The 72,089-nt window shown below is 43.7% G+C and overlaps 1 protein-coding gene across 1 annotated transcript; it reads left to right on the top strand.

Moving 5' to 3' along the window:
- Nucleotides 1-26,885: 26,885 nt before the first annotated feature.
- Nucleotides 26,886-51,975, top strand: LOC111156641 (stathmin domain containing 1). Its single transcript, XM_022517651.1, has 5 exons — nt 26,886-26,966; nt 36,744-36,924; nt 41,564-41,715; nt 50,930-51,055; nt 51,694-51,975. The coding sequence occupies exons 1-5, from the start codon at nt 26,886-26,888 to the stop codon at nt 51,973-51,975; spliced, it is 822 nt and encodes a 273-aa protein (XP_022373359.1).
- Nucleotides 51,976-72,089: the final 20,114 nt, after the last annotated feature.

Below are 72,089 nucleotides of genomic sequence, written 5' to 3' on the forward strand. Positions count from 1 at the left end.
GTAATAGAACAGTATTCAACCAGAAAGAGAAATGGAATTTTAATAAATCCCACCAACATGGATGGCTCTTGACGATATTATGCCAAGTGAAAGAAGCCAGACTCAAGGGAAAAGGCAAATCCATGGAGACAAAAAGTAGACCAGCAGTTCCCAGGGTCTGGAGCAAGAGGAAATGGGGAGTCACTGACTATGCAAACGGGGTTTCCTTCAGGATGATGTAAATGTCCCAGAACCAGGTAGTGGTTCACATGCTAAAAACCATTGAATTGCACACTTTAGAAGGGAAAACTTTATGGCATGAGAATGACATCTTGATAAGCAGTTATTAATAGGAAAGGATTACAGCAGAAAAGTAAGTCTGACTAGATCTTTTAAGAGGCTTGACATGAATATGGATCGGATAGTGATCAAAAAAGAAACAACAAAAACAAAAGCATGGGAAGTAGACTATAACTACAGAAGAAATAGTCCAATTCTGGACCCAGCAGGATAATGCTTGATACAGGGTTTTTGCCTGCTTCTCCTTCAGATTTGCCGTGGGATGTAATCTCTACTCCATACTCAGCACATTAGTAATCCAGCCTCTACACTCCCTAAATTGCTACTTGACTGTTGGAAGCTTAAATGTGGTTTTTCATTCACTCATTAAATATTTGAGGATCGAGTTCAGGAGTTCCTAAACTATGCTGAGGAACTCTGCTTTCTCTGATAAATTCTGGGGGGCTCCCTGGAGGAGTAGGGTAGGGACAGTGGTCGCTGCAGCAGCAAAGAGGCAGGACTTCCTGAATGAGGCAGGGGTAGGATGTGGATGACTAAACAACCCCAGGAAGCCTTCCACATGTCTACCATCCAGAAGGAGAAAGTCTAGAACCGCTTGAGATTGCAGGAGGCATAGTTGGTTACAAAGAGAGCTGATACTAAGTCAAGGTCAGGAATGGTGTAACTGCATTAACACGTTCAGAGCATCCTGAGGAAGTGGACACAGGGCATGTTGAGGCGATTACAATTCCTCCCTTTGACACAAATGTAAACTCTTGGTCTGTCTCAGGTATGGTGTTAAGGGTTGGAAATATGTTAATCCTTTTCATCCTCGCCATGACCCTGTAAGGGAAATATTATTACATTTTCACAGAGGAGGCAAATGAAGTTTAAAGGGGGGGATGAAGCATTTGTTCAAAGGCATATAGAAGTAGAGCCATGATCTGAATCCAGGGTCAAACACCTGAAATTTCATTCTTGCCCCCTCCATTCCGTGACCTCAGGGCAAAGTGAAGACCAGAGGTTGTTAAATATAGAAATATCTGTTCTAAAAATGTGACATTCATATGGGAAGGGAAAGTTGAAGTGAGAGTCAACAAGGCAAAATGAGTTATGAAAAAGGGAAGTTGAACGTGAATATATAATAGGCTTAAGTTCACTGTGACCTAGGTGAGAAAGGAAATTTACCAAGAAATTTGACTTCCATCACAAAACAAGCAGAAGCCGCCATCGGATGTAGTAAAGGCAAAGAATCACTGTAATGAGCCAAGTAAACAGTACATTCCATGAGAATATAGACTTTTATGAATCATTGGTGGGTATGAGAAGATAAGGGCTCCTGTTGCCAGACAAATCAGAAGTTAGGAAAGAAAATATGCTAAGCATTGCTTGCAGGTATGTCCATTTCCCACTGCACTGAAAACTCATTGGGTTGACCTAATAATTTTGGAATATAATGGTGCAAACTTTTTTTTTAAGATTTAGTTTCGCTTTTATTGAGCCAAGGTGATCTAGAGGCATTTTTTTTTTTTTTTTAGCATGGATCACTAAAAATTTCTTAGAAGGGAAAAGCAGGGGTGCCTGAGTGTCTCAGTGGGTTGAGCCACTGCCTTTGGCTCAGGTCATGATCCCGGAGTCATGGGATTGAGTCCTGCATCCGGCTTCCAGCTCTGCAGGAAGTCTGGTTCTCCCTCTGACCTTCTCCCCCTCATGCTCTCTCTCTCTCTCTCTCTCTCTCTCTCTCTCTCTCTCTAAAAAAAAAAAAAAAAGAAAAGAAAAAGAAAAAGAAGGAAAAAGCAGATTTCCATTGGCCACAGGCTGGCATTATGAGGACCAGGAGTAAAGGACAGACCTGCCTGATCTGCGGGGAGTTGTGTATGTCTTGCTGGGATCACTATTAACTTCCATGCTGAAACTTACCAGCACCCAGATAGGTTGAAGTCAAGTATGTTCAGTTGATAACACAACCAAGGAAAAGCCACCTCCCTACAGACACACAGGCACTCCCATTATCCTGGAGATGGGCATGCACTGCTAGGCTTTCTTCCACCCACTATCTTCCAGGTCCCGACCAACTGTGACATCGGGTGTTTTGGTTTTGTTTTGTTTTTAAGATTTTATTTATGTATTTATTTACGTATTTATTTTTAAGATTTTATTTATGTATTTGACAGAGATCACAGAGAGGCAGGCGGGGCGGGGGGTGAAGCAGGCTCCCCACTGAGCAGAGAGCCCGATGCGGGGCTTGATCCCAGGACCCCAGGATCATGACCTGAGCCAAAGGCAGAGGCTTTAACCCACTGAGCCACCCAGGCGCCCCAACATCAGATGTTTTATATGAAGAGCGAAAATAAATGTGCAAGATATAGTCCCCAGCCTTGATAAGTTTTCAGTTAGGTTTCAGCTAAAACATGACTAATACACAAGAAACAGGAAACAACAGCAAGGTGCATAATTGAACAATGAGCACGTTATAAGCTTTAGAAAAAGGAGAAATTAATGTGGACTACCATGATTCCATGTAGGTTTGACAGGAAAGCTTGCATCTAAAAGGATTTCAGATACATGTGGGCTAAAGGTATCCATCGGCTCCTGTTGTTTCTCTTGGTGCCTTAGTTTCTGTTCAAAAAAAAAAAAAAAATAACAGGCAACACTTGTCCTGTCTTACAGTGAAAGGGATAATTGCCAAGATCCTCGAAATGAAGGTATCAGGATGCAGAGATACCTGAAGGAAGGTTGTCATCATCTTTTTGTAAAAAAAGATTTTATTTATGCATTTATTTGGGGGGGGGAGGAGCATAGAAGGAGGGAGAGAGACAGGGGAATGAATCCCAAGCAGACTGGGCTGAGTGCAGAGCCTGATATGGGACTTGATCTCTCGACCCTGAGATCAGGACTGGAGTGGAAACCAAGAGTCTGATGCTTAACCAACTGCACCGCCCAGCACCCCCCGGATGTCATCATCTTAACCAAATAGAAAAGGCAAGAAAGTCAGGGATAGGCATCAAAACCCACACAACTGCATCCTTGAACATAACCTGTAACCAATGGCACAATATCGAATGTTTCCTGTGTAATGTTTCTCTAGCATTGTCTTGGCCGGAATTTAGCATGTGTATCTCTTTTCACACATTTCTTATTATTTGGCAAACTTTGGAGTCTCCAACAAGAGCAAGTCTTAAAGTGCCAGGGACTATTTCAAGAGCCTCAGAGACATCCATACACTCAATCCTCTGGAAACAGTTCTATGTGATAAGTGCTATTGTTACCACCCTGTGTTACTGATAAAGAACCAGAAGCACAGAGAAAAAGCTTGCCCACAGAGAAAGAACACAGCCAGTGAATGAAAGCTGTGCATTTGAGTCAACATCCCATGCCCTTAATGTCTAAGTTTTAAGGCAATCTCCCAGCACACCCTTATGAGGCTTTGAAACTGGTCAGTGTGGCCAAAGGAAGAGCCAATAAAAAATTCTCCTAGACAGAAGTGCTGCGAGAGATAGTGGACAGAGCGAGTTCACAGATCGCAATGTCCCTGGTGATGCAGGGAGGGTAAAGAGGTCACCTTTACCAACCACCTACGCCTATCAGTGATTCAAAACACAGCCAGCTCGGAGGCCATGGCTGGAGAGGGCCGGGCAAAAGAGAAACAGAGGACAATGGTGGGAGGAGGAATGTGGCCGTGGGACAGCAGGAATGGATGCAAAATGAGCTAAGAGCCTGGAAAGGGTTGGAATGCTCATTGTGTTTCGCTGCAATAAAATTTCCTGGCAACAGATTATCTCAGTACCTCTTTTGTCTGTGTTGAAATGTTAGTGAGTGCAATGAGTATGATTTTAAAATGGTGGGGCCACAGCAGCATGAACTGGGAAACGTTGGTTTATCTAAACGTCAATGACAACGAGATTTGCCCAGAGTGAGTTCGTGATCCTTGGCACCTTCACAAAGGTATGGGTGGTCCGGGTATTTTTCTTCTAGACAGTCTTTATCCACTTGGTAGATACTAATACTGTAAATACTTTGGGGGAACCTGAGTGGCTCAGTTGGTTGAGTGGCTGACTCTTGGTTTCGGCTGGGGTGGTGACCTCAGGGTTCGGGGATCCAGCCCCACATCCCACCCTGAGCCAGGCTCAATGCAGTCTCCCCCTCTGCCTGGACCTCCCCCTCTGCCCCTCCCCTTCCTCACTCTCTCTCTCATTCAAATAAATCAATGAAATCTTTAAAAAAAAAAAATATTGTAAAAAATATTGCAAGAAGAACTGGGAGTCTGCCAGATGGAAGGGGACAAAGAAGGTCAGTCCTGGGCAGAAGGCAGAGCTGGGCAGAAGTGTGGAAGGCTGAGAGAGCGTAATGAATTCATGCTCTTATAAGAGGATATTCTCCCTCTCCCGGCTGTTGTCTTTGTTGTTTCCAGCTTAAACCCACATCTGTAATCTCGTGGTTTTGGTTTTCTATGCCATGAGCCTGGGCATCATTTAACTGGATTCTCTGTGTTGGGGTCTCTAACAGGACTGCAGCCAAGGTGGGTCTAACTTAAGGATTGAGATGGAGAAGGATCCACTTCTAGGCTCATAGGTTAAATGTGGAAGGAGCTTGCATCATCTTGCTGGATTGCACTGGTTAGAGATCGATTACTAAACCAGCCCACACTCAAGGAGAGATTACACCAAGGCATTTATACTAGAAGGTGGGGATTTGGGGGTGGGAATTCTCAGAGTCTACCTGCCATGGAAAGACAGCTCTGTGTAGGGTCTAAGATGACCTTTGGCTGATCTTATTCCTTACCCCTATTTTCCTTATATTCCCCCCTTGGGGATGGTCAGTAGTAGGTCAGTTGTAAGTGGTGGGGAAGGCAGGAGATGGGTAATTTGGGGCCCAATGCCCTGCCTTGTAAAATACGCTCTCACTTGAAAAATCACCACGGAAAATTCTGGCCATATCTACAACATTCTCCTAATTTGCTTTTCTCCCTGCATCTTCTCAGTCATTGCAAGGAATGGGTGCACCCCTCTAGTATCCATGAAACTGAGCCCCTTCCTGGGATGACAACGGCACCAGATCCCCGTCTCTTCTTTCCTGTCCATGGAGAATCTCTCCCTAATCTGATTACTCCTATATTATTAGACTCCATTATCATATTATCCTTTTTAGTATATAGATAGAATTTTTACTTTCCCTAAATACTTAAAATAATGTTACCCCTTTAAATGCTATTTAAATGCTTTTTCAATGCCTGTTACTCAATATTGGTGAGATTTATTCACCTCTGGCTCTTTTCAAAGGACATAGCATTAAGGAGATAACAGGTTTTGACAAGTTATTAAGGAAGGGTTAAGTCCACAGATTCCATTGTAATTCCCGGCACAGAATTTGAGGTGATATATTTATTTTGCAACAAGGGCTTTATCATAGAATCCCCCACCAGCCACCACCACCCAAGGACCTTACTGCATGAGAGCTGCAGTGACAAAGCATGGCCTGTGAGTTGCCTGAAAGAGATCGAAGGGTATCTTAGGAACAAAGTAGAATTTGTCTCTCTCTCTCTCTGATCACGATAACCAGAAATGGAAAAGAACACTGAACCAAAAATAGTTGCACCATTTACTCTGACAGAATAGGAAACGAGCAGCTTCTGCTTGTGAGTTTCAGGATCTCGAGCAAGCAACACCTCTGTGACTCCTTTTCCTCATCTGTCAAACAGCAAGGATGATAGAGAGGCAAATGTATTTCCCTAAACAGAGGCCCGAATTAGTACAATGTTGAGCCCAATTTGTACAGCTCTGAATTCTACCAAAAGAAAGGCCCAAAATAGCCAAGGAGTCCACCAGCCAAGTGACAGGCAGAGATTGCCATGGGTTTTACTAAAATTCCATTGACAGCCGGAATTCTGGAGACACATTTACAATTGTCTGTTAGGTAAAAAAGATACAAGATTATTGTATGCATCATTTAGAATGCAATTCAACAGAACATTCTAACAGAGAAATGAACAATCTTGAAGAATAATCTTTAGATGCTATGTGGGAAGGTAGAAAAATCCCATGCTTTTGAGTCCAAAAATATGGTTCCTAATCTCCACTTGGCTTCTGTATGACTCCCAAACCCACTAAAGCCTAAGTCATTAGTAGTCAAACCTCTTGCCCAGGTACCCCTGCCTGCAAAAGGGAGCAAACAAGTCACTTACCCAGGAATTTGAGGAAGAGCCACCTCTTGTAATCATAACATCTCATTTAAAATATTCTGATTCACTGTAAAAATCTATTTGAACTTTGTGTTCTAATCATTTTTAATGTGTTCTTGGATTTTAAATAAAATGTTCTAAATTAATTATTATCATATAAAATTTACCTTCCAGAAATGGTGCCATGCTTATCCCTTGGCCTTGAGTGACCATTGGCACATCACCATTTATCTCAGCATGGGGCGAGGAGGAACAGATTCCCTGATTTTAGTTCTGGCCAAAGTGATTATATAAGTGAGAGAATTGATATCACTATAAACTCATGATTCTCATCTTCATGAGGACATCCAACACGGCCCCACTGGACAATGACAGATCCATCCTGGCCCCATTGTCAAGGTCTGACCCTCCCTCTATAACCATCCTTCTGAGCATATGATCCTTTCTCACTCAAAAAAAGGGAAGTGAGTCCATCAGGCAGGAACTTTCTCATGTTCCCTCCATACAGCTCACCCAGCTACCTGTATCTATCTCAGTCTCTCCTTCCTCCTCCTTGTTATCACGTACAAAGTGTCTGTCCTCTTATTAAAATGGTGTGGACCCGACTTCCTCTTGCCTTCTCAGGGACTATACTCTGGCTTATTATCTCCCTAATCTTCTGCATCTTTGACCTTCCCATCTTGAACACATTCTTCCCACTGGTACTGCAGGGAAGGAAAAACTCTTCCTCTACCCTTCAAAGTCTTCCAGTTGAACTAAGAATTCGATTTACCTGAGACAAGTTAACAGTATAAAAATCAAATTTGTGGTGGGGGGGAACTCCTGGGTAGCTCAGTGGGTTAAGCCTCTGCCTTCGGCTCAGGTCATGATCTCAGGGTCCTGGGATCGAGCCCCGCATCGGGCTCTCTGCTCAGTGGGGAGCCTGCTTCCCTCTCTCTCTCTGCCTACTTGTGACCTCTGTCTGTCAAATAAATAAAATAAAAATATTTTTTAAAACATCAAATTTTTACTACATATGTATGGAGGCCCGGAAATTGAGACCTAAAGAAATGGCAAAGGCAAGCAGTTATTGTTATACATTTTAGACAAAGAAGGTACATTTGTGAGGAATTGACAGGATAAAGAAAACACATGTTTAGGAGCTTTATTTAGTATGGGATTCTAAGCAGAATTTGAGTTGAGGTAGTAGATTAGGAAAAAAGCAACAAGGCTTCTTTCTACAGTTTTCTCTGCTTTAAAGTTCCTAACTCGGGTGGTAAGGATATCTTTTTACTTCTTAGTACAGGGAGGGTATCATATGGGAGATTCATTTCCTGTTTTCAAGGGGACAGAGAAGGGTCTGAGTGTCCATTTTCCTTCGCTATGTCTTAAGTAACTTATATTTGAAATAATAAATATGCCAAAGTGACACATTTGGGGGTGGCCTGCCCTTGGCCCCTACAATATCAAATATATTTTATCTAAAAAAAGCAGTCAAAATAAACAACCCCTCTTTGATCCCATCTCCTGTGTCAGCCAACTATTCTTTCTATATCTCCCTTCAGATCCAAAGTTGTTCAGAGCTGTCCCTCATAGAGACCCCATTTCCTCACCTCTCTTTTACTTTTAAAATTACTTTTGGGGTAACTGAGTGGCTCAGTAGGTTAAGCATCTGACTTTGGCTCAGGTCATGATCTCAAGGTCCTGGGATCAAGTCCCCCCACTGGGGTAGGGGGTCCCTGCCCAGCAGAGAGTCTGCTTGTCCCTCTTCCTCTGCCCCACCCCCAAACCGTGCTTTCTCCCTCTCTCTCTCTCAGCTAAATAAATACCTAAAAAAGAATACTTTTACATTCTTAATTAAAATAATACATGCACATAGTTCTAAAAATGCAAATATTAGCAAGTATATTGAAAACATAATCTTCTGCACTATTCTCTATACTCAAGTATGCTGAGAAAAGGCAAATATTTTCCATTCTTTTTGCTTTTTCTTTGGATACTGAGCTTCATATTTCTAAATAATATTCTTAAACTTTGTCTAACTGGACCCAACACAGAATCTTCCGCACACTGAATGTTTGGCTCAATGTTACATGTGTGAGAGAGACCCATGTAGTTCAACGACTTTCATTCTAGCTGTGATGTGTGACATCCTGTTCAATAAATATACTACAAGTTTATATACCATTTCTTTTGAGAAATGGTATATAAACAGTCATCTGTTTATGGTATAAACAGTAATCTGAACTGTTTCTGGGTTTGTACTCTTACGGACAATGTTACCATGCACATTCTTACACACATCTCTGGGTGTGTGGGCAAGATTTTCTTCACATTGCTAAATATGGAACAGGAGGATCGTGGGATTTGCAAGTTGATTTTTTTTACATTCTTTATGAAGCAGAGTTCTTAATATTCAATGAACATTAAAGTAGTCAAATGTATAAGTTATACCTTTTACGATTTGTGCTTTTTTGTGTGTATCATTTGAGAAATTGTTTCTTATTCTAAAATCATGAAAATGTTCTCCCACATTCTCTTCTCAAAGTTTTTGGTTACCTTTTTCACACTGAAGTCCCTCAACCATCTGTGATTTATTTTGGAGTACTATGTGCCCATTTTCTTGTCCAATACTCTGATCTGGCTTCCATTTCCCTCACTTAACTGACAACTGCTCTAGGGAAGGCAACCAATGTCTTCCATATTGCTTAATCCAATTCTCCTCCACAGGTCTTACCTTACTTAGTAATCACTCAGTAACATTTGACCCAGTGGATTTCTCCCTCCTTGAAAGATCCTGTCTTGGCTCCCATGATACCACATTCTCCTCATTTTTCTGGAACATATCAGCTCCCTCATAGTCACTTTTGCATGCATTCATTTCCTTCCTGACGTCTAAATGTTGGCATCCTCCCGGGACCAGTCTCTGGCCCTTCTCTCTTTCTTTCTTTCTTTCTTTATATCTTTCTTTCTTTCTTTCTTTCTTTCTTTTTTTTTTTGAAAGAATCTGTTTATATTTCTGTAAGACTCTAGGACAAAAATGTGAAGTATTCTTAATGGAAGAAGTAACAGTAAGATGGGAAAGCAGAAGGGGTCTTTAGATCCTGCAGCAACACAAATGACAATGTCTTGTCATTTGATAGCCCAAGAGAAGAGAAAGAAAAACGACTTCTAAGAGTGCTCACAGTATTTCTCAAGGAGTCCTAGGAAAAAGATGGAGTGTTATTCATTGGAATTTTCCCCATTGTTCTCTCTCATTAAAACAGTCCTGTTTTGTCTCCCTCTGAGACTGTTTGAATGGTAGATTCTGATCTCCTTTGCACTTTGTTCTTTGATAAACGTTGGGCAAAAAACACATGCCACACACAACTGTGGACCTGAGATGTGGGACAGATGACAGTTCTGGAGAGACCTTCCTGCTTGATGCTGAAAAAGGAAGACAACTGTTCAAACTGATCAGGAGGCAAAAAATTTCCATGGTTAGTCATTAGTATTTACTAAGAGGCATCAATGAACTACAAGCTTCTTAGATTCAAGGAATATTTTGAAAGATCTGTTTCCCATTCCCATCAGGCTGACAGGGTCAAAGGACATGGCTCCCGGGATTGATCTCCATCAGGACAGTTCACCAATTTGGTTTCTGGAAAGAAGGCAGTTTTTCTCTGTTTGTCCTTAAGTGATAGGGCTTTTGACTGGGTTAAAAGTAATCATATGACAAATTAGAGAGAATATGGTGGAGTTTCATTTTCTTCACTTTATATTTCCCTCTATGACTTTTTTCTTCCTTCTTGCAAATGTCAAACTATAAATCTAGGCATTTATGATTCAGAGTTCTCTTTGATTTGAACACGTTCATAAAGGGGAGAGTTTTTTTAATTTAAATTCAATTAATTAACATTTAATGTATTGTTAGTTTCATAGGCCAGTGATTCATCAGTCTTATATAACACCCAGCACTTATTACATCACATGCCCTCCTTAATGTCCATCACCCAGTTACCCCATCCCCTCCCCTCTAGCAACCCTCAGTTTGTTTCTTAGGATTAAGAGTCTCTTAGGGTTTGCCTCCCTCTCTGATTTTGTCTTGTTTTATTTTTTCCTCTCTTCCCCTATTATCCTCTGTCTTGTTTCTTAAATTCCACATATCAGTGAGATCATAGGATAATTGTCTTTCCCTGATTGACTTATTTCACTTAGCATAATACCCTCTATTACATCCGTGTCATTGCAAATGGTAAGATTTCATTTTTGAAGTCTGCATAATATTCCATTGTATATATATGCACCACATCTTCTTTATCCATTCATCTGTTGATGGACATCTAGGTTCTTTCCATGGTTTGGCTATTATGGACATTGCTTCTATAAACACTGGGGTGCATGTGCCCCTTCAGATCACTACATTTGTATCCTTGGGGTAAATACCCAGTAGTGCAGTTGCTAGGTTGTAGGGTAGCTCTATTTTTAACTTTTTGAGGAACCTCCATACTGTTTCCCAGAGTGGCTGCACCAGCTTGCATTCCCACCAACAGTGTAGGAGGACTCCCCTTTCTCTGCATTTTTCCTAACATCTGTCATTTCCTGACTTGTTAATTATAGCCATTCTGACTGGTGTGAGGTGGTATCTCATTGTGGTTTTGATTAGTATTTCTCTGATGCCGAGTGATGTTGAGCACTTTTTCATGCATCTGTTGGCCATTTTGTTGTCTTCTTTGGAGAAATATTTGTTCATGTCTTCTGCCCATTTCTTGACTGGATTATTTGTTCTTTGTGTGTTGAGCTTGATAAGTTCTTTATAGATTTTTGGCTACTAGCCCTTTATCTGATAAGACATTTGCAAATATGTTCTTCCATTCTGTAGGTTTTCTTTTGGTCTTGTTGACTGTTTCCTTTGCTGTGCAAAATTTTTTATCTTGATGAAATACCAGTAGTTCATCTTTGTCTTTGTTTCCCTTGCCTTTGTCTCTTTCTATCCTGTTTTTCTTTGCGGTCTCATCTACTCCCAGGGCTTTATGCTAATGATCCCTAAAATTGAATCTCTAGTCTACATCTTCCTCCTGAACTCCAGCCTTATATCCCCATTTGAATGCCTCCCTGATGTTTCAAATTATCATGTCTAAAACTGAACATTTGGTCTTCTGTTCCTTATCCTGTCTTCCCCAGTTCAATAAATGTCACCTGTCATATATTCTTTCATATGCCCACGCTCTGGGGGGTCATTCTCAATCCCTCCTTCTCCTTTAACCCTGACAGTTAAGACAACAGCAGCTTTTGCCAAATCTCACTCAGAATACATCTGGAATCTATTTAGTTCTCTCCATCATCACTATTAAGCATCCATTGTTTGTCATCTCATGACTATAATGGCTCCCTAAAATTCTACCTACTCTCTCATTCGTTTAGTTTTTTCCAAATGGAAGGTAGACTGGTCTTACAAAATTTAATTGGATCCATGTCAATCCTCTATACAAAACCCTTCAACACTTCTTGCCTTTAGGATGAAATCCCAGACCCTGGACATGGCCTACAGGGTACGTGGCATGAAATGGTCCCAGCCTATTTCTATAATCCAGTATACCTTAGAGTCAGCCTGGAATACTCTTTTCCAGGCTTTTTGTTTGCTTCTTCCCTTGAGCCTCAAGTTAAATGTCAATTTTGGACATCTCTTCCCATTGTATGATCTCCCACTAACTTATACTTTCCTTTATATCATCTAAATACAGTTTGTGATTAGAGGTTTATTTGAGCATCAACCCATTATCTATGTCCCCAACAGATCCTGAGTTCCTGGGAGCAGGGCCCATTTATGTATTATTGTTGTTGGTATTAATTATTCTCCCCAGGACAGCCCAGGCCAATCCAATGCTTTTCCCATAGTAGGAACCAAATAAGTCCATGTTAAATGCTGAGGAGCATGGAGGAGATCATCATCCTCCTAGAAATAGGATCAGAAACCAGAGATCCTGAGTCACATCTACAGGGAACCTCACTGAGAAGGCTGCATAGTCTTGTGGGGTTCCCAGTAGATGTGACTCAGGACCTCTGGGCTCTGATCCTGTTTCTAGGAGGATGATGTTGGGGGATTCATGCCTCATGTCTCTGGGACTCATTTTCATTTTCTGGAAGCTTCCCTGCTTTTGTCCATTACAACACCCCTCCCCACCCCATGACTCCCATCAGAATCCCTTTTAAGGCTATAATTTCCTTCTAAGGGGAAAGGTAACAGAGGGGAATAAAAGCTTTCCCCACAAAGCCTGCCCAACTATACAGGCTGTAAAGGTAGATTACTGTTATTCTTTTTAATTTTAAAAGCAAAAATGTAGGGGCACCTGGGTGGCTCAGTGGGTTAAAGCCTCTGCCTTCGGCTCAGGTCATGATTCCAGGGTCCTGGGATCAAGCCCCACATTGGGCTCTCTGCTCAGCAGGGAGCCTGCTTTCTCCTCTCTCTCTGCCTACCTCTCTGCCTACTTGGGATCTCTGTCAAATAAATAAATAAAATCTTAAAAATAAATAAATAAATAAAGCAAAAATGTAATTAGTATATCAGTACTTAATTGTATCAAAGACCACGAGTAACACATAATCCATTCACCTAAGATTATTCTTATAGTTGATCTGAAGACAGTAAAGGCAAGCTTATCCCAGCAAGGCTGTGGTGTTATTGCCCCCTGGTGGTGATGTTAATTACACCGCCCTGTATGTTTGAAGACGCTATTGTCTAAGAGGGGTCTACAGATTCTCCTCAAGATTGCGGCATTGACTTCTCTCCAAGTTACACTAGAGACAAAAAGCATGAGAGTATGTTCTTGATAAAAAATTCTGTGACGACTCCATCTGCATTTCTTCCTTACGGGTTACCAATCTACCCGTTTGGCTCCCCTTTGCCTAGAAGACATTTTGTCCCCTCTTAGGGAAACCGCTGCCAGAGCCATGAAGCCATTTGGTCTCCAAGAACAACTGGCTGGGACCCCCATTTTAGAGAACATCTGTGCAATATTCAGTCTGATAGGAGCTAGCATTTCTATGGGACTCAGAGTCTCAGGAACAAAAATTTTTCAAATGTTTAAAATATTAGCTCTGCCAATCATCAGATATGAAGTTACACGTATTAATTGCATTTAATAATTACATGCTAAGGCAGTGTCACCTGTGGAGTTTTCATGTATTTATGCATTTTCACTCTTCAAATTAGAAACTTACTCATGAAACACAATTCAATGGCTCACAACCATACAGTCTTGTTCTAACCTTTAAGACAAAGTAGGGGAGAGATACCTATGGGGAACAATGTTTCTACCTAGAAAATGCTTTGGCAGAGTTGAAATGTGTGTGTGTGTGCATGTGTGTGTGTGTTTACACACTGGTCTTTGTTATATGTTCTTTCCAACAGAGAGAGCATTTCCCAAAAGCTGAAGATGTCTGCATTCATCTTTAATGGAAACAATTCAATAAGAAATGACAAGCTGTTCAAAAACCAGAACTAGTAGTGGAAACACAGATTCTCCTGATATCTGCCTTCCCATTTTTTTCTCCATGGCACTGGATTTAGAATCAGACAGTTCTGGGTCTGAATCTCGACTCCAAATCTCGACTCCTCCCTTACTCGTCGTGTTACTTTTGGCAAGTTACTTGATTTCTAAACTTTAGGATCTCCTCTTTAGCTATGGGATGGGTAAAATAATACCTACTTCATATGCTTGTTGTGAAGATCTGATGTGATATTATATGTAAGATACTGTGCCAAATATCAGGCTTAAGTATCCATGAAATGCTAGCTTTTATTGTTACTACAATTATTCTTAAGTTTATTCAAAACCTTCTGAATGGTCTCGAGGAAGAAAAATAATATAAAGCTGATCAAAGCTAATTGTTTGCCTCCAGAACAATATTCAGTCACTTACAAGAGATTATGAGTAACAGATAATATCCTTTCCTATACTTATTCCTTTCTCTTTTGGTGGTGCAGCAGAAGTCTAAGATGGCCCCTAAAATCCCAGGACCCTGACAGATAATCCTCATAAATCCCTTCTCCTTGATTGTGGTGGGCCCTATGATTATCATGGGGTGTCACAATCATGACTGCGTTACATAATATGGCAAAGGTGAAGGCATTTACAGATATAATGAAGGTTCCACAGCAGCTGATTTTGCGAAGGGAGATTATCTTGGGTGGGCGTGGCCAAATCAGGAGAGCCCTTTAAAGGAGGGTCTGCAGGTCAGAGACAGAAGCAGCAGCAGAGTCTCTCCTGAAATGGGTTCCATAGCTGCCAAGAAATGAATCCTGCAATAAGAGGTTCCTGAGTCCCGGGTGAGACCCAGCTAATACCTTGTTTGCACTTGTGGGATCCTTAACAGAAGACCTAGCTAAGCCATTCATGGACTCTTGATCCATGGAGACTGTGAGATAATAAATGTGTATTATTTAAAACTGCTAAGTTTGTAGAGATTTGTTACAGAGCTATGGAAAACTAATACACTTCCCAATTACTATCCCTAGTAATTACTATTACTAATTACTAACCCAAAATATTATCATGATACTCTCTGGTATTTTAATTTCCCAAAGAACCGGGAAAAGGAATCATGTCAAGACTCTTTCTTTCTCTCTGTTGGTTGCTTCTTCGACTCAGAGATTATTTAGAAGATCATTTGGCTTCCAAATATCTGGGGGTTTATCCAGAGAGCATGTTATTGTTTTTTCCTATATGTTTCCAGTATATTTCCATTTCTCCCCTCCTGGCCTTTGTGCTAGTTGCTGTCATACATTTAACTTTCACATACATTATAAACCCCACATTGCATTGTTATTATTTTTGTTTAACAATCAATGCTCTCCTAAAGGAAATTTAAGTAGTAATAAAATCTCATCTACTCATGCATATAGTTACCATTTTCAGTTCTTTTCATTGTTTTGTGTAGATCCGTATTTCCACTGGGTATTATTTTCCTTCTTCCTGCAGGACTTTCTGTAACATTTCTATATAAGGGTCTGCTGGTGATGAATTATGTCACTTTTTATATATCTGAAAAGTCTTTGCTTTTTTCTTTGTTTTTGGTAGATATTTTTGCAGGGTATAAAATGATAGGTCACCACTTTGCCTGCAGTATTTTCAGATACTTTAACAATACTTTAAATGTGCTTTAAAAGTTCCTCTGCACCTAGTAGGTTTTCTTTCTCCATTTGCTATTAAGATTTTCTCTTTATCACTAGTTTGTTTTTTAAAGATTTTATTTTTTAAGTGATCTCCACACCCAACATGGGGCTCAAACCCACAACACTGAGATCAAGAAGCAAATTCTCCACCCACTGAGCCAGCTAGGTGCCCCCTCTTGATCACTAGTTTGGATCAATGGATGATGACGTACTTTAGCATAGTTTCATGCTTCTCATGCCAGTTTCCTTGAGTATCTTGCATCTGTGAGTTTACAGTTTCAATCTGATTTGGAGTTTTTTCTGTCATTATTTTTTCAAATATCTTTCCTAGCCTCCCTACTCCCTTCCTGTCTCCTTTGGAAACTGCAATTACAGGTATTTTAGATTATGGGGAGTTGTCCCTGATGCTCTGTTCACTTTCCAGTCTTTTTTCTCTCTGTATGCTTCATTTGGGACAGTTTCTACTGCTATGTTTCCAAGTTCACTAGTCTTTTCTTCCGGAATATCTACTTGCTCATTGCAAGACTGAGCGTTTGTGTCCCATCCCCCACCCTCAGTTTCATACATTGAAGTCCTAAAACCCTAATAACATAGTCTGAGGAGGTGGGGCTTGGGAGGTGTAGGTCGTGAGGGTGGAGCCCTCGTGAATGGGATTAAGGCCCTTATAAAAAGGGCCCAGAGAATCCTCTGTCCCTCTTTCCACCATAAGGAGATACAGGGAGAAGGCTACAACCTGCAAAAGTGCTCTCACAAGAACCCAACTATGGTGGACCCTGAACTTGAACTTCCAGCCTCCAGAGCCGTGAGGAACAAGCTTCTGTTCTTAACTCATCCAGCCCGTGGTACTTTGTTACAGCAGCCTGAACAGACTAGGCTTGGCAGTGATCCCATTCAGGGCATTTTTTTTAAGAGCACAGACATTATACTCTCATTTCCATAAGTTCAATTTGGGTCTTTTTAATAACTTTTGTGTCTCCCCTTTCACATGCTTAGTCTTCTCTCTGGTTCTCTGAACACACAGAATAAAGCAATCCTAAGTTTTGATGTCTTTGTTAATTCTAACATCTGTGTTCATTTCAGGTCAGTGTGGGCTGACTAACTTTTTTCCTAATTATGGATCATACTTTCATGTTTCTTTGCATGCCTGCTAAGTTTTTTATGATTGTTCTTAGATGTCTGACATTATCCATTTTGCCTTGTTGGGCCCCGGGTGGTTTTGTGTTCCCATAAATATTCATTTTGACCAGAAGCAGAAGTCTACCGGGTCCATGCTACATGAGGGAAAAGGGAAGATGGTGGGAGGGATCATTCTCCAGAATTTCATGAAGCTGTCTAGGTATAAAATAATCATAGCTTTCCTGCTTCTCACTTTGTTTCTTTTTATAGAACAGACTGAGGAAAGAGGACAGGTGAGATGCCTCCTTTTTTTTTTTTCTTTTGTGGAAACTTTGAAACATCCTTTGCTTTCTTTTCCCCTCACAGAACAGAAAATCGAGGAATTCTTAAATTGTTGCTGAATTTAATTCAACTGAAGCCAAAAGGATAAGAGAAGAGGAAGCTGAGTATTTCCTTCTAGCAGTCTTCAGCCATAACACATCTCCTCTGAACCATCGAGAGTACAACTTAGCTCCATTGCTTAGTGTCCCTTAAAAGTAAGATTCTCCCCGCTCAGGGAGTCTCACTGCCAGTATCAAGGCAAATACCCATCTCACGGCTGCCCGTTCAGCCCTTAGCTGGTAAATACTCAGTCTAATTCAGAATCATTTGGGATTAACTCTTGAGGGGAACAAGACTAAGCTCATCAGGAAGTTTTTAGGCCTGCCCACTCTGGAGAGTTGTTCAATCTCCTTTTGAGTCTTCAGACTCTGCCCTGAAAGGGACTGATGATGCTCTTAGCCATAGGGCCTGTCAGGGGAAAAGAATGTTCCCTGCTCCTGTGGCTGCTGGAGCACATCATAGTCTGAGCGACATCCTGGGTGCCCCCTGGCCAGGAACACCACCTGTTTGCAAGGTAAAACACATTTTGTGGGGTAGAGGGGGAGCAGATATGGAGGCACTTTGCCCTGAAGTACACTATTATTCTCCGCTGAGTGCCAGAGAAACTCTACGGAGGGAAGAAGAGACAGCAAGACCCAGGCAGGTGAAGTGGACTTAGAAGTACTAGGGAACACCCATCCTGGGTCTGTCACTTGATAAATTATTCCCCATTCTCATCAAGCCTCATATGATGCATGGAATAAATACGACATGACCGCCTCGAGAACAAGACCTGGGGGTCTTGGGAGGGGGGGATTTTGGGGGGGGGTCCCACCTAGTCCGAAGAGCAGTGGTGCTGACATCATGTACCTCTCCGAGCTCATCCCTCCCTCCTCCTGTCCCCTCTGCGGCCACACCAGCCCCCATGTTCTCCTTCACACGTCCCAGGCATGTTCCTACCCAAAGCATTTTTTTTTAAGATTTTATTTATTTATTTGACAGACAGAGATCACAAGTAGGCAGAGGCAGGCAGAGAGAGAGAAGGGAAAGCAGGCTCCCTGCTGAGCGGAGAGCCCAATGCGGGGCTCAATCCCAGGACCCTGGGATCATGACCCGAGCCAAAGGCAGAGGCTTTAAACCACTGAGCCACGCAGGCGCCCCTACCCAGAGCATTTTTGTTTACTCTTCCCTCTCTACCCACCTCCAGCCCTAAGCGTCTCGTCTGCTCTACCCTTCCCAACACTTTCTATCTCTTTCCAAGTCTGTTTGTTTTCTCCCTGCATAGCACTCTCCAACACCGCCTATGGTACATGTCTACTTATCTCCTTGCTCTGTTGCCCCTCCGTATGTTCCGTAAAGGCAGGAGCTGTGTTTCGCTCTCTCCCATATCCCTACCATGTGGGACAGTGCCAGATGCCCACTAAATATTTGTCAAGTGAATAAATCAGCAAACACGTGGAACAAACGGCAGGCTGACTGGTGTGACTGGCTCATAAGAAAATTGGCTCGACTAGACCAAAGCCACAGATGATGTTTCCTCACCAGTGAGAATGAAACACGTCTGGGGCACCTGGGTGACACAGTCAGTTAAACGTCTGGCTCTTGGTTCCAGCTCAGGTCATGATCTCGGGGTCCTGGGATCGAGCCCCGCATCGGGCTCCACGCTCAGAGGGGAGTTTGCTTGAGATTCTCTCTCTCCCCCACCCCTCCCACTCAAGCTCTCTCTCAAATAAGTAAATAAAATCTTTTTTCTTAAGTGGAATCCCTCAGGTCACTGGAGATATTATAGGAGTCTGTTGGTATAAGCGGGCCCAGCTGGGGAGCAGTCTAGTGTGGCGGGGAGGAAGGATGTGTAAGAATGGGGCCAATGGCCTGAAAACCTCCCTCAGGAAAGAACTAGAAACAAGAGGTGCTGGAAGGACAGAGCCCCAACCCCAGAGCCAGTGCAGCGTGAAGCCGCGGGCTGATGGAGGCTGTATGGAGCGGGGAGCAGCGCAGGCTTTCTGTGCCCCACGCAGTTAGCCGGTAGTAGTACTGGAAAGCACAGGGCCCAGTTACCTAAGTGTAACTGAAGCTGCGGGCAGCCACTCAGGAAGGTTTACAGAACTGAGCTAGAGTTTGGGATTGGTGCATTCCCCTTCCGCACTGGCATTTCTAACAAAGACTTTTTAAAGAATGCACATTTTCTCATTTTAAGTCCACAGCATCTCAGCATCTGCCCGACTCTTCTCCTCACGGTGTCACCGTGAGAATTCCACCCGCAACATACAGCCAATAGGGGGGCCTCATGCAGACATTACCGTGGGCCAACGATGGGTCCCGTGGAGCACCTGACCCTTAGTAGGAAGGTCCCCAATCCGTGTTTGCAGAATTCAATGGAATCGAGCCATTTCTGCAAGCAATGACACAGGTGCCCCCCCCCCCGACCCCCGGAATGTGGACGAAACCCAGTCAGGCATAGGGAAGTTGAGGAACCGAGTTTCTCTTTCCCAGTGGAGGTTGGCCCATACCCAGCCCCTCACCTGTCTGAGAAAGTTGTCCCTTTATCAACCATCTCAATGTCTCTCTCTCTCTGTTTCTCTCTCTGTCTCTGTCTCCCTCCCTCCCTCCCCCATCCCTAACCCCCCAACAGCGTGGGCCTGTGCCTGAGTTTCAAGTCTTCACACAGAGAGAGAGAAATCCAGAGCAGCCTCCCTGTGATGGTTTTCCCGGCGAGACTCAACAGACTTCTTGGGGAGCAGAGCTATAATTTCACTCCAACTAATTCTGACTCTGAGGCCCTCACGTGCGGGTCGTTCTAAAGAGAACAGAGCAGGCAGCTGTAATTACAGAGCCCGATCAAAGGAAGACAGAGGGCGGGAAGGCAAAGCCCAGAATCATGGAGTTCACGTGAACCCTGTCTGTCTGTGCTGGGAAGGGGCTTCTCCACAAGAAAGAGCGTGGGTCCCATCCATGCTCGAGTCAGGCTGGTGGTAAGTGACACATGATACTTGCACTCTTTTCTTAATTTTTCTAGAGCATTTATGGCCTGACGTGATACAACAGGCCAAGGGCAGATGAACTGTCCTCACTGCTGTAGAAATGAGATGCGATCAAACTCATGGTTAGAAAAATAAATAAATAAAACATTCAACCCTGTTTAAAAATCTGATTATTCAGGGTGCCTGGGTGGCTCAGTGGGTTAAGCCTCTGCCTTCGGCTCAGGTCATGATCTCAGGGTCCTGGGATCGAGCCGAGCCCCACATCGGGCTCTCTGCTCAGCAGGGAGCCTGCTTCTCCCTCTCTCTCTGCCTACTTGTGATCTCTCTCTCTGTCAAATAAGTAAATAAAATCCTTTAAAAAAATCTGATTATTCAACAACAACAACAGAAAAATTGTTTTCTTCCTTTGCAGTGATGTTAATTTGGCAAAGTTGTGGACTTCTGGTCAGAATTTAGAATTTTATCAAGAATTTCATGCCTATCCTTATGGGGATTCCCCATCCGTATGCCTATTAAATTTATTTTCTCCTGTTTAAAAAAAAAAAGGGAGGAGATTTAGAATTTTATCTCCTTTACCATAAAAAATAGGTCTACCTTAAATGTCAAAATGTAGCCTCGGTCATCTTAGCTGACCTATACTGCATAGTCCCTCAGAGTCAATGATGTCCTTTCTATGCCTTATTTTTTTCAAAATTATTTTTCCCCATAACCTTGGGAGGTAGGTACTATTGCTATCTCCTATTTTAAGGCCTTTCTTTTTTTTTTTAAGATTTTATTTATTTATTTATTTATTTATTTGACAAACAGAGATCACAAGTAGGCAGAGGCAGGCAGAGAGAGAGGAGGGGAAGCAGGCTCTCTGCTGAGCAGAGTTCCCGATGCAGGGCTCCATCCCAGGATCCTGGGATCATGACCTGAGCCGAAGGCAGAGGTTTTAACCCACTGAGCCACCCAGGCACGCCTGCTATTTCCTATTTTAAAGATTAGTAAACTGAGGACGCCTGGTGGCTCAGTCGGTTAAGCATTGGCCTTCAGCTCAAGTCATGATCCCAGTGTCCTGGGATTGAGTCCTACATGGAGCTCCCTGCTCAGTGGAGAGCCTGCTTCTCCCTCTGTCCCTCCTCCCACTTGTGCTCTCTCTCTCTCTCTTTCTCAAATAAATAAATAAAATATTTTTAAAAATAAAGAGGCGTAAACTGAGATTCAAGTTGGTCTCTCTCCAAAGCCCCAGTTCTTCCTGCTCTCTTTGCAGTGGGAGAAGCCTGTCTGTGCTCATGAACCACCCAAGAAGATAGCTGAAAGTACACCCTCCTCGGAGAGTCGGACCCAGTAGGTGGGCCCTTGTTGCTGGGAGTCTGTGGTGATGACGAGCCGCTGCGGGTGGTCCGAAACCCAGGCTACCAGCTCAATTTGCGAACCAGGCAGGCTGTCCAGGTCACCATTCAGCATCTTCTAGCCCAGCTCCTCCACCAGAAGAGGGAGGGGCCGACCCCCAGAAATCAAATTACTTCCTGGAGGGTGGTCCACTAGCCCAGAGTAAGACCTGGGTCAGAATGGAGCCAGCTGGCCCAGCATTCTTTCCACCACATTCCAGTAAAGAGGGGGGAAAAAAATCATGCAAGTCTCTTAAGGAGCTTTATTCTCCCCATATCATTCAGTTCAAGGCTGGCTTGATAAAAATCACACCAGCAATTCGAGAAGTCTCGGTGCTGTGGGCCCACGTACTGCCAAAATTGGAAGCAGCGAAAATCATTTAAATATTACTTTTCTTTAATTGTGAGAATATCGGTGTGTGAAAATTGCCATGTGCTTTCTCAAAAGCGAGCTCGCCTTTCCAACTGCCGCTCGCTCAGGGAGCATTGTCTCTCCCTTTACACATCCCCCATTCCGCTCGCAGCCGGAGTTAGACCCACATAATCCCTAAACGTGCTCCAGAACTGGTTCAGAAGGTGCATGTAAAGGGAAGTCTTTTTCATTCTCTGAGATGATTATTGCTAAATTTACGGTCAAGCTGCCTGTTCCCTGAGCCCTGACCCTGAGATGGGGGTTTTCTCTCGGTATGGACCCAGTCTGTGTTGAATGAGCAGAGCTCAGGATGGTTGGCTTGATGCCAAAGTTTAGCGAACAACCCTTGCCCTGTTTGCGGGCTGACATCTTTGTTTCTGGATGTTCTCTGCAAGAATCTGTCCTGTCTGGTCCTTGAAAGTGAGGCCTGGGACGTGCCTGCCCTCTGCATTTTGAGGCAAGTCCAATAATTCATGGCTTGTGTTCGCACAAGCATTCGAACACGGATGGCAAAGACCTTCATGAGACAACGGAGTCGTTGTGTCTTTTTTGTGACACTCTTCTGGTACCGTTGTTCCTCCTTTATTAGTGGTAGTTCATAGAGAGATTCGGGAGGTTTCTAAACATGCTAGGTCTGGCGCAGAGGCAAACTTCAGGGACCCTCCCATCCGAGCGCCGCGATGTGTGTGAACAAAGGAGAGGACTGTTCTCCAGATACACAGGGTTTGGGCTGAAGTGTCTGACAAAGGAACATGAAGAACCGGAACGAGATGGGGTTTTTTTAATTAGGTCTTTAAATCCTAGAAGACACTGAAAATGCCACTCGTTTCTGACAATCTGGTGCTCTCTTTTCCTTTTCCAGAAGCTACGGTGTTGCCTCCACTACCCCCCAGGCTGCAGAACAGCCTTTTCACATAGCGAGGTGGTGGTCCCCACTCCAACACCTTCCTGTTGGACTGGGTGCCTCAGCAAAGCCCGGGGGTGGGGGGTGCGGAGTGGGGCAGGTTGGTTAGCCGCTGAGTGAAGCCACTTAACAAAATTGTTTACAGGCCCGGGAGTTCAGTTAGTTTGATGCGATAAATCCCCGCTTTGTGGCATCTATTACCCAGGAGGTTTTCGTCCTTCTGGAAGGAGGACAAACTCTTCCCAGCCATTAAGGTTCCACACAGTTATTTAATACGCTTGTGGGAACTGCTTTATCATTTTAAATCATAGATCAGCAAACACTTTCCGTAAAAGGCAAGATAATAAACGTTCTCAGCTCTGCAGGCCATATGGTCTCTGTCAGAGCTACTGAACTCTGCCCCCACGGCCCAAAAGCCACCCTAGATAATATGTAAACAAAATGAGATGGATTGTGTTCCAATAAAACTTTATTTATGGACACTGAAATTGGAGCTTCGTCTAATCGTCCCAAATGACTAATTAATGGTCTTTGTTTTTCAGGTTTTTTCAATTTTTTTTTTCCAACCCTTTAAAAATGTAAAAACCTTTATTGGCTCACATGTCAGATGAAGACAGGCAGTGGGCCCCCAGTTTGGCCCCAGGGGGGCCTAGATTTCCAGTGCACACTTGAAGCCAATAATTGACTAATAAAATAGAAATACCAACATAGATATCATCTTCCCTCTCTCAGTTAATCTTTAGCAAGCACGCAAGATGTCAGCCATCCCTGTGGCGATTAGTCATTTGGGACACATTTGGGAATGAAGGTCAGCATAGAATTGTTCTAGTCAGTGCAACCGGAAACCGCCTGTCTTTTCTCCCTCGCAGTGACCCAGGTACTCACAAAGACCCATCCTCTACCAGAGAGGAGGGATAAGTAACTGGTGTGGCTCTGGGGCTCCTTGTAATATTATGCCTAAAGGTACTTCCTAGACAGAAGTAAAATGAAGTATGGACTTCATGTTCATTCTTGCCTCTCGTTTTCCTCCTCAATCCTTTCTCCTTCCTCCCATCTTTCCTTTCTGTCTTTTGAAGTCATGATTTACTATTCAGATGGGTTCTAGACCCTTCCTACCCCAAGTGTGGTGCTCTACTGACAGTACCGCTGGAAACTGGTTAGGAATGTGGTCTTTGGCCCTGCTCCAAACCTACCAGTGGGAATCTGCATTTTAATGAGGTCTCGGGGTGCCTGGGTGGCTCAGTGGGTTAAAGCCTCAGGTCGTGATCTCAGGGTCCTGGGATCGAGCCCCGCATCAGGCTCTCTGCTCAGCGGGGAGCCTGCTTCCCCCTCTCTCTCTGCTTGCCTCTCTGCCTGCTTGTGATCTCTCTCTCTGTCAAATAAATAATGAGGTCTCTGGGAGTCCTTATAATATCCTCATCATCCCAGAGTAAAAAGAGCTCAGTTCAAAGCCCAGGCTTAAATCCGGTAGGGGAGTAGAGAGTTGACTGATAAAGAGATTATTCAAAGCTGACAAGAAAAACCGAGGATAGTAGTCAACCCTTAAAATGGGCAAGTGATGGGGCGCCTGGCTGTCTCAGGCATGGACCCTGTGGCTCTTGATCTCACTCAAAGTGGTGAGTTCGAGTCCCACCTTGTACACAGAGCTTACCTTAAAAAAAAAAAAAAAAAAAAGAAAGAAAGAAAGAAAAGGGAGGGGGCGTGAGTGATGGCCCTGTTTTGATGAAAATCAAAGGCTTTTTCACAGTGGCAGCCTTCAAAGTGGAAACGAATTATCCGAGACCACAGCATGATCATTGGGGGTTGACAGTACAGAGTCTCAGCACAACACTCCAGGATGAAGGGAGAAGGAGAAATGATACACACACTCTCCATGGCTGGGCGTAGGGCGCCTGCAGAAATCAGAGAAAGGTAAGCAGGGCAGAGCAATTCCCGTGTGCTCCAGAATATGAGAAATGGCAGTGATGTGCTGGTAAACATTTAATAACCAGCTCCAGGGCTGGGGGTGGGGGGAGAAAGCCCTGATTGTTACCTGTTATCAATTTTCATGGCGGCCATATTGCCACTTTGGCTGTGACGTCACTGGGGGCGGAGTTAGAGATCCACAGCAGCACACCATGCAGACGCAGGAAACGCGTGCAAGCTCGAAAGGTAACAACAGTAAATCGTAGTAAAATAATTAGGAACTGATGAGTTGTATTTATGACCTTGATTTTAATATAACTAATGTAATCGTAATGTATAGAACTTGATTTTTAATGACGACTGTGTTTAGCAGTTAGGTCCAAATATTCCTGACGATCAGCCCTCCTGAGGCAATACAAGCAGGCTCTAGAAAAAGAGCATTTTAGAAAATTAGAAAAAGGACATTTTCACAACTTTGGAAGTTACAGGATGCTTCCCGACATGTCCGAACAACACATCTGGCTTCCACCCCCTTGATTCATACTCATGTCCTAGCAAATCTCTGTTCACAGATTGCAAGGAAAAGGAAGGGAAGAGAAGGGGAGGGGGGAGGGGAGGGAAAAAAGAGAAGGGGAAAGGAGGGAAGGGGAAAGGAAGGGAAAGGGGAAGGGAAGGGGAAAGGGGAAGGGAAGGGAAGGGAAAGGAAAGAAAATAGGGAAAGAAAAGAGGGAAAGGGAACGGACGGGAAGGAAACCCCTCTCACTGTTCATCCTGCACACTTTCATTAACCTTTCTCAAGAACATTTCATTGGTGTCTGTTGTGTCAGATTATTTTAGTCAAGAATTTTTCAGTTCCCAGTTGGACTATTTCATGGGACTTATTACAACTACAAGTTAATACTTTCAGATATGTTCCCCAAACACCATCTGAGCCTTGTTCCAACTTCATTCACAAATCCTTCAAGCTCCTTGCTCAATAACGATAATGCTTGGACTTGAGTTTTATCCCTTTTCCTCTCTCCTCAATTTTAGTGAAATGAAAACTGACAGGTAACACCATCTAAGCAGTAAGGAGAGGCAGTGGAATGAACTTAAATGCTATAATGTAAATGATCAGCTTCTTCTAACAGAGCTGACCAGTAATTTCCCCGCAAGGATTCAGAATTTTCACATTTCCAAGAATCCTTAGGAGAATCTTCCTGGTGGTGTGGATTCACGGACCCACTGAGTCAGGCCACGCTGTTCTTCATTCCAGATCCCACATTAACTAGCCTCCCCACCGCAGTGTGAATCTGTCAACCTCTCCCATCCCAGGTTTACAGCCTGTAAAACAAGGGGTTGGTAAACGGTGTCTACGATCCCTTTCAGCTTTTTGTTTTTAATTCTTGAAAGTAAAAATTAATTAAAATTAGGACACACACCCCCCCCCCCAAAAAAAAAGTAAAGAAAAGAAATCTAGCAAAGAACTTGTTGCTTAGCTGGGTGATCTTCCTGGTCTCCCCTTTTTAGTGGACAACACCATTTTACTTAATTCTCTGAAAGCACCATGCCTCGCCGGGCACTCTCCTTACCACGTAACAGCTCATAAAACGCAGTCTCCATAAAAATGATTTGCATGACCCATTTCTCGGCTGCTGAGCTGTTCTGATCCTAATGCCTGGTTTTCTTCATGGTGTGCGTTTCTGTCTGCGTGACCGTCCTCCCCAGCTCTGCCTGGGACCCCGCCGTCGGGGGCTGTCGGGCTGTCTGCACTGCCCGCCCGGCGGCTCGGGAGCTGCTCCTGCGGCCGGACTCCGCCGCGACCTTGCGCGCGGTCCCCAGCGTCCCGGCCGGGAGAGGCTCCCACGGGGCCTCAGAAAGGAACAAATCGGAGGTCCCCGCAGGATGCCTTCACCCAGGGTATTTGAAAAACGAACTCATCCAGGCAGCAGGCTCCTCCCACCCCTCCCGTCCCTCTGCAGAGGGTTGCGATTTGCACTGTCTCTGTGGTTTAGACGCCTCGGATCTTGTTTCCAGTTACAAACATCCCACGGCCGCCCAGGTCCCAGGTCCGCGTGATGCGGTTTATTGTGGCAACAGTTCCCGGCAACTGCCCGGCTGCCGAGCGCCTCCAGCCCCGGCTCTCGGTGTGCAGGGGCGGGGGTGCAGGGCGAAGGGCGCAGGGGTGGGGTGCGGGGCGCTGGGGTGGGACGCAGGGGCGCAGCAGGGAGCACCCCTCGGGGCGCACTGCAGGTCCGGGCGGAGGGGAAGCGCGCGGCGCACGGCATGGGCTGCGGACCTTCCCAGACTGCTGAGGACCAGAGACGCGTGCCCGCGCCCAGGAAGGGCTGGGAAGAGGGATTTAAGGTAAAACAAGCAAACCCAACAACAAGCGGGCACAAAGCCCTTTGCCACGCCTGGGGGCGAGGGGCGACTGGAGTAGGCTGGGGCTGGGTCCGCCGGGGGCTCGCAGCCCTCCCGGGTGGGAGCCGCTGTGTTCGCCGTGTTCACCTGCTGTCTTATCCAGGTCTCATCCTGCCTCAGGACTAGCTTTGAGAGCCTTTTGTGGTTCAAGAACTTGAGATGGTGATCACCCCCCAGGGCAGAGGCCGGAGTAGAAGGTAGAGCTGTGCGTTCTGCCCAGAGCTGGGGTTGCTGGGGACTCTCAGGGGAGGGTTGGGGTGCGGGGGAGCTGCCCTACTTTATTGGCTTCTGGAAAGTGGGCCTTTGAGAATTACTTAGAGCTCAAAGAGATCCTGGAGGCCTTCTCTCTGGCTGAGCCCTCCCGCTTACCTAACCCTGAGGACCCTGAGGCTGCACAGCTTGGTTGGGGGCAGAGCTGGAGATAGACTCTGATTTTCAAGAGTCTCATTCCAGTACTCTCTGCACGCTCTCTCTCCTTCTCAAGGTTGCAAACCCCATAATTCTTCTGGAGACATGAAGGGGATTTTTTCCCAGGGTGCGGCATGGAGGGATGAGGTCCAGGATTTCTTCCCATCCTCACCGCCGGCCGTATTGCACCAATGAAAGTGGGAACCCGCAGAGCTATACCTTGGAGGGGGGTCACCCAAAGATAATATTACCATATACTCTATCATCAAAAGCAGGACACTTTTAAGAGTGAAAAGGAACACTATTAACAAATTTGCCATGTCCTATTGGAGCCCATACAGTCTGCAGGAAACCAGGACTTAGGGTCACGCCTGCAAAAGGGCATTTTTGGAGCAGCTGTCTAAAGTGCACACCTGTTTTCTAGCAGACAATGTGCAAGATGCCATTTGGTGCCTCTCGCAGCAGGTACTGTGTGTGGTACACAGGCCAGGCTCTTGGGGCACATAATTAGACAAACCAGAGACTCGGGCTTAGGACCTGGTGCCCACCCATCCTGACACAGTTTCTATTCCTTGACACTGTTCCTTTCTACCCCAGCTGTCTCTGTCTGAGTTTAGGGCCCTCTTACCTCTTATGGGCTCTTCCTGCCTCTCCCATTGGCATCCTCCCTACCCCATCTGCCTCCCACCCACACTGCTACCTCTATTTCTAAGGAAAAATTCCCCAGAGTGTGCAAAACCCCCTACACATGGTCCCACTGGTCTTTCTAACATCATCTTGTCTAGTCCCACACACTCGTGGACTCCCGGGTGTGCCGCAGGAACCTGCAGTGCTCCCTTCCTCCACTCATCAACACCGTCCATGCTGTTCCCCATGCCATTCCCCTTTCCTGGAATGCCCTTCCCAAGCTCCCATTTCCAGTTCACCTGAGGAATTCCTACTTACCTTCAGCACCGGGCCCAAACACTACTGCTGTGACACTCCTCACGTGGTAAGTGTTTATTTAAAGCTCCTTCTGCCTCATAGATTACGTGCTCACACCCTCTCTCAAAAAAATAAATACAATCTTTAAAAAATAAACTATATTAACATGATTTAAAATATTAACCCATTGTGCTTTTATCTTTCTTGTATGAAAAATATTTTTTTTTTACTCTACTGGCATGATTACGAATAAGACTTCCATAGAAGGAAATTTCCACTCTCTGTGTTTCTTATCTGGCCATTACCCTTTGTTTCATTTTGTGGTTATTACTGAAAATGATTTTGTTGAGCAGGGGGAGGATAGAGCAGGTGGAAGTGAAAAAAAAAGCAATCCTTTCTGCATGTGAGATACACCGGGTTCTTCCAAGCCAAGCTTTCTCAGGCTTGGGAGGGTTTCTGTATTTCTCCCTGAATTCCCTGGGTATGAAAGTCATTGCGTCTCCACTGGATTTTTGTTCGGTTCTCCCAACTGGTTTCCCTGGGTCCTCCCTGCCCACCCCCACCTTCCTTCCAGTTCTCCCTCTTCATGACCTCCGGGGCAATCCTTCTAAAGCAAAACCTGATTATGTCGTCCTCTGGGGACAAAACAGTGACCAAGCCATCAGGTAGGCACACAAGTCAGTGGTCAAGAATGTCACCACCTCGGGTTGATTTCTGGGTTCACTGTGTGTTAGCGGTGTGACTTTGGTCAAGTTATTGAGCATCTCTGTGCTTGAGTATCCTTCTCTGCAACATGAGGGTACTACTGATACTAGTTATTTCATAGAGTTATTGACGAAGGTGAAATTCATGTGAAATGATCCTACCAACGCCTGGCACGGACTAAGTGCTTAATAGGAAGTAGTACAATTGTTGTTATCATGAGATGATTTATGGGAGATAAATTCCCAAATCCTTAGCACGTCTTACCAGCCATCCTTGAGCTGCCTCGGGTCACGTTCTCCAGCTTCGTCTCCTCCCACACTCGGTCATGGTCAAACCTCGCTCCTCGTTGCTCCCCAAACTCCTTCTGTCTCTATCTCCATGCTTTTGCGCCTGCTGTTTATCCTGCTGTTTATCCTCCCTTCAAACCTTTCCTCTCCTCCTTGTTGGGCCACATAGCAAATATGTACCCATTTTTCACGACAACGTAAGACCCCTCTTCCTGCCCCTGCCCCTCCCCGCTACTGCCACCATGCTGGCAGAGTTGACCTTAGACCTTCTCCTACCATGTTTCAAAACATCTTACTGCATTTATTCATGTTCACGTTTGCCTCCATCCTGAGTTACTACCTTCTTTGTCTTTGCATCTCATGTGCTCACTACAGCGCCCGATGCAGACAAGCACTAACGAACTTTTCTTGAGTGACTTCCATGTCCCTCCTGGCTCCTCCAACTCCTTGGTATCTTCTTGTGTCCTAGTCGCATAACTAGGACTAACGACAGTCAGCAGGGAAGAAGTTCAGTATTAAAATAGCCGGAAAATTGACTCAGAGTCGACTCACGCCTGTACCTCCTTCCCCCCCGCCACCCAAGTACTTGACTTTGGAAATCTGATCCAGCAAAGGTGTGATTATTAATTAAACACTCTCTAGCTATCGGAGCAGTGCTGCTTTTGCTAGCTTCCTAAATGCATGAGCTGAGGGTTCTGTAGTTCAGCGGTGTCCTTAAAATAAGATGAACGTGTTTGCTTGCATGAAATTTTTATGTTTCTTAATGGCACAACTTGAAAATATTCTGAATTGAACTTCCCAAGACCTGCCTACTGGCTTTCTCCTCATTTTTACCTTAGTCTAAAGGGGTAAAAAGATATGATAATAAAATAATGCTTGATAAGAAAAGCATGCGAAACTTTTCTCAGTTGGAGAAACATTCTTCTGTATAATGAACTCCAAGTTTCTGGCTTATTATGAAAAGGAACAGATTAGATTGGAATAGACAATCTCTATAGACCCTTCACAGTTTTTCCCTAGGCTTTGACCAGAAAAGTCTTGTTTATCATCAGAATAAAAGGGATCAAGTGGCTTCTTCCACTTCAGATTCCTTTTTTTTTAAAGATTATTTATTTATTTATTTGCAGACAGAGATCACAAGTAAGCAGAGAGGCAGGCAGAGAGAGAGGAGGAAGCAGGCTCCCGGCTGAGCAGAGAGCCCGATGCGGGGCTCGATCCCAGGACCCTGGGATCATGACCTGAGCTGAAGGCAGAGGCTTTAACCCACTGAGCCACCCAGACACCCCACCACTGCAGATTCTTAAAAGATCCCAGAACCCTGGGATCATGACCTGAGCCGAAGGCAGAGGCTTTAACCCACTGAGCCACCCAGGCGCCCCACCACTGCAGATTCTTAAAAGATTCTTAAAAGAAAAGATTCAAAAACCACTGAGTGGTTTTTGGTGGGTTGCTTTTTGTTTTTCTATTCATTAGATGTAAACTAGAAAAATCAAATTTTGAAGAATGCATTTTCCCTATATGTCTGCAAGACAAATATATTTATAAAATGCATCTGCCAATCACATGATTTAAGGTTTCAGCTCAGGGGAGACTTGACAAGTGACTCCTTCCAAAATGTTTGACAGATGCATTTCCCAAAAGCTTTAGAACACAACCTACAGTACCTCCAGACCCAAAACAAACAAAACACAAAAACCAACTCTGTCTGTAGTTAAAAGTGATATCCTTTTTGGAATACTGATGATTCTCATGCATCCCGTTAGCTTAGAATTCTCGGCTTTTCAATTCTATCTATAATGATAAGATTTTATCCCTAGGACAATGCAGTATAAAATAGAATTGATACAAAATATAGAAACGTATTGATTCCGTACTTCTACCACAACTTCATCTCAAGGAAAGGATAAAACCTTCCACCCACCTCCCCACCCCCTCCCCAGTACCACGGCAGATAGCCTTCTCATTGGTGTGAAAATATAAACCTTGCATGCATTATAAAGAACAAGAAATCTGTTTCGCCATATCCCCGAGGGGCATAGACAGAATTAATTTGTAAATATCATTGGTCTTTGAACTCTGTCTATTCTCAAGTCTAGATTATGAAATTGGGTTAGAATTTCCAGAATGTGTTGCATATAGATAAGATATTTGAAAGGCAGTCCCAGCTTTCTGAAGAGATAAACCTTACATTTCTGCCCCGGAAACTGAAGGCTGGTGTATGTTATTTTATGTCAAAAGATTGTGTTTCTTCTATTACCATTTAAGCTTTGGTTACTAACAGAGCTTAAAGGCAGACTGGAAGTAAGCATAAATGGATGAAGATCCTTGCTAAGGTCTGGGTTCGTGGCTTTGATGAAGCCATTGGGAGATCATGAGGGGTTAAATATACTTAAATATACTTAAATATACTCTGATTTGTCGACAGCAAAATATCTTTGTGAAAAGCCACCTCCGAGACTGAGAAATTCAAATTTGCTCTCAGCCCCAATATGGGCATTTTGTTTGTTGTGTTTAAATTTGTCAGGGTCTCTGATGGGAAATGTTCGACGGCAGAATTCATCCCAGTGTTTCACTCGGTGCCTTCCTAGCTTCAAAAAATGGAAGGGTCTGAAAAACAACACAAAGTTGTAAAATCACCTGTCTTACCATCACTGCAGATAATTGGTTTTTCATAGTTTATTTGGAAAGAGGGACAAGAATACCTAACACGATCTTTGCTTTACCTTCAGCATGAATTGTGAGCCCCTGAAAAAGCATCAGATTCTCCTTTTCCTTTGTTATATGTAACAATATGTGTTTTTATATATGTGGGAAATATGGGTGCATAAATGTGTGTGTGTGCATGTGAGAGAGAGAGACCCTGTCTGATATCATAAGATTATTATTATATGATAAAATAACAGTATGTCCTATCTATAAACACTTTTCCTGGGTCAGCTTACTGTACAGGGACTGCACAGCAGTAACTGTGTCTGTGCAGAAAGACAAATGGAGAGAGAAAGAATAAGCATATAGTTGCTCTCGTGCTTTCTCTGTCTGCCATTTGTATTTTAGATCGATTGACTTTTTGTTCGCTTACTCTTTTGTTTATTCGGTTGGTCGCTTTTTCATACTTTCCGGTGTTGTCTTGAAGCACAGAACTAATTAACTCTCAGCACGATGAAGTGATGTTGATTTAGCTGGAGTCATCATACTATGCTAGGATGGGGATGAGAAGCTATGTGAGTCTCCCTATGAACATAGAAGAATCCCTAATTGAATGACAAGAACCTGGGGCAGGTTGGAGCTGCCGTGACCTATCAACTGTGATTTCTACTTAGCCTCTGAGGGATTTCAAAGCACTTTGGAGAGCTTCCAGAAAGTGAACAAATGTGCTTAAGTTTTTTTTTTTTATTTGTATGATTTTTATTGTGAGAGTACCAAGAGTTTCATGCTGATGTCCTATTTTTCTAAATTAAATTTTCCCAAAGGAAATGCTTTCTCTTGAGTCCCTGAAGTTGTAACTTTGAACCAGAGAGACCTCCCTCTTTTAAATGGAAGTTCTGAGAAGTGTGCTGTCTTCCTTTCTAATGTTTCTGGGCCCATCTCTTTCCCCCAGGTTCATCGCCACTGTCCTAGTTCATGTTCAATCAGATCTCACTTGGGCAACCGTGATCATGTTCACCGACCGCCCTGCTCTGTCCCTTCCTTGCTTCCTTCGACTCCTCCAGTTTGCACTAACCCCAGTGACTTTTCTAAAAACACACTCCTCATCATTTTATTTTACTTCCATGTACAGAAATCCTATGAAGGATTCCTGGTCGCATTTAAAATAAAATCCCTTTCCCACCTCAACACCTACCCCTCTCTACCTCCACCTGTTTCTGCGTCCCTGAAAAAATTCAAGTTCATACGCTCACAGTGTTGTTTCATACCCCTTCTTCGTGTGTGCTTTGTCTCTGTCTAGAGTGACCTTTTCTTCTTGCCCACTGAAAGCTCATTAATCAAGACCCAATTCAAGAATCTTCTCTTCTTCAACATCTTCTGCTGCCCCAGCAAAATACAACATGGTACAAGTGTAGCAGGGCATTGCTGGAAATAGTGGGGTTTAGAGGTAGGATCCTGGGGACCTCTGAATACTCAGGGGAGAAGAAGAGCACCCCGTGGGCCAACAATGTGAAATCAATAGACATGAGAAGAAGACCCAGAGGACAATACTCAGAGAAGATGCTTATGTTCTTAGGTCTTCTGGGGACACCGAGGAGGCTTCCTCTGGTATGTGTGTCTTAGATGCAGAAGAGGTTGGCCAGTCAACCCAAGCAAGGAAAGAAGAGCCAGTGCTGAGAGGGAGGGGGCAGAGGAGTTTAGAAGGGATTGGAGAAAAAGTCTTCCTGAACAGACCGATATAAGAACACATTGCCTCTCCAAATAAATGACAGTTCTTTAAATTGAATTAATTTACCTTTTAGAAAAACTCACTACATTTTTTTTCTTACTTTTCTTCTTTCTCTGTGGGACTAAGATTTGACATAGACCGGCATTTTGGAGTCACTGGTTTATTAAATCACATATGGGCCCCTTTTTACCGTGTCTTGACCTATTTGTAAGTGATGGAATTGTAGTATGGAGAAATCGATATTCTTAAAAGGAAAAGGTGAAGTTGTAAGCCAGTGCAGGATTTATGGACGACACTCTGGAGACCCATATTCATAAAAAATGTGTACATCTTTGGACCCAGCATGTCCACATCTAGGGACGTGTTCTCTTGGAGTGATTGGGTGAGTTCACACTAATGTCTATGCACAGATATATGCCGGCACTGTTCCTTATATTGAAAACATATATAGAATCACATATATAAACATATGTAGAAACACCTAGATGGCCATTGGTAGAAATTGACTAAACAAGTTGTGACATATTACATAAAAGACCACACTCTGGTCATCAACTAAACGACCGCTCCCCAACATTAAGTAGAATAAGGTAAATCGAAAAAGAAAAAAATAGAATGAGGTAAATCTGTAATCTGTATACACTGACCTACATACACTGATATATAGTATATACACTGGGTACACTAATGTCTCTGATACATTGTTAATGAAAAAAACAGGTTACAGAAATATAATACAATATTATTTAATGTATAACCTAATTTATTTTATTCACAAGTAGCTTTATTAAAATACAATCCACATGTCATACAACTTGCCCATTTAAAATGCACAATCCATAGTCATCACCACAATCTAATTTTAGCGCATTTTTATACTCCCCACAAAAGAAACCACTATCCATTAGAGGCCAGTCTCCACGTCCTAAGCAACCACAAAATCTCTACTCCATTTCTATTAATTTGCCTACTCTGAATGTTCGGTAAGTGGACCATTCTTTGCGTCTGGCTTCCTTCAGTCAGCATAACGTTTCAAATGTCACCTACATAGCAGTGTACTTGAAGACTTTATTTCTTTTTATTGCTCTATAGTATTCTTTGGTCTGGATGGACCACATTTTATTTATCCATTCATCAGTTGATGGATATTTGGGTTGTTTTTACTTTTTTAGATATTACGAATATGAATTTTGAACATTAGTGTGCAAGGTTTTGTGCGGATATATGTTTTCATTTTGCTTGGGTATATATACCTAGAAGAGGAATTTTTGGATCAAATGCTAACTCTGTTTGGCTTTTTTTTTTTTTTAAGATTTTATTTATTTGAGAGAGAGAGATACCTCGTGCACAAGCAGGGGAAGGGGCAGAGGGAGAGGGAGAGAAGCAGGCTCCCTGCTGAGTAGGGAGCACAATGTGGAATCATGAACTGAGCTGAAGGGAGATGCTGAAACACCTGAGCCCCCCAGGGACCCCCTGTTTGAGTTTTTGAGAAACCCTCAAACCTTTTTCCAAAGTGGCTGCACCATTTACATTTCCAGGGCACTGTACAAAATCTCCAAATTTCCCCACATCCCTGCTCACACTTATCATGGGGTTTTTTCCTTATAAGTCATCCTGGTGGATGGGCGGTGGTATCTCCTTCTGGTCTGGATTTGCATCTCCTTAATGACTAATGATACTGAACATCTTTTCATGTGCTAATTAGCCAATTCCAATTTGCCTTTAAAGATCCTATTTCTTTCAGCAAACACATCTGTGAAGTTACATACTGAGATGTTAATAGTGCTTTTGTCTAGGGATTGGTGCTTACTTTCTACTGTGTTTCTGTATCATTCAAGTTCTACCAAAAGAACTGAACCAGGATTATGGCTGGCTGGTTGGCTGGCTGGTGAGATAGATAGATGATAGATAGATTACAAGGAATTGGCTTATGCAATTGGGGTCTGGCTAGGTTAGTCCAAAATCCACACAATGGCATAAGTGGTCAGAAAGGACAGGTTGGGGTTGAAAGTGCAGTCCGCAGAATGAACTCCTCCTTCCTCAGGAAAACCTCAGTTCTACTCTTAAGGCCTTCAACTGATTGGATGAGGCCCACCCAGATTATCAAGGATACCCTCTTTTATGTACTGATTGGAGGCATTAACTACATTTACCAAACACCTTCACAACAATGCCTAGGTTCTGTTTGATGGAATAACCATGCTATAGACTAGCTTAGTTAACTCATAAAACCGATCATCACCAATTTCCTACTGTATTATTTATTTTTACAATAAGTCTGTATTACATTTTTAATCAGCAAAAACAATAAAGATACTTTCATTTTTAAAAAAAAGACTTTTTTACACTGCAGTATCTTTACTTTTCACACTTGATGGATGTGTTCATCTTGGCGTCGTGCGGGTGCCCAGCGTGGTAGCGTGTCCCTGACAGATTGCTAGCAGATACTGTACCCATTTCTATCACTGCTGTGACAAATTATCATACACTTGGTGACTCGCTACAGCACAATTTCACTCTCTTCCCATTCTGGAGGTCTGAAGCCCAAAATCAGTTCCACGGGGCTCAAGTCAACGGATTGGCGGGGCTGGTTCCTTTCAGGGACTGCAGGAAAGAATCCTCTTCCTTGTGTGTCCCGGCTTCTAGAGCTGAATTCCTCCCATTCCTCGGCTGGTGGCCTTTCCTCTGTCCGCAGCTGATAGCATCTTCAATGCTTCTCGGCTTCCCGGGTGCATCCCCTTCTCCACTTCTGTAGCCTCGTCTCCCTCCGCCTCCGTCTCATAGGGACCCTCGTGGTTACGCCTGGGTACTCCAGGATCACTGAGCCCACTCAGGGTCCTTAAACGCATCACACCCACATGCAAGCTAATATCTCCAGGGAGCTCTGGCCAGTCAGCCTCCACTACAGGTACCAGTCGGCTGAATATTCGCAAAGCAGACCTTGTGATGTTGTTTCCGTCTTCCAAGAGACCATCTTCCAAGAAATCTTGACTCTCACAGGGAGCCATTCCCTTTTCACAGGCTGATGTCGGAGGGACTCATTCCAGGGAGGACGGCAGGCCCCAGAAGGAAGCTGTGGTACCCGAGGACACTGGGAGCAGCCCCGACAGCCTGGAAAAACAGACTCCATTGGGAAGCTTACCTGGAACCATACCAGAAACCTCCCCAGCTCTTAGTGAAAAAAACAGAAGAATAAATTCAGGTAATGGCCCTCGTTTATATGAATCTCCACAAAATACTGTCTCTCTAAATATGTTGTATAACATATGTTAGCAACCCTTTTATCAGTTTTGTGGACTAGGCAGTGTTCCAGATGGCAAAGACCCCATCTCTGAGACACGAGGATGGAGCCTCAGGCCTTCATTCTGTGAATAAATAATGCTAACCATTAATTTTCTTGTAGATGAAGTGACTAAAACCATCTTGATTTTTTCCTTTTTTTTTTTTTTTTTTTTTTCAAGCAAGGAGCCCTTGCTCGTGGTGGGAAACAGACCTTAGGCTTTGGTTACATTCCTGTAGACTTCTGCCATGTTCCCACCTTTCCAAGAGAAAGTTCTCATTTGCAAAAATATATGCAGCCTCCATCAAACTGTTCCCCTGGTGTCTCCCATCCAAAGGATCAGCAAATATACAAAACAGTCATCTTTCAAAAACACAGAAGAAGTCATTATGACCTGGTGTGCTCCTTAGAAACTATTTTGACTTTTCCCGTGGTTGGTCTTGCTTTCCTTGAGTTACCTACACCCCCCCCCCCCGCCCCCACCAACTCCCAGGGTTGATTTAAGAATGCCTAGTTAGACTTTATCAGCCTCTGAAACAAATTGAACTCAATAGAACTCAAGGAAAAGTGCTCTGTTTTATTGGAGGGGAAGGCTTTCGTGTCATTCCTGACTGCTGTCCTTTTTTCCCAAAGCACTTGCTAGAGCTGGAAGATAGATGGGTTAGTAAATGAGATTCTTCTCCTTGGACTTTGGGGCACACTCTCTTTATAATAGATTTCATATTAACCTTCACCTTGTGGGTCTGATGTGAGGTAGGAGACGGGGGATACAGCTGGGAGGCCTCCCCTCTCTCTCTGTGTGTCTGGCCAGCACGTACATTTTTTTTCTCGATGATAATTCCGTTGATGGGAATCCCTCCTAGACTGCGACACGGATGTTCAATGTCTATGGTGCTACAGACGGCAGACCGTCAGGGGCACGGGGACACATGGGTACCCTCAGTCAGTCTGTCCAGCAGGGTAATGCTGACAGACACACCAGCCTGGGGAGGGAGTGAATTATTAAAGCAGGTGTTCCAAGATGTGGTGTAAATTAGTTTCCAGGAAAGCCATTCCCTCTGAATGAGTAAGAACCAGTGCCCTATGCTTTATATCTGTTCTCTGCCCAGTTTCTCCTCTGTCTCTTTTCTGGATCCCTGATCTGCCCATCTTTAGAGTATATTTGTTAAAAATTTCAAGCTTCACACTAACATTTCCTGTCTTTCCTTAAAAAAAAAAAAAAAAACTTCCTTTAGTTGGGGGAAGTCAGAGGGGGAGACAAACCATGAGAGACTGCGGACTCTGAGAAACAAATTGAGGGTTTTGGAGAGGAGAGGGGTGGGGGATTGGGTAAGCCTGGTGGTGGGTATTAAGGAGGGCACATATTGCATGGAGCAATGGGTGTGGTGCATAAACAACGAATTCTGGAACACTGAAAAGAAATAAAATAAAATGAAAAAAAACTTATTATTTTGAATAATTTCAGATTTGAGTAAAGTTGCATAAAACAAAGGATGCCTGTATTCTTTCCCCTAGATTCCCCAAATGCTAACATTATATCACATTTGAATGTGATATAATTACAGGAATCACAGTCCCTCTCTCTCCCCCCCTTCACGCTCACTCTCTCTTTCTCCCTCTCTCTCTCTCTCTCTCTCACACACACACACACGCACACACACACACACACACACACAGGTTTTTTCTGAGAGCAAATCGCAGACATAATGACACTTTATTCTGAAGTACACCAGTATATGTTTCCTAAAACAAGGGTATTCTCTGCATAATCACAGGACAAGGATCACAATCAGCAAATTACCCCTTATGCAGTACATATCTCATTTGCATATTCAAATTTTATCCATTGTCTCACAAATGTCCTTTATAAATAAATTTCAGGTTCAAGATCTAATCCAGGATCACATGGTTAATGTCGACATCATGCGGTGTTTTTCTCCATTAATTTGGAGCCAGTCCCTCAGCTTTTCTTTGTCTTTTATCAGATTGATGTGTTTGGAGACATAAGCCATTACTTTACAGAAACTTCCTCAGTTTGTGTCTGGCTGATATTTCCTAATGATTAGCTTTGGGTTATCCATTTTTAGCAAAAATACCAAAAATGATATTATACCCTGCTTAGTACATCAAATCAAGGGTCATGCAATACCTGTATTTGACCTTTATTGCTTTTTCTTTGCCTTACAAACGTTTTTTAATGTAAAATTTATCAATTTTCTTCTCTGAATCTGGAATTTGAGTCATAGTTAGAAAGTCTTTCCCTACGCCAGAGTTAAACACGAATTCACCTACATTTTCTTGTACAACTTTACTTTTGACACTTACAAAGAATTTCTAGCCTTGTGAGAAAACACTAATCTGTACCTTAACTGCATAGGAAACAGACCCGTATGTTCAGTATGATGTCAAATTTGTAAAAGTAAAATTTGACATATCAATAAGGGTAATCTCTGAATGGTAAGAGGATGGGCATTTTTCTTTTCTTTTTTCTTCTTTTCTATACTTTCCAAGTTTACTCTGATAACCATGTGTGACTTTCATAACCAGAAAGAGGGGTCATGTCACTTTCCAACATCCCCCCGATTGTCTTCAGCATCCCAAGAAATCACGAGGATTAGTTGCAAGACCTCCATAGTGCAGGGGTTTCTTTGTAGGCTGATCACTGTCAATGCCAAGCCAGTATTTTGGACCCAGAAAAATAATTGATTGAGGCAGTTCATTATTTTTATTTCATAATCATTTTAATAATTGAATAATTGTATCATGTTAGTGACAGTCATCAACTATGATGTTCTCTTTAGACACATCCTGAGACGGAAATGGACCACACAGTGGTCCTTGGGGAAGGAGGGCACCGAGGTGGCAGAGAACTTGGGGATTGAAGTCAGACATTCTTGGATTCAGACCCTAGTTGGTTCTCTTCCTAGCCATGTCTCCTTCAGCAAGTAAATTCGCCGCTCTCATAGAGTTTATACAATAGGGATGATAATACCTCTCTCACAGAATTCACAACATTACAAGGGACATCTGGGTGGTTCAGTCCATTAAGCATCTGCCTTTGGCTCAGGTCATGATCCCAGGGTCCTGGGATCAAGTGCTGAGTCAGACTCCCTGAGAGTCCCTGCTCAGTGGGGAGCCTGCTTCCCCCCTCTCCCTCTGCCCCTCCCCACCGCTCATCAGCTCACTATCTCTCTCTCTCTCTGACAAATAAATAAATAAAATCTTTTTTAAAAATTCCCAATGTTACAAAGTATATAAAGGACATAAGATGGTACCAGGTACCTAAGTGCTCAGTAAATAGTGACTACTCTATTGACCCTTCCAGATAAGATCACCTTCCAAAAGAAAAAAAAAAAAATCCCCTTAATTCTTTGAAGAGGTTTTACCTCTAACTTTTTGTTAAATTTTTCTCTATCATTTCAAGCTTTAGTTTATTGGTTTACCTACTTGAAAGACATGCTTTACCGCTCTGTACCGAAAGCTGTATACAGCTCTTTAAAGTGAAAATTGAGTCTATTTCAAACACACGGAAGGTTAGAAGGCACAGCACTGGACGAGAAATGAGATTATCGACAATTCGTTGAAGTTACTTGCAGCGGTCTTATAACAACAAGGTGAATATTCTGACGGGAGAAACATCTCACTGGCTGGTGTGTGTGCCTGTGCGTTTTTTCACCTCTTCCCACTGCAAATCCATGAAAACTGTCTTTGTTAACCAGTGAGGGTAGAAATTTTCATAAAAAGACTCTGTCCACTAGATGGAATGATTCATGTTACCATCAGGACTTCCCGATGATTGCAAAACAGAAGAGAGCCCATTCCTGAGGACTCCTCCCCGCACCTTTGTTTAATAATGGGAATCCATAAGGACAGATGTTTGCTTGCGTATTTGTAGAAATGGGTGATTTCGAATGGGGGGGTCTCTCTCATCAGTGCGGTTTATAAAGGCTCCCCGAGAAACTGTTTCGGTGCCATTTTCGGAATCGATCGTAAATATGTAGCTGATACCGCTTGACTTCAATTGTGATTTAGTTCAAAGACTCTTTTCAAAAAGGCATACTCTTACTTACATAGCTTTAGCAGATGGCGTCACTGGAAACTCAAGGTTGCAGAACTAGAAGTCTCTTGGCAACATCCCACTGTTTATCCTTTGTATACAAAGCATAGAAACCAAACTGCAACTCAGAGGAGTCACTGAAAGGATATCTCCTTCCTAACTGTGCTTCATAATTAGCATAAAGAACCCATGTAGTCATATTCAAGTGTATAAGTGTTGTTACAACAAAAAAGTAGTACATAGCAGCACATGAAAGACTTTTTGTTATGTTAATACAGGGCTTGCTAAGTAAACTGTATATTCTGCTGATGTGTATCCTCTGTAAGGACATTCAGAATTTGAACTTCAAACGATTCAAAGATTTATGTAATTGACACAGATACGTAGGTTAGAGTGTTGAGACTAAGATTTAGTTAAGTAATGTCATTTGTAAGGCATCCACTTAGCATCTGATTGATAAAATGTTCATGTTTACATTTCTATTCCTTCTTTCTTTCCCTATAGATCTAGTGATGGATGGATTAATCCGTAAACCCCAACCCCTAAAGACCCAAGAGCGACAGAAGTCATCGGATATTCTGGAGGAATTAATTGTCCAAGGAATAATACAGAGCCACAGCAAAGTATTTAAAAATGGAGAATCCTATGATGTCATGGCAAGTAATTCTATAATTAACATTAGCTTATAGTTAAAAATAGCTATAGAATAGGATCGATCACGAATTACAGTCTCCAAACTCTTCAAGGCACCACGCAGATTGTAGCATTTAGCTAAGCCAGATTTTTCTCCCATAACTTATCTCTCCTGTCTACACATCACCCTTCTCTCAGGAAGCGCCTTAATCATTTTTTTAAGCTCATATATTTATTATCAGGTCCAATGATATTATCTACGTCCAATGTGAGGCTTGAAACACGACCCCAAGACCAAGAGCTTCATGGTCCACTGACTGAGCTGTCATGGTACCCCAAGAATGCCCTAATCATCAATGATTAATGAAGCCAGTAAAACATCTTGGATTTTACTGAATTTGAGAGACAGTTATCCCTGTTGAATAACCTGCCTTCATTCTTTGAATAATTTTTGTTAAGCCTTAGCTATGTACTAGGTATTATGACTATAAACTGGAATCCAATTTCTATAGTAGGAAAATACACCTAAATGCCAAAGCTAGAATACATAGGCTTCCATACACACTAAGGTCCAACATGAGGAAATAAATACAATGATAAAAATCTTCATACATTTATTTTTTTTTTCTTTACTGATTCATCTTGACCAACTGATCATCGTTTTTCCTTAGTGTGGGCAGTATTTTTACTTAGATTTTAACTGGTTGTGAGCCAAGTCTTGAGTCCTTCATTTTTTAATAAGTTCTAGCTAAGCCCCTGAAGAGGATGGCAGGTGGTGTTGTTGTGGTTTTCGTCTGTTTTCTTGTTCTTTTGTTAACCAAAGCTCCCAGGCAGCCCCCCATTGTCCTCGAAAAGATGAAAAGAAGAATTGAGAGAGAAAAGAAGCCTAAGGAGAAATGAGTAAAAAAGAAAAGAAAGACACAAAAATGATGGAAATAGGGACCAGAAGGAACATTTTTTTTAAAGATTTTATTTATTTATTTGACAGAGAGGGAACACAAGCAGGGGAGTGGGAGAGGGAGAAGCAGGCTTCCTGCTGAGCAGGGAGCCTGATCCCAGGACCCCCAGATCATGACCCAAGTGGAAGGCAGACACTTAAGGACCGAGTCACCCAGGTGCCCCATCAGAAGGAACATTAAAGGCTCTGGATGGCTGCCCATCTTGGTCTTGTAGGGAAAACAACCAACTGGGAATAAAAAAGATGCATTATTTAAATTAAGTGTGCCACCCTGACCGAGTCACTTAAGTGTTTGAATAAAGGTAATTTCCTTCTCTGCGTGTAGGAAATGCTGAGAACTCATGAATAAAAGCCAAAGTGGCATTCTCTTTTGAAGAAGGAAAATACGAAGGTATTTGGGGAAAAGAGAGGAGATTGCTAAACCTCATGAATGATATTATCAGGTTGCCAGGAGTAGGAGGGTGTAGGGGGCAGGGGAAGGTAAAAATAGATTATATAATGGAAAAGATAATGTCAGTGTAATGACAGTTTACATCTGGGCGACGCTATTGTGATACGAGGCACTTTAGGATACTGTATCTGATATGAAAGTACTAGAAGATGGGTCTTTAACATGGAAAAGCAGGGGGGAGAGATTCTTTTCTAGCTGTAAGTGAGTCTCTGGAGGTCAGAAAAAAAGAAGGTGTGTCAAAAGGAGAAAGACAGGAGAGCGATCTGGAGAAGGATGGATTGTGGAAACTTTGAGTAGCGAAGCGATGCCTTCTTTAGGGAAATGCTGTAGAACCCTGATGCTAACAGCAGTGGGAACAGCATTAAAATGTTGGTCAGAGATGAATGAGTTCAAACTGAGACCTTACAAGGGCACCAGCAGGGTTAAGTAATATCAACTAAATCATGAAAGAAAGGTATCTATTGAAGAATGAAAACTATGGGCTTGACCTTCAATAGCATCATTAGGTGAGCCCCAGATGAAGACTGCGTTTATATTATAGAGAAATTGAATGATTATCAGGAACCTAGCTGGACTGTTCTCAAAAAAGATCTGAAGTTGACGGGACCACAGAGGTAGGCAAGAATAACACATTTCGTTTCTTTTGTTTTTTGCTTTGTACGATGTCCCGGTATAATCCAGACTTGCAACAACACAGCTGTGTGTTTTATCGCCTAGGGCTGTGGTCCTAAACTTGGCTGCACATTCGAGTCTCCTAGAAAGCTTTCAAAAAATCCCAGTGCCCAGGTCCCTCCTGGGACTAGTGGCTGGGGGGGAGCCCTGGCTGTAGTGTCCCTAGGTGATTCTGGTGGGCAGCCCAGGCAAAGAACCACTGCCCTGGGGTTTCTACCAATGTGGACACAAAGCCTTCAAATTCATCATAAAGCTGGAGAGGGTTAAAGCTTTTGAAATTGAATTCCCCCATTCATTATGAAAAAGAATTCTAAAGTATTCCTGAAAATATGTTGTAATATTATGTATACATTAATAGTATAAAAATACAATAAATATATATTAATATTATAATTATTCAATATTGTATTAAAATAATAAATTACATTGTTATATAAATATATTATTATAACTATAATATATAAAGGTATTTATATATTATATTATAACTGATTATTATTATATGTTATATGTAATTATATGATTATTATTATAATGCCATAACACATTTTCAGGTAGAGAACTAAGGGTATACCCAGGAACATATGGAAATGAAGGAGAGATACAATTTGTCAGTATCTCAGGTAAAGTCTCTCAATTCAGGCGTAGCTGAGAACATATCAGACACCAGGAGTCTTAATATTTTAGGAAAAGTTAGGAGCCAATGTAAAAAGATGAGTGAATACTGAAAGGGGGAACATACTAAGAACGGAAATATTGTTAGTTCATATTTTTAACTATCCAATATCTAATAATAGTTAATTGGATCATATTTTTATTTATACTATCATACTTAATTAGATAGTTAATTGAATCATACTTTTAACTCTCCAATATTTAATAATATTTGTTGAGGGGAAAAAAAAAGAACAGATGATAAAATTAGCTAAAAAAACAAACAAACCAAAAGGGATGTTAATATCAGCAGTTACTAGGATGTGATGAAGCCAACGAGAAATTTTAATACAATTTCTTCATCGATCCCAAAGATATCATTTAAATCAAATATTAGGGGGGAATGGAATAATAAACATGAGAATACTGGGGCACCAGGGTGGCTCAGTGGGTTAAGCCTCTGCCTTCGGCTCAGGTCATGATCTCAGAGTGCTGGGATCAAGCCCCGCAGCAGGGAGCCTGCTGTCCCCCTCTCTCTCTGCCTGCCTCTCTGCCTACTTGTGATTTCTGTCAAATAAATAAAAATAAAATCTTAAAAATAAAGAAAGAAAGAAAGAAATGTGAGAATACTTTAAAAACAAGACTTCTTATGTAGACCAAGTGTATAAATATAAGGGAATGTTAGATCTGACCCCTTCTGCAATTCGGTTCTCATGTAGAGGGAAATATAAGAAAAGGTTGTGTAAAGTGAGGGTCCTCCACTCATCTGCTGAATTGGGGACCCCCCCTCCATGGGCCAGTCTCTCTCTAGAGGTCCACAGCAGTATCTGTCCCCCAGAGGGCCCCATTCATCTTTTTTTTTTCTTAATTTTTCTCATTTTCTTGTTGGCAAATACTACAGCAGTTTCATAGTGACCCCCTCTCCCAGATAACATGCTTTCCAGCAGATTCATACAAATAGAATTTACCCTCACTCAGAAGGAATTACAATGATATGTAAGGTAAATACCAGACTAAGTGAATCTTTCAGTATACTTTAAAACATTCTAAAGAGCCTTAAGTGGCTTATTATAAATATGTACGGACTTTATATACACATGAAACTATGTGTCTGGTTGGTATGGATCTCTACAAGAGTTGTAATGGGCTCTCATTTATCCACCTCGGCATTATCCACTTGAGATGTTTTTTTTCCCAAACTCCTTTCCCCCCATCCCTTAGGCCACCCACGGTCTCCAAACACAAGATGATTTCTCCATTGACTCCTTCTTCTGTGGCCAAAGTTGACTCCCTCCTCCGGGCCACTTCTGCCCTTGGTATCCTTCAGTAGAGTGAGGGAGTTGGTTATCTTGCCTCAGAGTCTCTAATGTTATTTGTTGAACCTCACGGGGAGTTTTTTTAAGGAGGAGGATGCGGACTGATAAGATAAATGTCAGCCAACGCTGTGGCCTGGCTGGGTGGTCTCACAGGGAGGGAGCAGGACTGCGGGAAGCTCCGACCCGTTCTGTGCACACAACTCTGGTGACAGAACTTAGCCAGGGTAGTTCATCTGTGGGTCAACAGTTACTTTGGGAGGCTCTGAGGAATGCACAGTGGCTGCAGGAAGAATTATATATATACAAGCAAGGAGGGCTGAAAAGATCCAAACCTTATCACACCGTCTTTGGGTGGGGCAGTCCTCTGCTGGTGTTCTTCTTTTTTTTTTTTTTTTTTTTTAAGATTTTAGTTATTTATTTGACAGACAGAGATCACAACTAGGCAAAGAGGCAGGCAGAGAGAGAGGAAGGGAAGCAGGCTCCCTGCTGAGCAGAGAGCCAGATGCGGGGCTCGATCCCAGGACCCTGGAATCATGACCTAAGCTGAAGGCAGAGGCTTAACCCACTGAGCCACCCAGGCTCCCCCTCTGCTGGTATTCTGAAAGAAAATCATTGACCTAGCAACTTCTATGGGTTTTAAAGTTGATTTTTTTTTTTTTTTTTAGTTTCTATGACTCACTCCTCTCCGAGTGTATCACTGTTATTTTCAAGTGCCGAGAGTTGGTAAATCCTGGTTTCAGGAAATCCAGTGGGAAAGAATACAGATACTTTCCCTTTCAAGTAGTCTTTCAAGGCTTTTATTTCAATCGTCAGACTCAGGAAAGGATGAGGGCTGCACAGGGAGGTTCACTTCCGGAAGCAGGAGGAAGTATTTGATTTTGTACGTATGGTCCGGGATAAAGCCACAGGAAGAGTCCACCCAGACCAGAAATCCCAAGTATCTCAGAACTACTGTCTACGACTTTAGTCAAGATGCCGACTCCCGTGGGAAGCCTCAGAGAGTCTTCCTTCACTGAATCTGGGATTACTATTGCATGTTCTTTTAGCCCTCTGTGAGTGAACTTCCCAAAAAAACTGTTTTCATACTAATTTCACAGTATCTTTAGCTGAACCACTACAGCAAGAACGTCCCTCTTCACGGAAAATGGCTTTTGCCAGCAGGGAGCCTGAGAGCCAATTGTCATAAAAATAATACAGTGATGGGGGAGGGGGAGCTTGCTTTGACAGACATCCCACGGTTTTCATGTAGTGAAAAACTTCTCACCACATAAAACTGTCTGATGGCTGTAACTGTGCCAAAACTTCAACAAATGTTTCCTTCTAAAAGGCTTTCCGAGAATCATGGTTCTTAAAGCTGGAAGGAACCCTAGTGGTCCTCAGCATCCTCACTATTTTTACGTGAGAGAAAACAAGAGTCCAAAGAGGTGACTTGTCTCGGGTGATACCATGGGTATTAGTGGTCTACAGGTTAAAGCCCAGGCCTCCAGCTGGCCTCCGGGATTCAGGTTCCCATTCCCATCCTTCAAGACAAATACTGTAACTTGGTGATGATTCTGTGGGCTGTCACTGAAAAAAGTCACCACTTGAAGACAAGAACAGACATCTCTCCAAAGACATCCAGATGGCCAACAGACACATGAAGAGATGGTCAACATCACTCATCATCAGGGAAATACAAATCAAAACCACAATGAGGTATCATCTCAGACCTGTCAGAATGGCTAAAATCAAAAACACAAGAAACCACAGGTGTTGGCGAGGATGTGGATGAAAAGGAACCTTCGGGTACTGTTGGCGAGATTGCAAACCAGTACAGCCAATGTGGAAAATAGTATGGAGGTTTTTCAAAAAGTTAAAAATAGAACCTCCCTAGGATCCAGTAATCGTACTACTGGGTATTTACTCAAAAAAATACAAAAACACTAATTCAGAGGGATACATGCTTCCCAATGTTTATAGCAGCATTATTTACAGTAGCCAAACTATGGAAATGGCCCAAGTGCCCATTGACTGATGAATGGATAAAGAAGACATGGTGTAGGGGCGCCTGGGTGGCTCAGTGGGTTGGGCCGCTGCCTTCGGCTCAGGTCGTGATCTCAGGGTCCTGGGATCGAGTGCCGCATCGGGTTCTCTGCTCAGCAGGGAACCTGCTTCCCTCTCTCTCTCTCTCTCTCTCTCTCTCTGCCTGCCTCTCCGTCTACTTGTGATCTCTCTCTGTCAAATAAATAAATAAATAAAATCTTCAAAAAAAAAAAAAAAAGACGTGGTGTAAATACACAATGAAATATTCCTCAGCCATCAAAAAGAATGAAATCTTGCCATTGGCGACGGCATGGATGGAGCTAGAGAGTATAGTACTAAGCGAAATAAGTCTGAGAAAGACAGATACCATATGATTTCACTCATATGTGGAACGTAAGAAACAAAACAAATGGGCAAAGGAAAAAAAAAAAGGAGAGAGAAATAATCCAAGAGACACTCTGAACTATAGAGAATAGACTGATAGTTATTAGAGGGGAAGTGGGTAGGGGTGGGGGATGGGGAAATAGGGGAAGGGGATTAAGGAGGGATTAAGTCGTGAGGAGCACTGGGTGTTGTATGGAAGTGTTGAATCACTCTATTGTACATCTGAAACTAATATTACACTGTATTTTAACTGTACTGGAATTAACATTTTAAAAAACTTCATTTAAAAAGTCACTCCTTTCACTGAATGAAATGTAATTACCGTTTCCTGAGTGATTACTGATACCTCCTTAAAAAAGAAAATCCTGTGAAGTAAGTATTATTAAACCCATTTTTAAAGAGATGAAAGCAAGGTTTATAGAGCTGAAGAACTCAGGCAAAAACACACCATGGCCAAGCCAGGTCTTAAACCTAGGTCTGTCTGAGTCTTGGTTTGGTATCTTTTTCTATTGTGCTAGACCTCTTCTCTGTTGGACGTATTTTCAGCATGGGCAGTCTTATAGTATAAAGAGACAGTCTATTAGATATTACAATGAATATCACTAGTTCCCTTTCTTTAAAAGTCTTTAGAGACGGGGCACCTGGGTGGCTCAGTTGGTTAAGCGTCTGCCTTCGGCTCAGGTCATGATCTCAGGGTCCTGGGATCAAGCCCCATATCAGTTTCTCTGCTCAGCAAAGAGCCTGCTTCCCCCCCACCCCCTCTCTGCCTGCTGCTCTGCCTACTTGTGATCTCTCTTTCTTGGTCAAATAAATTTTTAAAATCTTTAAAAATAAAAAATAAAAAAAATAGAAGTCTTTAGAGAAATTACCTAGGACAAATCAGTTTATTTATAATGAAACCCCAGAGTTCACTGGGACCTTCCCCAGTTGTCATAAATCTGTATATTCTGACCTAGAAGGATGTCCATCGTAAATTAAGAGAAGAAGGCAAATTGCAGAGCCTGGTGAGAGTATAATCTTATTTACGTTTGGTTTAACATTACAGATGTACTACACATACATATGTATATAAATATATGCACATAGAGAATTCTGGCAGGACACATACCAAACTCTTTAAAATAGTTCATGCTGACGAATACAACTGGGGACCAGGTGGTTTAAACAGAAGCCTGGGAAACTATTTCTGTATTGCTTTACTTTTTCATGACCAATGTATGTTATAAAAAATTATTTTTAGGGGCACCTGGGTGGCTCAGTCAGTTAAGCTTCTGCTTTCAGCTCAGGTCATGATCTCAGGGTCCTGGGACTCAGCCCTGCATGGGTGTCTACACAGCGGGGAGTCTGTCTCTCCCTCTCTCTCTGCCCCTACCCCTGCTGTGCTCTCTCTCACTCCCTCAAATAAATAAATACAATAATTTTAAAAATTAATTTTTGGGGCGCCTGGGTGGCTCAGTGGGTTAAAGCCTCTGCCTTCGGCTCAGGTCATGGTCCCAGGGTCCTGGGATTGAGCCCTGCATCGGGCTCTCTGCTTGGCTGGGAGCCTGCTTCCCTTTCTCTCTCTCTGCCTCGCTCTCTGCCTGTCTCTCTACCTACTTGTGATCTCTGTCTGTCAAATAAATAAATAAAATTTTTTTAAAAAAATAATTTTTAAAAAGAGAAAAGATGTATGTTAAAACTTTCTTTAAAAACCCTTTACAGGGGGGGCACCTGGGTGGCTCAGTAGGTTAAGCCTCTGCCTTCGGCCAGGGTTATGATCTCAGGGTCCTGGGATCGAGCCCCACATCGGGCTCTCTGCTCAGCGGGAAGCCCGCTTCCCCCTCTCTCTCTGCCTGCCTCTCTGCCTGCCTCTCTGCCTACTTGTGATCTCTCTCTCTGTCAAATAAATATTTAAAAAAAAAAAAAAAACCCTTTACAGGGGCACCTGGGTGGCTCAGTGGGTTGGGCCTCTATGCCTTCGGCTCAGGTCGTGGTCCCAGGGTCCTGGGATCGAGCCCCGAGTTGGGCTCTTTGCTCAGTGGGGAGCCTGCTTCTCCCTCTCTCTGCCTACTTGTGATCTCTGTCTGTCAAATAAATAAATAAAATCTTTAAAAAAAAAAAAAAAACCCTTTACAATCTTACTTTTTTATAAGTAGAAATTAATCAGAAAGTCATTATCCCATCACTTTAAACTCCAGAAAGGGTAGTCAGTGACATGAACGAGTGAGGGATTTTTCCTAACGTCATGAAAACATTCTCGAAGTCTTCTGACAGCAAAGGCCAGCCCAGGGTCGCTGCTCAGTAATTGTTAATTCTCTCCTCTGTGAGACCCAGAGTACTAAAACCCTATCTCGATCCGAAATGAAAGGCGTTTGTAACCCACGGCATTTACAAAATTATCAGATTTAACTTTTTATTTTTACCTTGAACTACACATTCATCACTCGTCTGCCTCCTTTCTCTGCCTTAGGTTTCTTCTCCAGAATCTTTTCTTCTCCTGAATCCTCTTCCAGCTCCCGAACGTCCTTGCATTCTTTGATGGGTTTCAGGAAGAGCCTGTTTTTGTCATTGGTTTTTTTTTTTTCCTAGACATCTAATAGACCTTTTTTTTAAATTATTATTTTATAGGACTTAGTTCTGTTGTTCCCAGCATTCACATGGTGGTCTTTAACTCTGCCAACATACCTGTTTAGATTTTTAGGACTAACCTTTTACACCATGTGCATGCCACCTCTCCTGGATCTCCCCTCCGCCCCCTGAGTAATGTCTGTTTCTCCCTTTTGAAAACTGTCTTCCTCCAGGTGAACACGACACCGCTGAGAAAGCCTCCAGCCAGGCTGAAGAAGCTTAAGATCAAACAGGAAGCAAAGGCTTTCACAATGAATGAGCTGGAGGAGAAGATGCGGGCAGTGGAGAGGCGCAGGAAGGTCCCCCAGCTCACCCCTGAGCAGGGCTGCCTGCTAACAGTGCACCCACATAGGCGTTTCCTAACCACTGATTTAGGGTTCAGATCAAGTACTGGAGTGATCTGTAGGCTTTCTGGGCTGTCTGTGTCATTTTCCTTTAATTCTCTTTGTGGGGTGCAGGAGTAAAGCATCCTGAAGCTGGCTGAATGCTGGCTCCATCCAGGTAGCCTCAGGAAACACTGTTCACTTCTGAGTATGGGGTCTGCTTCATAGGGAAAAAGAAAACCTCAGCTGGAGTGGGGGTGGGAGGAGGCGTCAGGGGCAGGGGAAGAGGGCAGATGAGGGGAGGCCTTGCAGAGGACACCGGGTCTCCATCACCCTGTGTCCCCCATCCTGCTGGAAGCAGCTTTCACAGCTGTGGGCTGCCCACCTCTGCCTCCATCTCCCTACCTGGCCGACCTCTCCTTCCCCTACCTGGGAGAACAAAGGCCACCCAGAAGCTCCAGGAGGGGAGGGACTGTGTCTGTCCTCAGCAGTGCCTCAGCCTGTGTTTGTGGAGTGACTGAATGATGGCACAGCCCAGCCATGCAGGTTCATGTCAGGAATAGGCACAAGGAAGTTATCTGGGCTCATTTTGCTTCTTTAATACTGCTTTTCAGACTAAAGAAGAAGACATAAGAAAAAGGCTAAGGAGCGACCGACTTCTGTCCCCGGCCAGTCACCCGGGTGCCGCGGAACCGGGTGGGGCTGAGGTTCCCTTTGCCAAAGGACCCCACGAGGCGACTTCTGCCCCCTTGGAGCCAGCACACCTTCAGGGAGCAAAGCCCTTGAAGAGGAAGAACAGCGATGCAGCCTCCTGTGGAAGGAGCTTCAGTTGTGAAAGCCTCGGGGTGGTGGAGTCAGACCGGTCCTACAACCAAGCAGAAGATGCCTTTGAATGAAGCCATCTTCCGTGAAGTGCGTGAAAAGGTGAAATTCCCCCCAGCTGGGGCCATCCTCGTCGGTCGCTGTTGTGCTTTCTGGCGGCCTGACCTCACCCCGCTGGGATGTGCCGTGGGCGGAGGGATGGTTGTGTAACCTGCAGTGGCTGAGCCAAGCGGAGGAAATGAAATGCCGACGCTAACAAAAGGGAAAAAACCGAGATGATCTGACTAGCTTCCATATGATGCAGTTGGCATCCTCCTCCAGTGTGGCTTCGAACATCGTGAAGATGTCTTGATGAATACTTTCCAGCCTACATCACCCTGCCTGTGCCAGATGAAACCCTTCTCTTTGGCTCCGGGTCCTTGGCTATGCCCATCCTCTGAGGGTCCCTTCAGACCAAATGCGAGGATGTGTATTCTGTATTTTCATGATCTGTAGGCTTCTTATCTGTAGAGTTTAGTTATTTTGTTTTAACTCTCTTTGTGTGGTGAGGGATTAAAGCCGTATCTTGAAGCTGGTTGAATAATAGTTTCATGCGTATTAGCTTAAGCTAGCAATATCCAATTCTTGAGAATTAAGTATGAAAAAAGAAAAAACTTCTCTTGGGTGTAGGGGCTGGGAGGATGTCCAGGTGGCAGGGGTGGGGGGGTGGGGGGAGGGGCTCTGGGAGGACACCCTCATGTCAGTGCCTTACTTCCCTGTGGGCTCTCTGAACTGAGTTTGCTGGCCCTTATCTTACTGGAATTAGGCTCGGTTCTTCCCTCCGCTTTACCATCCACATCCAATCACTGACCAGGTCAGATGCGTCTCCATTCTGAAGATCTCCCCTCCCTTGTCACCACTCAACTACCATTTAACTGAATCACAACTTTTGTTGCTCTTCCAACCACAGTCCTCTGGTTAAAGCCCTCTCTTGGCCTGCGTTCACTGTCATGATAGAGTCCAGACTCTTTTCTGCAGATGGTAAGGATCTCCGCTCTCCCACGCACCTGCACTGAACTTTCAGTTCCTAAACTCAGCACACCCTGCCTAGCCTCAGGGTCTCTGCACGTGTAGATCCCCCCTTTCCCTCTCTCCCTCCTGCTACTTGAGCTGATTGATGCCTTCTTGTTGTTCATGTCTCCACTCAGACTGCTTCCTCCAAAGCTCCTGGTCTGGGTTGGTGCCCTTCCCCCATAGTTGCCTCTTGGCACACTGGGCAACTTGTCTGTGCACTTGCCACCCTGGGTTGCAACTGTTCGAGTCAATGTATCCGTACATCTTCCAGAAGCAGGATAGATCCAGAAGAGGGGAACCGCTGGCTGGAGGCAGTGCCAATGACCAGAGGACCACATGTCACCTCCTGCTTATGCTCTCCCTTTGAGATATTATGTTCCTATAGTCTACAGGACTGAGAACTCTTGCAGCTCATGAGGATGATGGGGGGTGGGGTTTCTTTCAAAACTCATTCCAGAACAAAACCCATCAGAACCTTTAAGAGCGTCCTTCAACATTTGCAAACGACATATCAGATAAAGGGCTAGTGTCCAAAATCTATAAAGAACTTAGCAAACTCAACACCCAAAGAATAAATAATCCAATCAAGAAATGGGCAGAAGACATGAACAGACATTTCTGCAAAGAAGACATCCGGATGGCCAACAGACACATGAAAAAGTGCTCCACATCACTCGGCATCAGGGAAATACAAATCAAAACCACAATGAGATATCACCTCACACCAGTCAGAATGGCTAAAATTAACAAGTCAGGAAATGACAGATGCTGGCGAGGATGCGGAGAAAGAGGAACCCTCCTACACTGTTGGTGGGAATGCCAGCTGGTGCAACCACTCTGGAAAACAGCATGGAGGTTCCTCAAAAAGTTGAAAATAGAGCTACCCTATGACCCAGCAATTGCACTACTGGGTATTTACCCTAAAGATACAAACGTAGTGATCCGAAGGGGCACGTGCACCCGAATGTTTATAGCAGCAATGTCTATAATAGCCAAACTATGGAAAGAACCTAGATGTCCATCTACAGATGAATGGATAAAGAAGATGTGGTATATATACACAATGGAATACGATGCAGCCATCAAAAGAAATGAAATCTTGCCATTTGCCACGACGTGGATGGAACTAGAGGGTATCATGCTTAGCGAAATAAGTCAGTCGGAGAAAGACAACTATCATATGATCTCCCTGATATGAGGAAGTGGAGAGGCAGCATGGGGGGTTAAGGGGGTAGGAGAAAAATAAATGAAACAATATGGGATTGGGAAGGAGACAAACCATAAGTGACTCTTAATCTCACAAAACAAACTGAGGGTTGCTGGGGGGAGGGGGGTTGGGAGAGAGGGGTGGGGTTATGGACATTGGGGAGGGTATGTGCTATGGTGAGTGCTGTGAAGTATGTAAACCTGGCGATTCACAGACCTGTACCCCTAGGGATAAAAATATATGTTTATTAAAAATTATATTAAATTATATAAAAATTATAACAATTATATAAAAATATATAAAAATTATATAAAATTACAAATTATAATATGTTTATAAAAAATTAAAAATTAAAAAAAAAGAGCATCCTTCATACAGTGTGACATGGGGAGCCCTGGTCCAGGACTCTCTGTGTTTCCATGACCTTATATGTTAATTCGGGATAACCACCTTTATGAAATCATACCAAATGAAATAATGAGTTTAAAAGTACTCCTTTTAATCCTCTGTGACCCAAAAAGAATTTTTAAAAAACACCAAACATACAGATAAGAAGCATATAGATCATTAAAATGGCATCTGGAATATGCCATAACGTTATAGAATATTATTTATATAAAATGCCTTGCCAGAAACATGATGTTTTCCAAATCCAGTGTCTTGAGATTTTCCTCTGGAGATTATCTTGTGGTGACATTGTGCTGATCTTAGAAAATATCAGAGTAGCTAAAATGACTACACTAGGCCACTTAGGAAAGGATTTGGGTATCATTCAGATGTCTGTAAATAATCAAATTTAAATGACCAAAGCATGCCTCAAATGCAAATGGCTAGTAACTATTGGGAATTAAATCCCCCAATTTGATAAATACTCCAGTGATATCTTCTCTTGAACTTTTATGCTCTTGCCTGTGCTAAATATTTATAGTGACTCAGGGGACATGTCTGCTGGGTTAAAACTAGGCAGAGTACATGCAGACATTATCGCTGAGACCCTGGCTTGGAAACCCCTCTACTTACAGAGATTCAAATATGCCCGAGTCACACTCCCCTGGGTATTTCCTTAGTGAGAAACACGTGAAAGGGTGGAAAGAGAGACAAAGTGGAAACAGACATCTTGACCCAGGAAACGGCTCTGAAGCTCTAAGGATATTACTATTCCCCAAAGCAAGGCTTTAGGGATGGCTCAGCGTCTCTAAGCTCCTCCCCCTTCGCAGAGCGCCGGCATCCACTGAGGTGCCCCCTGGCATTTGAACCCACGCCCGCTGCCCCAGAGCTTTCAACCCCTCCCTGCAATGCAGTTTTTAAACTTCAAATGTAAATGGGACTTTTTTCCATGATTTTTTTTTAAAGGATGATTTAGAACTGAAGAGTAATAGGAAAGAAAGAGATTTCTAAAATGCAGCAAGGGGACATGTTAACTTTACGTGTTGAAATAACATAATTGGCTTTCTCATTCTTAAAACATAAAGTGTTAGTAGGGTGTGGTACACAAACAATGCATCTTGGAACATGGAAAAAATAAAATTAAAATTTTTAAAAAATTACATTTTAAACAACCACTAGGGTATTTCGACCCAAATCCAGTCACAACCTTCAGGAAGTCATGAGTCAGGAAGACAAGATTAGGTAAATGTCCCTCAAATCATTTTAACAGGCAATGGAAAAATGGTCATATAGATTTCCTTGTGAGAGATGATCCAGTCCGGTCTAAAAGAAGGTTACTTTGATATTTAGTAAATCCTCCATTTTGGGGGGGGGAATACTTATGGATAACATATCAAATAATATTTAAAAGGTATATTTAAAGTAGTTCACATGTATGTGAAATATATGTGAAATATTCTATATGTGAAAGAGTCAGAATTGTAAAATTCTTATGTTAGATCGAAAGTAACTTTGCAATTACAGGAACAAAAATAGAATTTATCCTAGAGTGTTTCTATAGTGATTACCAGTAATTTATGACTGTGCCTATTTCCTTGTTTGTTATTCCTACCAGTAAACAGCTAGTATTTGAAGTAGTAATTATGTGCTAAATACTGCATTTTAAAGATGTGTAGTACTAAAAAGATCTGTGGATAGATCACTTTGCACTCACATAACCTGTAGACGCCCCACTTTCCTGTACAACATCTCATGTCAGGAAACCGACATTAATTATTTTAACATAAACTGTGGGAGAGGACAGTTACGTTCTCTGCGGATCACTTGTATTTGCTTTTTAAAAATAATACCTGCCTCTTTTTTTTTTTTTAAGTTATGTAAGTAAGATGGAATAGCAAACATTGAAAAACATAAGAAGCAAAAAACACCAGGAATCCAATGTGTTTCCCTCTAGCTCACTGCTGGGAACATTTTGCTGGCTGTATTTCAACACTGTTTCCCTGCAAAAATGGACTCATGCTATTTAAACCCTTTTTGCAGCTTGCTTTTTTCCCTGGACCACATGCCATTCTCTGCATATAAATCTACCTGAGCAGCATCCTTCTTAATGATGTAATACTGTTTCATTTTCTTATTACCTTTCTAAAGGGTCCCCTAGCCAAAGATGGTCAGAACGCAGGTTCCATTGCTGTTTTTAAAAGGCTGATAAGTCAAATGATTTGAACATCTTCCCGGTGAAACCAGGACTGACTGAACGAACACCTGGGAGGGCAGAAGCCGCCTTGCCGGCTTTCTCTGCACGCCCTTTCTGTTCCGCTGCCCTTCCATGCAGGATGGCCAGTGCAAATGAACTGAGGTCTGAAGCAGCCAGCTTTGTGGACCCACCTCTAGGCTCTGCTCCTGACTTCATGTCATCACAGTTCCCGTTCAGCACACGGAGACCTCAAGCATGCTTCAAAAGCCCAGGCAATAAAGAGAAAACAAGAGTGACAATCACATCTTATCTCCGAGCTGGTTTTTCGCGGATCTGGAATAAAGTAAGAGCTGCATTTGCAAAGCGTTATCGACAGAAAAACATTTGCAGGGAAGGGTCTGAAACCTTTTCTCTCCTCGTTCAGAAACAAGAAATTACAGTCCTAAAAATAAAGCGATTGGCTATTTTGAGCACAGAACGCAATCATTCTAAACATCAGGGACGGGAAAGTAGTAATTCAATTCCTAGTAATTTCTGATAATTAATACATAAATTTCCTCTCTGTGTAATACAACGCAGTCCCTGAAGTAAATGCAATCTCTCATCTAAAATGTACATGACAACAATTCATGCTTTTTCCTTGCTTAAAATGAATAGCAATGCTCGCTTGTTAAGTGGGAGAAAGTCGGCACAGAAGATTTTTACCCACTCCCTGAATTGGCCTGTGCCTGTGATTCTCAAAGGATGGCCCCCCCAACCAGTAGCACCAGCTGCACCTGGAAATTTGTAATAAATGCAAGTCCTTGACCCCCCACCCCAGATCTTCTGGATCAGATGGTGGTGCCCAGTGTTCTGGGTCTGCTCAAACCTGCCAGGTAGTTCTGTGGTGTTTCCCTTCCCTCGTAGGCACAGAGAGCCTTTCCACGGAAGCTGCCCCCTCGAGTCAAGGAAGCCACTTTCCAGGAGACCCAAGAACCCCTGTCCCCGAGGCTTGCATTCAGTATCTACCAAGTCAGTTATGGTTCTCCTAAAGCCTATGAATGCCATTTGTACTGGCTATTATATTTAATTTTTAACAGTTTCTGTATTTTGACTGTGGGCTGTAAGGGAATAGATAAGACAGTTAAAAAAAAATCTTCGAAGGCTCTACACTCACATCATTTGATAAAATTTGATAAAATTTCACCCTCCAGTTGAAAAAACTAAAACTTCAGTTGCGGATAATGCATTATGGATGGGGTTTGTGTAAGAATTCCGTCCATGCCGTGGTGTTACATCAAGGTATCTTCAAATGAAAGTTTATGTAAAGGTTTTAAGTTAAAGTAAACTACTTAGGGTATATAGACATTGTTTCTTAAGATTTCTGTCCAGTTAACTATTTTTTATTAGCTCATTATCTCCCGGACTTGATTCTGTCCATTATATTTCAAAGGGATTTTATAACACAGCCTTTAATGTACGGATCAAAATTATAAAAATATTTTCTTTTTAAAATCAATTCTCTCGGGGCACCTGAGTGGCTCAGCAGTCAGTTAAGTGTCCGACTCTTGGTTTCAGCTCAGGTCATGACCTCAGGGTTCTGAGACTGAGCCCTGTGTCCGGCTCCAATCTCAACGCAGAGTCTGCTTGAGACTCTCCCTCTCCTCCTGCCCCTCCCCCAATCACACACATGCTTCCTCTCAAATAAATACATAAAATCTCTAAAAACAAATAAATACATAAAATCCGTTCTCTCTCACATGCTACTCAAAATTGCTAAAAATACTTTTTAAACCATGTAAGGGGATTTGCATGTCTAAAAAAAGTTGGAAGTTACTGCTGTTATTTATTTAATTTATCCCTGTGACGGGAGGTTTTGGTTAGTTTCAATTTGTCAGTTTCATACATTATTGTAAATCATTCCGCAGTCAACATACAAATGCTAGCTTATCAGACTAAGTCTTCAATGTCTTCAATTTCATCCCCTTCGTTCTATGCAATGGAAATTTTCATTTTGCCTTTTCTGTCTACCATTGCAGAGAACCTGACAATGCAGGAAATTGCCGTTTCCACAGATACCCCAGCAATGAGTGACTGCTTGATTAGCTTAGACGGCTTGGGACCATTTGTGCGATTTTCCAGGGAGGGACTGTTTCTCCCTTCATCTTTCTAAACTTGCTGAAATCCATGCCGCTCGAATGCTGGATGTCCACACTGGGAAACACAAACAAGTCCTCATCAGCCCCAGCAGCAGAAGTAGAGAAGCTCATCTGGGCTTGTGTGCCCAGCCCAAGGTGAGCAATCGCTGGCCGGCACATCAGTTGCTAGAAAGACTGACATCTCCTGGATGACATCCTGGATCGCAAGAAGGAAGGAAGTGACACCCTGGAGAGACGGCCTTGGCAAAAACATTACATTTCACTCTTTCTAATATACAACTTGGAGGTTCAATATGGTCTGTCCAGTCGTCGGCAATCTCGTGTCACTCTGTCTGATAAAGGCCTGTAATTTCATAGGATCAAGGGGTGTAGCGGGACCCACACAGGCAATGCTCCCAACTCAGTGGGAGACACCAGGACCCTCAGTGTGCCCCGCGGAAGCTCTGAACAGCCAGGGAGAGCCCTCCCTCAGGTGGCTGCCGTTTAACCATCTCTCCAGTATATCCCAGTGACTCCAATAAGATCAATGAATACTTTTCAATATATTTTTCTTTCTCTTTCCTCACCTGGTCTTTTTATTTAGAAATAGAGCAAGTGTGTGTGTGCGTGCACGTGGGGGGGAGGGGCAGAGGGAGAGGGAGGCAGGCAGACTCCCTGCTCATCATGGAGGCTAATATGGGGCTCAGTCTTACAACCGTGAGATCACAGCCTGAGCCAAAATCAAGAGTCAGACACTCAACCCACAGAGCCACGCAGGGGTCCCCTTCTTCCCCTGGTCTTAAACTGAAAGTTTCAGAATGATTTTAGTTACTACTCCCTCCAATTCCCACTTTTTCTGAGATAACTTAGTACTTATTTAATATTGTTAAATTATCATACAGAATGCTCTTTGGTTTCGGGAGTTCACAGCTGTGGTTCTAGGCAGATTGTAAATATCTCAAGTTTCATTGCCCATGATGGCTTCCTGTCATCTTCTTGCTTTATCTTCATGCCTGCTTGGGTTTGTGGTCTTCTCAGAGCATGTCCTTGAGAAAATGCCTCCTTTGGGGCCACTTAAGAGATACTGTCTTTAAACTCACGCCTACCTTCAAGTTTCTTTGACATGGGACGTGGGATATTTTAGCTGGGTATAGGATTATGGCTTATAGTCCCTTTCTCTCAGAAGTCTGTAGATCTGACTCTATTGTCCTTCACCTTCTCACTTTCCATGTGAAAGGTCCAAGGCCAGTCTGATTATTTTTCTTTGGAAAGTGATTTGGTCTTTTTGCCCGAAGGTTTTATGATTTTTCCCTTTCGTTTTTGAATTCAAGACTTGTATTGGGATTTTTCCTAAATCTGTGTCTTTTCTCATATATGCAGTCAGTATGCCCTGATATCTATAGGCACTGATATCTATTTCATTTACAGAAATATTCTTTTATTATGTTTTAAAGGATTACCTCTCTATTTAGAGCTCCATTACAGAATTAGGTGTTTGAGCCTGTTTTCCAAGTCTTATAGGATTCCTCCCCTACCTCCACCTTGGTCATTAAGATATTTTCTTGGACTTGCTTTCTTAAGCCTACTAGTTTGGGTCTCAACAGCAAACTTCTCCTATTTATCTTTGTAATTGCTTAGTTGGTAAATTATATTTCTTACTGTCAGCAATTCTTGTCCCTGTTGCCAATGACTCCTTTAATGTAATGATATTTTCTTCCCTACAAAATTCTTGTCTATCTCCTCCAGCAGCTTCATTTCCTTGGGTATGTATTCTATTTGTTACAACTTGTCATTCTGTCTTCCAACTGCAGACCTTCCTTAGGTGGGATTTGCTGTTGTTGGATGTCTGATTGGAGTACCCAGGTAAGATTATTTAAATACCTGGGGAGGCAGTAGTGATGGGAAGAGGGAAGCAAACCAGTCTCCATTCCAGGGAGTTCACGAGGAGAAGTCAGGCCACCAGCTCTCAATGATGTACATGGGGGAGAGTTCCCTGATGTTGGTCTCCATGGACTTTACCAATCTCACTGGCATAAAAGGCTTAGCTAGCCTTGTTAACTACTTAGCCTTATGGAAGCCCAGTAGCCAGACACACTTCATCAGGGCACATGGTGACTTTCACCAGCGGCTCCCTTTGACTCCAAAAGTTACATTCTTCCTAATATCCACCATTGTCAAACCTGAGCTCCCCAAAACTGGTCTCCAGGCAATCATCCCGCTGTAAGACAAAGCTGTATGCTGATTCTCTCTGCTGGAGTCCAACTAAACCTAAGACCTTGCTTTCCTCCAGCTTCCTATAGACTCCAGGATCTATCTAATTTAGGAGACCCATAGAGATGGGAGCTGGAATAAAGGGACAGAAATGGCCACGTTTAGGTGGCTCTGTTCGGCAAATGCTTCTGTATTCTCTGAGAGGGCTGATATGTATTTTTGTATTCATTTTCTTATTCTTTGATAAGAGAATCTCTCACCCACAAATGTATTTTGAATTTTCCCAAATGCTCCTTTAATATATGTCAGAATGGATATGTTGTTTCTCTCCTCGGCCCTATTGATGGAATGAATTCTACTAGCATCCTTGCCAATACCAAACAACATTGCCACTCTTAGAGCAAACCGCTAGACAAGTCATTTTATCAGATAATTTCCCCTAAGAGTTATAAATAGCCAAACTAGCACCAATTTAAGCAATAAAGAAATGTATCAAGGTATCTTGCAAAATTGTCATACACCATCACAACCAAGATATTACATTTGGCCCAAGGATCCTTCATATTGTCCTTAAATTTTTTTAAATTTTTAATTGTGGTAAAAAAAAAAACACACACACACATAACTTAAATTTTACCATCTTAACATTTTTGAGCATATACCTTTGTATTTTAAATATATGCCCATTGTTATACAACGAGCTTTACTGTTGAGTGCTACTTCTTACTCCGATCTTTGGCAAACATTAAACGTTTGCTCCTCACCTGGACCTGTACTAGGCTCAGTGGTAGGGTGACCATGTCACTAGTAATATTTAAATGGAGTATCCGATTACAGAAAACTTTAATGAACTGGGGTGGGGGAATGGGAGGAAATACATGTAGACATGAAAAAAGAGATGGATAATATATTCCTCCAAAAGCCAAATTATAAAAGAGACGATTCTTCTGTCTTATTCCTGCTTCCTTTTCTTTTAACCCTTTGGGTGCCTGTTGGTTTGTCTTCCCCAAACTGGGCTTCCCTCTTGTCTTCTACTTCTTCTCTAGTTACTTCAGAAAGCCAGATTTGCGAACTGATTACCTCCAGTGAAATGTCAACGTCATTATCTATTTATTCACAGTGCACTGAGAACTTTTCTATTTTTCTCCACCTGCCATGAAATATATTAAAACCACACGGAGGACTGTCCCCGGAGGCTTCATCCTTAGAGTTACTTGTTTTGGCCTGTGTCCAGCAGGTGGCGCTAAAGGATAATTAATCGAAGTCAATCCGCATCTCATAGACTAAACACCTGCCGGGTTTTACAGCGTTTTGAGTCACTCTGCTTGGTTACATAATAACCAAAATTTTGCATAGTCTATCCCTCGACTCTCTTAGCTCGTGGGTCACTATTACACTTTCCAGCACTCCTCTTGTCTCCACGGTTGGCGATTTCAATATCTGCGTAGCTGTCCTCACAGCTCTACTTCTCAGTTCCTTGACTTACTCATATTCCTGATCCCTTCCCTACAGACAGCCCAGGATGTAGGTTTTCCTTTGGGCTTCTTTTCTTCCCTACCTACATCACCTTTGGTGATCTCCGGTCTGGTGGCTTCAAATCACCATTTACATGCGGGTGACTGACGACTTTGTATCCAACTCAGCAGCTTCCCTAAGACCAGGTTCCACCAGATCGTCCCATCGGCATCTCAAACTCACATGTTCCAAACGGAGCTCTCTCTAGGCTCCTCTCACTGCCCTTCCCATCTCAGTGAAGGGCCGCTCCACCTCCAAGCCTTGGACCCCAATGCTTGACTCTCTCCTTCCCTTCCATCTTCTGTCCTGTCCTTCCGCACATCCTGTCGGTGAGTATGACCCCGTCTCAGCACCTGTGCACCACGGTCCTGTCCAAGCCACACCCACCTCTCGCCGGCATCCTCGTCTCGGGCTTCTCATTCATCCCGGTGCTTCTGCCCTGTCTCCCTCATGCCTACACAGGAGACAGGAGCCAGAGTGACCCTGTTAAAGCACAAAAGAGAGTCCATCCTTTTTCTAGGCTTCCCATCGCACACCCTCCAAAAAGGCTAAATTATTACAATGGCCTGCGAGGCCATATAGGAGAAGGCTCCCACCCCATCCTACGCTCTCTGGACCTCATCTTCTGGACTCTTCCCACTCACTCTGCTGCGGCCTCACTAGTACCTCCCCATTCCCCAGCACCCCAGGCGTGTCCACATCCCGGCCTGGGAGGCTCCTTCCCAGGAGTGCAGCAGGACCATGCCTCTACCGTCTCCGGGCCAAAGAGCTCTTCCCTGACCCCCTCACGGAAAACCACAGGCTGTCAGCTCTACTGATCCTCTAGCCTGCTTCTGCCTTTCTTCTTCTCCATGGTGATTTACACACACACCCCATACACATACAGATACACATTTGAGTTGGGAGTATCCCCGGGGCCAACCCGAGCGCCTGGCCCAGAATCGGCCCACAATACCAACTTGTCCAATGACTGATAAACGAAAGATGACTCTGCCTCGCATGAGGGGTTGACTCCCAGAATATTTCTGGGCAAATGAATACCAGTCACCACTCATGACGGATAGTACTTTGCTCTTCCCAAGTACGAGCTCAGGCAGATCTCCAAGTCCTTGGCCAAGGTTTTACTGAAAGGAGAGATTAAAACTCAGAGCAAACCAGCTCACATGTCTTTGCAAATCATTTACCAGCCTATGCTCTGCCAACAATTCCCTTTCCTCCAGCCAGCTGTTATCTGAAGGTCTAACTCCTAATGGCATAAATTCTGCAAGGCTGAATACAGTGGCATGTTTTATAAAACACCAGCCGGTGACAGAAAAACATTCTCACCCTTAAAACCATTTATAAAAGTAGGGTTTCCCCAGCCTAGCCTATGTTTTAGAAATCTGAGAGTAGATGAGTATAATTTTTTTTAATGACACTAATTTCTTCTGTGGCTGCTTTAGTATCTTTAATCCCTAAGATATGTGCATTAATATTAATAAAAGGGAGAACCTTGGGTCTCTATCCTCCAAATTACAGCATTTCTTATATTTCAAATGGGAAGAGTGTTATCAAGTCATTTCTCTGACATTTTAAACAGCAGTTAAATTGCTCAGCAGAGTAAGACCACATCCAAATTCTCTTTAGCGCCAATCAGGTTTAAAATGCTAAGGCCTTTCTGGAGGGGCACAAGAAGGATTGGGGAAAGTGGCATTAATTCCTATGGAGAGCAGACAATGGTCTAAGGGAGTTCTTTCTGGAAATGTGCATATTTTCCATAGTGTCCAGGCTTGAAAATGTTTTCCAGGCCCCTCTAGCTGATTTGCCCAACCCCCATCTAATGAGTGAACCTGTCTTTTCATTGTAAGTGTTTTTAGGACTTAAGGGAAAAGTCAACCAACTCTTTGCTTCCATCGTTTGCCCTTGACTGTCTAGTCTTCCATGCAGCAATTGTTCATTTAGTGTGTATTTTGTGCTGGCCACTCTCCTAGGTCTCAGGGATATGTAGAAGACGAGGATAAAGAGAATAAATTGAGCTTTTTTTCCTAGGGGCTTACAAGGCAGTAGAGAAATGTGCCAACAGATCATCAGAAGGCGATGTGATGCATTGCAAATCCGGGCACAGAGGAGAGAAGAGAGAAATTGTGTTACTGAAGGGCTCTGCAATGGCTTCATGGAGAAAGTGACATTTAAGCAGCACCTTGACTGATGAGTGGGAGTCTGACCCAATATAGAAGCAGGAGGGAAGGACTCCAGGCAGAGGATGGGATATGCAAAATCTGAAAGTGTGAAAAGTCCCAGGCACAGTGGTGGTAGAACAGGGAAATGTTGGCTGTGCCTGAATGAGAGCCGAGTAGAGAGAGAGATGTCCCGGAAAAACTAATTTGTCTGCGTTCCCTGCTTGATGGTTGGGTTTTATCCTGTAAACGCCGAAAGGTTTCGGGCGATGGCTGAGCACACCGATCTGTTGTAGGGTTATTCCTGGGGTACAGTGTTTCCCAAGGCGTGGGCCACACAGGCAGCAACGGCCTCACCTGGAAACGAGATAAAAATCCAGATTCTGAGTCAGAATTCAGAATTTCTGGCCAGGGGGCTTGGGAATTTGTGTTGTATCAAGACATCCGGCTGATTCTGATCCACATTCAGATTTGAGATGTACAGTCCTAGTAACAGTTTGGAAGCTGAACCAGGGGCGGGGGGCAGTGGAGGGTGGGTGTAGAAGCTGCATAGATTGTTCCAAATAGCTCAGCCTGGAAAAAAGCTAAAGCCAGGGACGTGAGTTTAAGTGGGACCGGATACACTGGAAAGACTTTTCTGAAACCTCATGCTTATAGGATATCAGGATATCTCCAGGTATCCAGTTCTCAAAACTCACCACTGGCCAAAATGATCTGAGTGGCTTTTTAAAAATTATAACTTACAGGTCCTACTTTTGACTTAGCAAACACGACCAGTAGCCTGCTTTGGGTTTTTCGCTGCTGCTGTTCTTACGTCTTCTTTGTTTTGCATTTCTGCTCATGGAATCTTCGCTCTGGCTAAAGTTGTTCAACTACCTGCATTTTGTGGGGATCTCTCGTTGTCTGCGCTGCTAGCTTAAAATATTGATTCTCCACATAGGGAACTGATTTTTCCCAAGGAAGATCGCAATGCGCTATCATTCCGATTTGCCCAATAAATGGTTGGTTGTGTTCACGAGGCTGTATTTATCGAGGCAAAAAATATATATGGACACACTAAAAAATCATTTTAAAATGAGGCAACAACGGCTGCTCGCTTGCTCTTAAATTGAAAACCCACTGCGCTCTCCCTCCCTGCCGGTTCTGCAGCGTTGCCTATGTCTCCACTAGGTGGCGCTCTGGACAAATGCATGAGCTGCGCGCTCCCCAGAAGCTCCTGGCTCCTGTGCTCACTCGTTCATGGTCTGGGTCTAAAACAATCCCGAGTAACACGGAGGATATGGGGAGATGGCGAGGAGAAGTGAGTTGGGGGAAATCAGAGGGGAGACAAAGCATGAGAGACTGTGGACTCTAAGAAACAAACTGAGGGTTTTGGAGGGGAGCGGGGTGGGAGGTTGGGGGAGCCCGGTGGTGGGTATTAAGGAGGGCACACATTGCATGGAGCCCTGGGTGAGGTGCTTAAACAATGAATTTCGGAACACTGAAAAAAAAAATAAAATTAAATTAAATTTTTTAAAAAATAAAGCAATCCGCAGTAGCTTTCATAAGAAAACCTAATTTTGCTAATTGAGAAATAAAGTTAGGCTCCCTTGAGTGGTATTAATAATTATCAGTCCAAGTTTTGTCTAGAGTTTTTTAAATCTACCTTGTTATTTTATTGAGTTCTGGAGCATTCCGCCACCCCCCCCCCCCACTATCAAGACAGTTATAGGCTTTAAAACGGTGTTACAGGCTTCAACTTACAGACATTTTAGTCCCCGCTTTTTCTATTAAAGCCAATAATGACGTATAGTTCTCATTGTCTCTATATGAAGATCCAAACACACACCAGACTTCAAAGAATTGGATTTATTTTTACGGGTTAAAGCATCGGAATGTTATCTGAGACAGAATTAAATGGCAAGCGTTCCCGAAATAGAAATAGGACCGTCCTTGGCTGCCGGCCGGCGGTTGAGTCCGCAGTAGAATAAGACACAGTATCCAGCAGAAGGCAGGTCCGGCGGGAGCTCCACTCAGCGCTTGTGCAACAACTCTGGAAGTTAGAGTTTCCAGGGGCAGCCGGCCACTGCCCTTCCTGTCAGCTCTTCTGGAAAGGGCAGGATTTCTGAATGCCCAGGAGGCCCAAATGCCAAACCGTATCCCACGTTCGTCATTTTTCCACAGGTGCTGCCTCATGGGCTTTACTTTCTGACATTTGTGTTGACAGAGATGGACCATCGGAATGAGTCTGGGCTCTTCTGTTGCAAAACTAAGCTCCATACCCAGAGCCAGAGAAGGCCAAAAACATGTTTCGCTTCCTTCTAGCACCGGGAGAAGTGTTACCCCAGGAAAACCGGATCTTACCGAGCCCAGAAGACAACGGTAATATATGAGCCTTCCGCTGGCCGTGGCCGCGGGTCTGGCTGTCCTCGGTCCTGCCTTGGCAGACGTGACGCACTTGACACTCAGAGCAGTTTCTTGGATGAGGATCTCGGTGCCTGAGGGCTTACAGGGCGCTATTTCTGATCCACACTTGACTCTCTGTTCTTCCACCCTCCAGGGACCGGGCCAGCCGTGGGAGAGGATTAGCCAACACCCTTGTTTCAAAAGTGTCCCTCAGTCTGCTGCTCGTGCTTTTACACAAACACTGCTGCCTCTTTCTAAGACTTGTTCTCCAAAGAACAAGGGGTACTTGGAATGAGCACACAGGGAAGTATGGATGGAGGAACCGACCAAGTTGTAACTTCTGAAACAGCGTAATACTCTGCTCAGAGCAAGCGTCTCACCCCGATGGGGCGTCTGGACACATAGGACCGAGGACACTCCGTATCAGGTGGTGTGTGAGGCCGTGTCTCCCCGTGTCAGGCCAGCCAACCGGAAATGACCTTGTGCTCATGGGAAAACAGGAGAGAGAAACTTAGTGATGCCACTGGCAGTAAGGCCGACACGAGTGCGGCTCTTCCTTAATGGCCATCCTCCCCGCCTTGTGCTGGGGACACGCAGGGGACCAGGAAGAGAGACAGGGACTGCCCAGAAAAGGGGATGAGGTCAGGGTACCCTTGGGACCAAACACAAGTCTTACCAAGTCATCCTGTGCCTTTAATACTCAAACGAGCACTGCGTAGAATTACCTCAACTCTGCGATGAGCTGAGAAAATCAAAATTTTGAAGTGTTCAGTATTCTATTCCGCTTCGTCAAGATCTGGAGCCAAGACCGTTGCCCCAAGTCTCACGCTCTGCGCTGTATCCCAGCAAGAGATGGGCTTTCTGCTTAGTCTTCTGGCCTTTGTCCTCATCCTTCAAAGGGGGTGAAGGAGTATTCCCGGAGGAATTTGCTAGCTACTCCGAGAAACCAGGAATGTGCAATGCACAGGATAAGGGAAGAATTTTGCTTCATTCAATGATGGTTCAGTGCAACAAACCTGAGCCTAGGGGTAGAAGCTGGGCTGTTTTTCTGTTGCAGCCAAGACCTGTGTTTTTAAAGGAAGGTGACACCTATTGCTGATGCTCTTATTTTTTTAAATATGGGGATATAGCCCAGAGCTACTTTTATCAACTGCCCTTTTAATTTTTTTAAGATTTTATGTATTTATTTGAGAGAGAGAGAGAGTCAGAGAGCGAGAGCACGAGTGGGAGGAGGGACAGAGGGAGAAGCAGGCTCCTCGTTAAGCAGTGAACCTGATGCAGGACTTGATCCCAGGACCCCGGGATCATGACCTGAGCCGAAGGCAGACACTTAACCAACTGAGTCACCCAGGCATCCCTCAACTGCCCCTTTTAGGTCTCAGCTTTAGTTCCTAAACAAATGACAGATATACTTAAAATGGAGAAGAGTTTTTCTCACTAGACACAATATCACGGTGTTTGTTAAATCTAATATCCACAGCACTAAATGCTCTTCACACAATAGCACTTAACACAGAGTTTTAAACAATATCTGACCCATTTTAATAAACTTGGCATAGCAGACTTTTTTGCCAGAATAGATATTTTCACCTGTTCCAGAAAGGTTCCGTCAAAGGAAACAAACAACATAGTATTCAAAGCATCATTTCTTCAAAAAGAGACACGTGCATAGCAAGGCCATCATGAATTGCATTACCTAAAAGAAGAGGTGATTTAGCTTCGATGACCTCAGTCTGGGTTCATGAACCGTCCAAAGGAAGGGGCTTTTCCAGATACCTGTGGCTCTTGGATCCGGGAGTGATGTTCTTGCCTAGGCTGATCCAGTCCCAGCCCTGCCTTGGCATTTTATTTTACTGTGAGACCACGAGGGTGAGTCAGTCCTGCTCCGGCTGGGACCTCAGCAGGATGTCAGATGTGGGCCCACGTGTGGGGATTATGAGGTCGACCAGTAGACAGAAGCAGAGACACAGCACAAATCCTTGTGGTGGCTCAAGGCTCTCCTGCTCCTTCCTTGAGTCGAACCCCGTCCTTATCCCTTTCCCCGTCTGGCTATTGGTTTCCTCTGATTATGTAAGAAACCCCAGGATCCTATTAAATCCCTTTTTGTGCTTTCAGCTAGTTTGAATTGATCTTTTATCATAGGCAAGGAAAAAAAAAAAAGAAAACTCATGACTAACGTACCATCAAACTGAAAATAGATGAACTTTTTGTCTCGAGAAATTTTAGGGCTATGTCAGAATTTTAACTTCTTGATAGAAGGAGGCCAGCTTCTTTGATTAAAGCTGCCAAATGGTTGCTACCTTAAAAGGGCCCAGTAAGGTCTGAGCAGGCTGCAAGGAGTCAGAGAACAGCGCTGTGGTGCATCAGACATTTACATAAAAGGAAAGCATTCGGCCCATCTGCATAGGAACACCCGCTTGGCTGTTGGAAAATGCTAGTAAGAATCCAACACTTCACCCTTGGGCTTGCACACTGCCTAAAAAGACGCTGCACCGAGGAAGCTGGGAGACGGAGCCCTTGTCCATAGAGATGGCGTTTTTTTGGTTTTTTGGTTTTTTGGTTTTTTTTAAGTTTTTTTATTTATTTATTTGACAGAGAGAGAGAGAGATCACAAGTAGGTAGGGAGGCAGGCAGAGAGAGGAGGAAGCAGGCTCTCCGCAGAGCAGAGAGCCTGACGTGGGGCTCGATCCCAGGACCCTGGGATCATGACCTGAGCAGAAGGCAGAGGCTTTAACCCACTGAGCCACCCAGGCGCCCCAGAGATGGCGTTTTTAAATAGTGCTCAGTAGAGAGGTTGCTCTCTACTGATCTACTAATCATGCTCGAGTCGTGTTAATAACTAACAAAAGCACTTGGGCAAGCGGAGACTGACATTGGCAGGAGTGAAGGCCGCTAGTCATTTCTTTTCTGGACAAAACTCTCAAACACCAGTCTATTGCATTTGAAACCCTGTAAGCCCCATCCCTGTGACGCCGTCTCAGGTAGAATCGGGTCCCTCTGTAGGGAGGAGCCAACAGGCAGGGGAGAAGGGGCAGGCTGGGGAGAGGATGTTCTCCAGCTAGACAGCAGGTCGGAGGGATGGAAGAGAGCTCAACACCATAGGCTGACATCTGCAGAGGCTCCTTCTGCCCCCTCGGGCCAGATTTTCTGCAAGGAGAGGCCAAGTCTCACCTGACAAGAGAAGAGAGGAAGGGTCAGCTCTAGAAAAAAGACTTAACTTTGCAGCTCTTTTCAGCTCCTTTCCGGCACCGCCGAGGTGCCCCACCCCCACTCTTGCAACACCTGTGCGGTAGTTGAATAGTGTCCCATAGTGAATCCACCACGGCCAGCCAGAACCTCGGAATGTGCCCTCGTTTGGAAATAGGGTCTTTGCAGATGGGATTCGTTAAGAATCTTGAGATAAAACCATCCTGGACTTAGAGTGGAACCTAAATGCCATGACTGGTTCCTTACCAGAAGAGAGGACACAGAGAGACTCACAGGGAAGGAGGCCATGTGAACAGGGAGGTGGACATGGGAACTGTGTAGCCACAAGCCAGGATGCCAGGGGCCTCCAGAAGCTGGAAGGAGCCAGGAAGGATTCTTCCCTAGAGCCTTCAGGAGGAGCATGGCCCTGATGACACCCTTGATCTTGAACTTCTGGCTTCCAGAGCTGTGAAAAAATACATGTCTACTGTTTGAAGTCACCAAGTTTGCGGTCACGTGTTACAGCAGCCACTGGACACTAGTGCAGTCTGGAAACTCATTAGGCATCCCTCCCCATGCCAAGTATGCCAAAACACCCACACAGACCTCCCTTCTCCTACACACCTTCTTCTCTCCCCCCACCATGCCTCATCTCTGCCCTCCACTTGCGTGTCCTAACATCAAAGGCCCCATTTCTTAAACGTGGCTCATGTCGGTTAAAAGTTCAAAGACAATCAATTAAATTGAATTCATTCTTATCTGAATAGATGATACCACCATTTATCCAAAAACATTTCCACTTTAAGAATCCTTATGGACAAGTCTTTAATGAGTAGAATTTCCTATATGAGAAGAGCATTTGAAGAGTAGACAGACGCACTTCCATTCTGAAGAAGAAAGGTCCACCCCTGGGGTTCTCTTGGTTGAGGGTTCAGGCGGCTTTAGGGGGACCTCAGAGCAGGAACTAGGATCATGTCAAGCACATGTCTCTAATCTTGGCTGTATGTATCCCACCGCCATCTTCCCAGCCCCAACCCCAACCCCACAAAGACAGGAGAGCTCAAACAGAACCTAGAGATAGTCTCATTCAAAGCCCCCATTTTGTCAATCAGGAAACACGCTTACGAGTGGTGGGATCAAGACAAGAACCAAGGTCCTTTCTATGCTAAAGACGGTCACTGCCCTTTACGGAGTGATTACCATGTGCCAAACACTGTGCTGGGTACTTTGGGAAGGCATCTCAGTGACCCTTCTCTCTCTGGTCTCTCTTCCTCTGTCTCCTTCATTCAGAAAATTTCTGGCCTTTTCTACCCTTGCTCTTCCCTACAGGTTGGTTGCTCTGGTGAGGGCACCGAGCAGGGTGGGATCCCTAGAGTTCTTAGTGTTCTGAGAAGGCTTGAAGCCCTTCCAGGAGCCCAAAGAGCAGCGCCCTCTTGTGGAACGTCTGCAGGAGACCCCTCCTCTAGCCAACATGACCCCCCCCTGCCTCCCCCACTCCCCTGCCCTCCACCTCACTGTCCCTGTCCCCCCCATCCACCCACCTCAGGGCAAAGCTTCAGGATTGTGCTGTTGTCCACACAAAGCCTTGGCCTTTCTTCTTGTCTTACACCAGACCCATTCGGCACCTAGACTGGGGATGATCAAGGAGAGGGAGGAAAGGGAAGGAAGAACAAGAAGAGATCTCCACCTCCAGTAGTGACTAGCGTTACAGCCTGTCTCACAAGAGAGGAACCTGAAGTTGAGGAACTTCATGGAGACCTGGGAGGCCATGAGGCCA

Source organism: Enhydra lutris, unplaced genomic scaffold, assembly GCF_002288905.1.
Source record: "Enhydra lutris kenyoni isolate GAN:26980312 unplaced genomic scaffold, ASM228890v2 scaffoldscaffold48, whole genome shotgun sequence".
Taxonomy (NCBI): domain Eukaryota; kingdom Metazoa; phylum Chordata; class Mammalia; order Carnivora; family Mustelidae; genus Enhydra; species Enhydra lutris.

What these genes read in the sequence shown, in the direction of transcription:
- LOC111156641 (XM_022517651.1), top strand. Translation starts at nt 26,886, where the DNA reads ATGGGCTGCGGACCTTCCCAGACTGCTGAGGACCAGAGACGCGTGCCC. An exon ending in GCTGGGAAGAGGGATTTAAG is followed by an intron (nt 26,967 to 36,743) that starts GTAAAACAAGCA and finishes CCCTTTTCACAG; the next exon opens with GCTGATGTCGGAGGGACTCA. An exon ending in CAGTGGAGAGGCGCAGGAAG is followed by an intron (nt 51,056 to 51,693) that starts GTCCCCCAGCTC and finishes ACTGCTTTTCAG; the next exon opens with ACTAAAGAAGAAGACATAAG.